The 72,089-nt window shown below is 34.6% G+C and overlaps 6 protein-coding genes across 7 annotated transcripts in view; 2 read left to right on the forward strand and 4 right to left on the reverse strand.

Moving 5' to 3' along the window:
* Window positions 1-3,729: 3,729 nt before the first annotated feature.
* Window positions 3,730-6,150, reverse strand: LOC122590141 (probable protein phosphatase 2C 75). Its single transcript, XM_043762478.1, has 4 exons — window positions 5,759-6,150; window positions 4,815-5,153; window positions 4,148-4,256; window positions 3,730-4,055 (listed from the first exon to the last, which is right to left on the reverse strand). Exons 1-4 carry the CDS (start codon window positions 6,083-6,085, stop codon window positions 3,733-3,735), a joined length of 1,098 nt encoding a protein of 365 aa, XP_043618413.1. The 5' UTR covers window positions 6,086-6,150; the 3' UTR covers window positions 3,730-3,732.
* Window positions 6,151-28,809: 22,659 nt separating this feature from the next.
* LOC122589828 (zinc finger protein GIS2-like) lies at window positions 28,810-32,736 on the forward strand. The gene is made up of 4 exons (XM_043762149.1): window positions 28,810-28,891; window positions 30,329-30,530; window positions 31,273-31,365; window positions 31,943-32,736. The coding sequence occupies exons 2-4, from the start codon at window positions 30,406-30,408 to the stop codon at window positions 32,484-32,486; spliced, it is 762 nt and encodes a 253-aa protein (XP_043618084.1). The 5' UTR covers window positions 28,810-28,891; window positions 30,329-30,405; the 3' UTR covers window positions 32,487-32,736.
* A 1,181-nt stretch (window positions 32,737-33,917) lies between these two features.
* Window positions 33,918-36,472, reverse strand: LOC122586318 (subtilisin-like protease SBT1.3). Its single transcript, XM_043758318.1, has 2 exons — window positions 35,845-36,472; window positions 33,918-35,623 (listed from the first exon to the last, which is right to left on the reverse strand). Exons 1-2 carry the CDS (start codon window positions 36,470-36,472, stop codon window positions 33,918-33,920), a joined length of 2,334 nt encoding a protein of 777 aa, XP_043614253.1.
* A 2,236-nt stretch (window positions 36,473-38,708) lies between these two features.
* Window positions 38,709-44,080, reverse strand: LOC122587185 (2-(3-amino-3-carboxypropyl)histidine synthase subunit 2). Its single transcript, XM_043759284.1, has 10 exons — window positions 43,964-44,080; window positions 43,425-43,621; window positions 42,937-43,045; window positions 42,343-42,676; window positions 41,540-41,609; window positions 41,368-41,435; window positions 41,151-41,266; window positions 40,837-40,943; window positions 39,586-39,722; window positions 38,709-39,101 (listed from the first exon to the last, which is right to left on the reverse strand). The coding sequence occupies exons 1-10, from the start codon at window positions 44,051-44,053 to the stop codon at window positions 38,857-38,859; spliced, it is 1,473 nt and encodes a 490-aa protein (XP_043615219.1). The 5' UTR covers window positions 44,054-44,080; the 3' UTR covers window positions 38,709-38,856.
* Window positions 44,081-62,938: 18,858 nt separating this feature from the next.
* Window positions 62,939-70,571, forward strand: LOC122588708 (LRR receptor-like serine/threonine-protein kinase ERL1). The gene is made up of 27 exons (XM_043760878.1): window positions 62,939-63,047; window positions 64,145-64,283; window positions 64,384-64,455; window positions 64,547-64,618; window positions 64,721-64,792; window positions 64,876-64,947; window positions 65,197-65,268; window positions 65,361-65,432; window positions 65,506-65,577; window positions 65,663-65,731; window positions 66,162-66,233; window positions 66,328-66,399; window positions 66,474-66,545; window positions 66,631-66,702; window positions 66,784-66,855; window positions 66,971-67,042; window positions 67,127-67,198; window positions 67,282-67,353; window positions 67,428-67,499; window positions 67,584-67,655; window positions 67,752-67,823; window positions 67,955-68,026; window positions 68,129-68,202; window positions 68,289-68,420; window positions 68,532-68,870; window positions 69,269-69,639; window positions 70,034-70,571. The coding sequence occupies exons 1-27, from the start codon at window positions 62,963-62,965 to the stop codon at window positions 70,379-70,381; spliced, it is 2,925 nt and encodes a 974-aa protein (XP_043616813.1). The 5' UTR covers window positions 62,939-62,962; the 3' UTR covers window positions 70,382-70,571.
* A 567-nt stretch (window positions 70,572-71,138) lies between these two features.
* LOC122589260 (protein TPX2-like) overlaps window positions 71,139-72,089 on the reverse strand; it is a 4,612-nt gene continuing 3,661 nt past the window's right edge. Inside the window, exons 14-15 of one of the 2 annotated variants that reach the window (XM_043761528.1) lie at window positions 72,002-72,074; window positions 71,139-71,401 (exon numbers count right to left, since the gene is read on the reverse strand). In XM_043761528.1, the coding sequence (XP_043617463.1) occupies window positions 72,012-72,074 (63 nt within the window). In that variant the 3' untranslated portion in view covers window positions 71,139-71,401; window positions 72,002-72,011. Of the gene's footprint in view, window positions 71,402-71,997; window positions 72,075-72,089 lie in introns of both variants that reach the window. The other variant, XM_043761527.1, reaches the window with a different exon arrangement.

Raw genomic sequence — 72,089 nt, forward strand, 5'->3', positions numbered from 1 at the left:
TTTATTACATAGTTTTTTTGCTTTTGTGTTTTCTTTCTATTGGTTCATCGTATACCCCACATCACTATTTAGATTTTGCCATTTTGGATCCCGTTTGAGGTTTTTTCTTGGTGTTCGTCATAGTTTTTTGGCTTTTGTGTTCTTAAATAATATATTGGAAACTTTTACTCCACATTTTATTTTTCCTTTGTTATTTCTATTTACCTGTACCCCGCGTTTTTTCCCAGATTTTGCCATATCGGATTCCGTTAAGGTTATTTTTTTTTCGGTTTTTCTTGGTTTCCTACATAGTTTTTTTTGCTTTTGTGTTTTCTTTCTATTGGTCCACTTATACCCCGCGTTTTTTCGGATTTTGCCATATCGGATCCCATTAAGGTTATTTTTCTTTCGGTTTTTGTTGGTTTATTACATAGTTTTTTGCTTTTGTGTTTTCTTTCTATTGGTTCATCGTATACCCCACATCACTATTTAGATTTTGCTATTTTGGATCCCGTTTGGGGTTTTTTCTTGGTGTTTATCATAGTTTTTTGGCTTTTGTGTTCTTAAATAATATATTGGAAACTTTTACTCAACATTTTATTTTTCTTTTGTTATTTCTATTTTCTTTAAGGTTATTTATCTTTTGGTTTTTTTGGTTTTTTGATACCTTTTTTTTTTGCGTATATGATCTCTTTTATTGGTTCATCATATACCCCGCATCACTATTTAGATTCTGACATTACGGATCTCATTTGGAGTTTTTTCTTTCATTTTTTTTTTTTGGCATGGTTATCAATAGTAACCATGCTTATTAAAACTTGACACGTGGCATCGGTTATAAAGTGACACATCGCACGTTCCTTATAATTTGAATTTTGCCACATTGTATCCTGTTCGGATTTTGTCACGTTTTTTTCTTTTTTAGTTTTGTTTTTCCTTTTCGGATTTTTTATTACGGGTTACTTCTTTTGTTTTTTTTCACACTTTTTATTTGTCATTCAACCTTATTGTGATACACCCCGTATCACTACTTGCATTTTGCTATATCGCATCCATTTGATATCTGAATTAATATATTGATATTTTTGTCATATCACATCCCGTTCAGGTTTTTACTACAGGTTACGTTTTGGTTTCTTGCATACTTTTAAACAAACATATTAATTACAAAATTATTTCTAATTAAGCTGTCGAAAATTCACGGCATATATACTAAAATAACGAACCGCTTCAACAAAGGAATTGAGACCCCGCGCCAAAATTTTCTAGTGAACATTATTGGAATATTGGGGAAATTAATTAAAATTACTCAACGAGAAGCAGCTAGTCTTCATTGTCACCCCATAATGGAAGGGATCAACGGAAGCAGCAACATCCAAGCCCAAGTCCAAAAATTCAATCACATCCGTAACAAAGATTAGTCACTCGAACGAGTATGTTCGGTTTCTTTTCAGGAATAACCACGTATATGAGTTTATTTAATCTTGCTTGGATTTGAAAAACCCATGCTTCTAAGAGTTTTTTCATTCCATGTTTAAAATCTATTTCTTCAAATCAAATTCGTTTTGTGGAAAATAAAACATATATCCAACAAAAAGGGGGAAAAAAAAGAAAACATGCTCTATAAATTCTTTGAAACTCTATGAAGCCCAGCTCCATATAGAGGTGAACAAAAACCGGTTTCTACCCAACCCGACCCGAAATTGAACCCGAACCGGTTTTTTGGTCAACGGAACCAAAACCGGGTTTGACCCAACCCGATCCGGTTTGAAACCGGTTTGGGGTCAAACTTTGACCGGTTATTGACCGGGTTTGACTCGGTTTTTTTGGCCAAAACCCGAACCCGACCCGATCTCAACCCGGTCTCTAACCGATATTCAAAACCGAAAACCCAAACCGGTTAGTAACCGTCGGGTTGGGTCAAACCCGAACCGGTTTGGGTCAAACCCGGTTGTTGACCAGTTTCGGGATCGGGTTCGTTTTCGGGCTCGGGTTCCAACCTGGTTTTTTTGTACACCTCTAGCTCCATATATGATATTCCACTCAGGCCCATACCATTATAGCCCACACAACATACACAGCAACTACAAGTCTACATGTAGGTCTAAAGTTTTTGTTAACCAATATATAATAATAAGGGTTAAATACATAATAAGCTAACCTATCTTTTAAAAGAATTTTAAAAAAATAACGTATTTATCTTTTAATTATTAAAAGGATATGTTTTCAAATTATAAACTATTCATTTATGTACGAAGAGTTGGCCACCAGCTGTCACTTTCTAGGAGCAACCTGGGTTCGAATCTTGTCAGAGGTAGAATTGAATTTAAGTGGTTGAATTACCTTGACACTATCTCTGCTGGAGGTTATATGGGTACCAATTCGGTACATGGATCAAACGGTTTCTATCAATCTACCGTTTTTTTTTAAGGTAACATTGTAAGTTTTTAACGTTAAACATCCATTAAGTGTCAACGTAACAAGTCACGTCAATAAAAAAAAGGCCATGTAATCAAATGGTCTCTCTAAATAGTTTACACAACAACATCTTCATGTCCAACAATCAAGTATCATTTATCGGTAAAATAAATATAAATCGGTTATGGTAATAAAATTGGTGGAAAAAAAATCGATGATCGATGATGGTAAAGAAATGGGTTTTGCATTGCTATATGTATAGAAATGAGATCTACATTACTAAAATAAATGTCACGTAGATTTTTTCAAAATGATGTGGCATGACACGCAGGCACTTAATGAATATATACCGTTAAAAACTAACGATATTACTTGTTGATTACAATTTAAAATCCCAATTCTTGACTCGAGCATATATTCATAGGGTTCATAAAATTTTGAAAATTATATACTTATATATAAACTTGAAAGAGCTAATCACCAAATTGCTATGAATATTGTTATGAAAACTTCACAAATCATAGATTAACTAACATCTAATATAGTATGTATTTAAAATATTATGATTTTGATAAGAGTTAATTTCACAAATCGTCCTTGTGGTTTTACCAAAAAATCACGTTTCATCCTTTAAACTTCAAAATGACACTAGTATTCCTTTATACGCGGATAATGGTCACGTTTCGTCCTTTAATCTAACGGATGATGGTCACATTCGTCCTTTAATCTAACGGATGATGGTCACGTTTCGTCCTTTATACGGTCGACTAAAGGACGAAACGTGACCATTATCCACGTATAAAGGACTATCAATATCATTTTAAAGTTTAAAGGATGAAACGTGATTTCTTGATAAAACCACAAGGACGATTTTTGAAATTAACTCTTTTGATAATACAGAGAATATATAGTTTTATTGTAATAACATTAGTTATTATTTATAGAAAAAATTGGTTTATACGTTTGAATTCGTTAGGAGTTAAGGAAATTTTTGTCCCTATTCGGCCAAGGCACTTAAATTGTAACGATCTAGTTATTTTAGCATTCAATTCTTTATGTTGCAAAAATGTCTGACACGACGACACGTCATCGCTGAGTGTCTCAGTGTGTCGCTAAATAGGTCCCAACAGTGTGATAATCAATAATCCAGTTTGTATCACATCTATGAACAGAGCTGGTATATTGACTATAGGAGTACATACTAAACATAAGACTAACAGTATTAACAAGCAATAGTGTAAAACCTCAAACATACAAATCAATTTATCAAACACTTACATACAAAAGTCGAAAGTATATCAGGCTACCTAATATCACCTGCACAATACACCAACTTCAGTTCCTCAAATCAACAACTATAACACTGATATTATCTGTACTGCGTCGTCCCATAGCAAGACGAACAAGTAAAGCAGCTGCCACTCCCGTTGCACTCCTGGATGGACACAATGACCCCCCTCCTCCCTCAACCGCCCTTTCTGTTACCATCCCCCTATTATCTTCTTGTTGGCACTTAAAAACAACCTCGCAAGTCAATTCACTCGACAAAACATCCCACAATCCATCACTAGCTAATATTACACTCATGTCCCCTAATTCGCGTTTTGTGAACAAGTATTCTGGTTCTGATGTTACCACTTGTTTCAAAAATCTATCACCTGTTTGAACAAATAATAACAATTTGATCAAAATTCATGCATCTTATTTAATCAAACTAATTCTATGAAAATATAGTAGAGTAGAATATAACCTATAGCTCGAGACATAGCCAATACACCTTCAACTCGTGTTCCACTCCCTACAAACAAAACGCGACCCCCCAGAGCTTCAATTCTTGCCCGTTCGTCTTCACGATCAGGCTGGTAACAAACGAATATTTACTTGTAGAAAAATTACCATACACCTAAAATCATTCTCGATTGTACCAGTAAAAATTAATTATGTAATTTCTTTTAATCTTTTTCTCTATGTTAATGTAACATCTCAAATGTCAAATAAATGTATAAACTAAATGTTGTGATTTCCTAACATATGTTAATTGTTATGTGCTAACAAACTATGGACCCCGCATAACACCTATATATGGTTACAATATTCCACATGTCCTACATTGAAAAAATGATTTCAAAACGACTTCATCAATATTCCACATGTCCTTGAAACAATGAAGTCAAAGTGACTCAAGTCATTAAATTTTGCGCATCAAGCGGGGATTCGATCCAAGGTAACCTTTAGATTGAGGGCCTTTTGGTGTGTGTTTTTTTCTTGGATGACTACTGAGCATCAGATGTAATGGAGTCCAGCTAGCTATGACTACCTACTATCCTGGTTTGAGTATAGGCCCTCACCTTTGGATGGTGAGGCCAGGACATGTTCCATTCGACAGTTGCTGTTAAATATAACGAGTTAATGTTTACCTTATGGTCCACCGAAAGTGGCATGGGCTTGCCATGACGACATAGGACGGCGCGTGAATCACCACAGTTTGCGACTATGATGTATTCATGAGTCAATAACAATACCACCGCGGTCGATCCTACAAAAGACAATTGTGGATGTTGTCTACAAACTTCTACGCTTTCAGGCCCATTGCATTGACATAAATTCATAGCCATCTCATCCATCCTCTTGAAACTTTTGTTAATTGCCTTCTTCCATAACTCTTCCATTTCGTTGCAATGTGCCGCCACGAGTCTCACTCGCATCAACTCTTCTTCTAAAATAATATGCATGTTCTCTTTACATAATGCAGACACCTGCCCAGCAAAGTCTTTCTTATTTACTACTCTGTCTTGCAACTTCACATTTCAGTCACTAATTAAAAATTGTCACATTTAAAAAAAAAAATTCTTATACAAATAGCCCCATACTCACCTATACTATGTTTTTTTTTAAAAATTATATAACTAAATAATTAAAACATTAATACCATAAACTCGAAAGTTTTTGTTGATACCTTAAGCTTAATAACCGCTAAACCAAGACCCTTTCTCACATATACTTAGAATTATCTCACATTATATTGTCAAAAAACTTTTTCTAAAACACCTGCAAAAAATAATGTTCCAAACTTTACCTTTGGTTTTTCCCGAATAAAAGACCAAATAAATATCAATAAAATTGTGTCACAAAATAACTGTTTACTTCCAAAAAAACATTCATCTATAGTGAATCATTTACCTATCTTACTTGAATTTAAATCATCTAAAACCTTTATTAACTAGATTTTTTATGTTAATATAAAGTATTAGTAAAAAATGGATATTTCAACAATCTATTATACTATTAATTGGGTGCATTTTATTATCTACTTCTACTGATGTGATTAAATTAATTAAAAGAGGGTAACGTTGTGCCTTACATGATTTCCTCCATGACCATCAAACACGGCAAAATAATGTACCGGTTTTCCACCGTTTAATTCGGGTCGACATAAATTCAACCGAACCGATATCTCGTCTTCCATTTCACGAGCTCGACCCACAATCGACATCGACCCGTATTCGGGCAAATCTATCGTTTCTTGATCATCGTATTCCTCCCGAATCTCGGTCTCGGCCTCACACGTCATCACCTTTTGAGACGAATTCATTTTTCGTCTCATCTCGATTCTTCGACGTCGCCTTTCACGACATTTAAGTGGCGAATCAATTTCCTCTTCCATCGGTATACCATACACACCCGTCATTCATAAATCATAATCTATATCTATATACAATATATCATAAGTGACAAAAAAATATATTCATTAACATAAGTTGTCATTTTGTTACATACAAGGGGAAAAAATGTAACAAATATATATAGGACTAAACATAATGTTTCTTTTTTTTTTCTTTCGTAGGTTTGAATCGAAGAATATGTGAAGAAGAATAAGAAGAAGGGGGGCGGCTGGGGGCTTCGGTGATTCTGATGATGGGATGTTGCCACGTGGAATGAAGGTCAATTTTAGATGGCGATAAACGACGATGGGAGCTGACACGTGACAGTGGAAGTATACTGAGTTTAAAGAGAGATTGTATTTGTGGGTCCATTTTGATTCTTTTAGTACCACGTAAGTTCGTTTTGAAGTGACATCTTTGGGTCCATTTTTAAGTTTTTTGGCCCACCGTTTTCTGGCTTTTAAATTGCCCAAATTCACTATTTATATTTCGTTAGTAGGTGACTCATATGACAATGATATCAGCGCATTGGGTAATGGGTACGTACCCGATTCGTATTTTGTCAAATACAAATTTAGTTTCATTTGTTCCGGTTGTTAAGAGGGTAGTCAATGATGAGGACTCATCCACCAAAGACTAGTCTATGTCAGTGTCACATCAGCAAAAAACACTCTAAAGACTAATCCCCCAAAATGCACCCAATGGACTCACTCCTCAAGGACTAGTCTTAGACCCACCAATTATTTAATTCTACTCATTTATCCAAACTTTATACTTTTAACCCTTTAAAATTATAACAAACTAAAACATACACAAATTAAAAACACTTCATTAAAATTAAAAACAACCAACGATTTATTTTTAAAAGATACAGACATTCAAAAAAACATTACAATACTTCAAATAAAGAAAACACGCATAACACATTACATAATATAATTAAAAAAAACAAGATGCAACATAAAACTTATTTCTTCATCTCATAAACTGCTTTGGCAGTTATGATGAAATGCTCCAACGTTGTAACCGCACAATCAAGTTGTTCCAGAGCAACTTGAATCTTGTCGAACTTTCTCTGCAGATACGTAAAGTATTGACACTCAAATTCAGTACAATGCCCTGTTTGTATGTATCTGATTTCTTCTGTACACCATTTTTTTTTTCGCACTTAGCTTTTGCATAACTGCAACAAGTTCCTCATGTAATTTGTTCTTTATGTAATGTCGTTTGATAATAAAATGTGTTTGATTGTTACAAAAAAGTAGGCGTTAAAGGGAGTAAGGGTGACACTTCTATGAGCCAAATTGATACAAAGGTGACACTAAAGGGACCTGTTTTGCCAATATTCAAAAGTTGCTAGTAGTCGTTACATTCAAAATAAAATAAAAAAGAATAAATAATCAAACAAACAAACCTCTCGTCCCTACAGGAACGAAACTAGCGGACGAGCGACTCGAACGAGCGTGGAACGAGTCTCACCCAACGGTGTGGACTCGTCCCTGTAAACGAGTCCAGGGACGAACCTATTGGCTACCCTATAAGAGTATATATAGTGGGGTTTTATCTTAATGTCTACTAATCATTGACGAAACTTGAATTAATGTATTATGGGGGCTAAAATGAAGATTTTTATTTGAAGGGGTTAAACTAATTTTAAAGTATAATTTGTAATTTGTTGTATAAGTTTAGACATGATAAAATGAATTTTTGAGGGTGACAACCCCTTGGTCCTAATGAAGCCCTTTAAAATAATCAACTATATATTTTTGTTAAGTAGATCCTTAGTTCTAAATAACAAAGACATATTTTATTCAAAAGTTGTAATTCCAGAATAATAAGTGACTCATATAAGTAATATTGTATTAGTTTTTAATGTAAAAGCCTCAATGTTGATGTAAGTTGATGGAATCCTTAATGATGTAGATTTAGATGATGGAATTCTTAATGATCAGATATTTCGTAAGTAATCCGATGTATGCCACCTAAAGTTGATAGGTATAGACTATATAGTTAAAAGAATCTTTTTAAAGAAACGTGTCACACATAAGTGTTTTTAAAAATATCTAACGATAAGATATAGATAATTGGTAATGAGTAATCCTATTTATAACACCTAAACTTTTTTAGTATAAGAAATCATTATTATCATCAGAACACAAAGAGATCCCCACCAAAATTTGTATTTCATTGAAAATAATTCAATACAACGAATACAATATATAGGTTCTTCATATGTAAAGATAATCTCTAACTACTTTTAGAGTTTGACTCTATCTCTACAACCTAAAAACCAGTTAACTCCTACTAACAACTTTTAAATAGGATTAGGGAATAAGGACTTATCCACACATATCTCGTATGAACAAAACCTTTCGCCGTTTTGTTCTAGTCATGAAATAACTCTTCAATTTTTAACAAATTTTATGTTTTTAGAAGATTATATAATTTACAAGGGGTTTGCTAAATACAGTTCTAAGGGCTGCGTTTAAGGTGCATAAATTATTTGTACATTTATCATGAAAATCAGGGACGGACTTTTAATATGGAAGGTTACAAGTTTTTTTTATGCACGTTACTATTTTGCATTTCCCAATTTATTGTTTTGCAAGGGTATACATGCCTACGGAATTTATTGTTTTGCAAGTATTCATTTCTCTTTTGGAAAATTATAATTTTATTTAATCTCGTTAGACATCATAACATTATGTGCAGGAAACTTTCGACTCTTATGTGTTTAGGGGTGTTTGGTATGATGGAACAAAAAATGGAAGAAAAAAAAATGAAAAACCATTTTTTTGTTTGATTGTATCGAAAAATGGAATCGAGAATAAAAAAGTGAGAATGATTTTCATTATCTTCATTATCTACAAATTGTAGAAAATGAATAAGAATGGAAAAAATAAAAATATGGATATTGTATCTATTAATTTTAATTATAAATTAAAATTTTGTAATTCTTTTATAACCATTCTCTATTTGTACTTAATTCTCTTTCCAAATACTCATTTTCTTTCCACTATTTTCATTTTCTATTAAATTTCCATTATTTATGATTTATTCCTACCAAACATCCTTTAAAGTGTTAGATGACTAATTTATATATGTGTCTCTTTTCTTCATAAACAATCTCAGTTGTTGATGTGACTAATTTATACCCATTACCCACATCGTTATTGGCCATTTTAATACATGTTTTTAGTCGTTTTTGTATGCATTTGGCGCGTTTATGGTGTTTGTTAGTGTTTACAGGTTCTAAACAGGTTACGCGTCCATTTGGTACATTTTCGGGTGATTATTGGCCAGGAAGTACGTTATATTGATGAGAGTTGACTTGAGTGGACGAGACGGCAGAGCTTAGCAAGTAATCGAGATCAAAAGTAGTTGGCTCTGTACAAGCTATGACTGCGCCGCAATAGGGATGCATGTAGCCCACTGCGCCGCAGCCAAAATCCTCGGAAACAAATGAAGATTGCCCCACTGCGCCGCAGTGGGGGTCGTAAGTGAATGACTGTGCCGCAGTCAGGAAAGGAGGAAAAGAAGCCGTGGAAACGTACTGCGCCGCAGTGGTGGTTTGCTTAGCCACTGCGTCGCAGTCACCCTTAAGTGAAAGTGAAGACCACCTCACTGCGCCGCAGTGGGTGCACGGGGGCTGAATGGTTGGATCATTTTCTGCATCGGATTTTGAAGGAGTATAAAAGCAAAAACCCTAGTTCGAAAATAGGTTATCAAAAATCTTTCTAGGAGCTGTTCTACAAGGGTTTTTCTTCCTCCAATCAAGATTATTTCTTAGGCGGATTCGTTGAAGATTCACGGGCACCCATCTAGATCTTATCTACTTATTGTCTTGCATTTTAATTTCTCCAAACAATTGGTACATCATGTTTCTCTTATATTTTATTCATTATTGTGAATTGATCATGAGTGGCTAACTGTTTAATCATCCACCTTGATGAAACTAGACGGATAATGTGATTGCAATATTTTTAATTCAAAAGGGTTTATTTAATTATCGTTGTTCTGTGATCTTGATGATATTAATTCTTTTCATTAATTAATTTCGATATTGGTTACATATGATTCTTCGTTGGTGGTACCAGTTGAATGTGTATGTGATTTTAAAATGGTTACTTGTCTATAAGTAATTATCACTAGTTCATGGTATGATAGTGAATATCATTTTAAGAAAAGATTAATTTTGTCAACGTGATTGATATCGGTTGGTGGTACCACGTTATTGTCACATAGGTTCTATTGATAATTTGATGGTCAATAAAACTGATTATTAGAAGAATTGTCTTGGTTTTGGTGGTACCGGCTTGGGTAATTGGACTAGTAGTTAGGTGATTCGATAATTTATTCACGGTTGGTGGTACCACGTGAGTAGCTTAACCTTGTCACGATTATTTTTTAATCCTAGAGAATTTGTTCTTAGTTAAATGCAATCACATTTGAAGTCAAGGGAAGTCAAGGTGGATGACTTTTAATTATACTGTCTGAACTGTTCTTTTAATTTATGCAATTATTTTGCAAACCAATTTATTTAATTGTCAAAAGGAATTTCGAAGCAACACCCGTTTTCCAAACCATTTTACAAGCAACTAATCATTTCACAGTCCCTGAGAACGAACTCAGACTTACCTCTTAACTATATTACAAACGATCGGGTCCACTGCCCGTGAGTGCGTAGTAGTGAGTTTTTGGGTAGTTTTAGTTTATAAATTTAAAGCTCGATTTTGCACATCAAGTTTTTGGCGCCGCTGCCGGGGATTGTGTGCCGATTTAGTTGTTTATTTAGTGGTTTGATCCTTCCTCACGCGTGAGGAAGTTAATTGCTTTATTAGTTTAGACTTGTTTTAGTGAATTATCACAGGTGCATTTGACGTGTGGTGTTAGTTGTGTTTTGTAGGATACTTTAATAGTTGATGATTTTGCGTTCTTCGGGGAGACCTCTTTTTAGTCCACTGAAAACTCCACCTAGACGTAGGATCAACTTCACAGCACCACCGGATTCAGACGAAGAAGGCTTCTATCTAGAGGAATTCTTTGAGCTTGCACTTGTGAAAGAAGAAATGGGTGACAATCCACCAAGAGACCCGAATGACATCAAATATGGGGACCGAGCCCGCAATATTCCTTTGGCTCGTGGTTCCGCTATTAGAACACCGGCGGTTGATCAAAGCTTTAATTTGAAACCGAATCATCTAAAGAGCATTGAAGAGCAAAAGTTTGATGGAAAGAAGAAATGGGATCCATATAAGCACTTGGAAAGGTTTGAGAAGCTGGCAAGGCTTTACCAACATGGCCAAAACCAAATGAATGCCGTGAAACTTGAAACCTTTCCTATCACTCTTACCGGGGAAGTCGAAGATTGGTTTAATGATCTTCCCGAGAATTCGATTACAACTTGGGATCAACTCAAGGAAGATTTTATTGGTGAGTTTTACTCGGTTAGAACTCAAAGGCATTTGGAAAACTTTATTAGGTCTTTCATGCAAGAAGATGGGGAAGATGTGGTAGATGCATGGATCCGGTTTAAAGAAATGTTGAGGAATTGTCCGGGTCATGAGTTGACCAAGGAGAAATATGTTGAATTGTTCTTTGATGGATTGACCAAGGCTTCTAAAAAAGAGATGGGATATGCTTTTGGTGGAAGTTTTAGCAAGATTACTCCAAATGAAGGTTTTGACATTTTGGAGCGAATGGTGAAGGGTAATGCGGCCATGGATGATAAGAGGTTTGTGAAGAATGAGAGCCGATTCAAGCAAAGTAAGGTTGCAAGGGCCGATAGAAGCAACAGTTCTAGTGTCATTGATGAGATTCAAGCTTTATCGGCAAGGATGGATAAAGGGTTTGCTAACCAAGAATCGAGGTTTGGATATCTAGAGCGAGATGTGAAGGTGCTAGCTGATGGATGTGATCATTGTGGAGACACACACTATTCTGAAGAGTGTCCCAACCGGGGACTTGAAGATGTTAATTTTGTTCTAAATCAGCAAAGAGGTTTTCAGAGAAACACCGGTTTTCAGAATCGATCATCAGGTAACAATTCTTATAACTCTTCTTTTCCTGCTAATACTTCTCTTTTTTCTGGCAAAAGAGCAATTATCAAAGTCAGCCACAGCAGCAGGAGACTAAGCAAAGCTAAGGATCGGGTTCTTCATCTTCTATTACCGATCCTAATGCCGAGCTGAGAGAGATGATGAAGCAGATGATGAGTAATCAGATTGAGACAAACACAAGTATCCAAAATATAAGGGAGGATACTAGGGAGTTGAGTGAGAGGCTAGACAGGATTAATGGCAAGGTGGAGATGAATGCCAAAAATCAGGATATTAACTTTAAGGATCTTGAAAGTAGGATGGCTGCTCTAACTAGGCCCCAGGGTGCTTTGCCTAGTAACACTCAGCAGAATCCAAAGCAGAATCAAGGGTCCAACAGTGGTCAGAAGTACACTCCACCGCCTGTTCGTCAGGAGCAGGCGAAGGCCATTACTACTCGTACAGGTAGATCCTATGCCCCTCCTCCTAATCCTTATGTTATTATTTCAGATGTGCAGGATACAGGAAATGAAGAAGCTGAAGATGTTGATGAGGAGATTGTGATGGAAGATCAACCGATTGTGAAGACTCTGGTTACCCCAACTGAACCGGCGGTGACACCCGAGGCTAAGCCATATAAGCCTAAGGTTCCATTTCCACAGCGGTTCAGGAAGGCTAAATTGAAGGAACAATATGACAAATTTGTTAACATGATTAAAAATGTTCATATTAATGTGCCTTTAGTTAACTTGATACAGGGAAAGCCAAATTATGCGAAATTTATCAAGGAACTTGTTACAGACAAAGGAAAGATGGATGAGGTGAAGGCGACATATCTCAATGCTGAGTGTTCTGCTATATTGCAGAATCAACAGATTCCGCCTAAGCTTGAGGATCCAGGGAGTTTTCTTGTAACTTGTTCCATTCGTACTTTGACTTGTAAGGCATTAGCAGATTTAGGTGCAAGTATCAATTTGATGCCTTACTGGGTTTAGAGTAAGTTGACTTCCGGTATTTTGAGACCTACTCGTATGAGTATAAGACTAGCTGACCACTCTTTTCAGTATCCCATTGGGATTGCTGAGAACATGACTGTCCAAGTAGGTCATATAGTTTTTCTTGTTGATTTTGTGATCCTAGAAATGGAAGAAGACACTAAGGTACCCTTGATTTTAGGTAGACCATTCCTTAACACCGCGGATGCTATCATCCGGGTGAAAGATAAGGAAATTTCGTTGGGTGTGGGTACGGATAGGATAGTGTTTAATGTTGAACGATCTATTAAGCATTCTTACTTGACTGATGAATCTTGTTTCAGGATTAACGTAATTGATGATGCTTTGGATCAAGAATTTCAGGAATTCATGGAAACGGAAGTTGATGATGAGCTCGTGTGCTTAGGAGCTGGAGATATTGGTGATGATGATTTGTTTGCAGAGGTAATGGCGCTTGATATGGATGAGACACCTCCAAAAAATGAGAGCTTTGAAAAGGTTGTTGCTGATGGAAGCTCAAGGGTGCCAAATTCGGTTGATGTACCCCCTACTGATCTGGAGCTCAAGCCATTGCCTGCCCACTTGGAGTATGCTTACTTGGCAGGTAAATCCTCTTTACCCGTTGTCATCTCGTCCGCACTTTCGAGTGACGAGGAAAATCTTCTTTTAGCCGTGCTTAAAGCTCATAAGCGGGCTTTTGCTTGGAAAACCACCGACATTCCAGGTATTAGTCTCGATTTTTGCATGCATAAGATAGATTTTGTTGATGATGTTAAGCCCGTTGTCCAGAGACAAAGGAGGCTTAATCCAAATATGAAGGAGGTGGTTAAGAAAGAAGTGATTAAACTGTTAGATGCTGGGATCATTTTCCCAATAGCCGATAGTTCTTGGGTAAGTCCCGTCCACTGTGTTCCCAAAAAGGGGGGCATGACGGTTATTGAAAATGAAAATAATGAACTTTTGGCCACTAGGACTGTCACGGGTTGGCGGGTTTGCATAGATTACCGTAAGTTGAATGATGCCACCCGTAAGGATCATTTTCCCCTCCCATTTATTGATCAAATGTCGGAAAGACTTGCCGGTAATGAATATTTTTGTTTCTTAGATGGGTTCTCCGGGTATTTTCAAATACCCATCGACCCGAAAGACCAAGAAAAGACCACTTTTACATGCCCATTTGGTACCTTTGCTTACAGGCGAATGCCTTTTGGCTTGTGTAATTCCCCGGGCACCTTCCAAAGGTGCATGATAGCTATCCTCCAGGACATGCTTGAAACCTCAATGGAGGTTTTCATGGATGATTTCTCGGTTTTCGGGGATCCTTTTAGGTCTTGTTTGCATAACCTAGATAAGATGTTGACTAGGTGTGAAAAGGCTCGTCTAGTTTTGAATTGGGAGAAGTGTCACTTCATGGTGACCGAGGGAATTGTTCTAGGTCATAAGGTGTCTAGGGCCGGAATAGAAGTTGATAGGGCCAAAATTGATGTGATAGCCAAGTTACCCCCGCCTTCCAATGTGAAAGGGGTGCGTAGTTTTCTAGGCCATGCAGGTTTCTACCGGAGATTCATTAAGGATTTCTCTAAGATTACTCGTCCGATGACCCACTTGTTGGAGAAGGACGTTCCTTTTGTTTTTGATGAATCTTGTTTAAGTGCTTTTCAGGTATTAAAGGAGAAGTTGACCAACTCTCCTATTATGGTTGGACCGGATTGGAATTTGCCGTTTGAGCTGATGTGTGATGCTAGTGACTATGCTGTAGGAGCCGTGCTTGGGCAAAGGGATGATAAGCACTTCAAGCCAATTTACTATGCTAGTAAAACCTTGAATCCCGCCCAGCAAAATTACACTACTACAGAGAAGGAGTTACTTACGGTAATCTTTGCATTTGATAAGTTTTGGTCATATCTAGTACTAAGTAAAACTGTTGTTTTCACTGACCACTCTGCTTTGAAGTATTTGTTTTCTAAGCAAGATGCAAAGCCTAGACTTATTCGATGGATTCTATTGTTGCAAGAATTTGATATTGAAACCAAGGATAAGAAAGGTGCCAAGAACTTAGCAGCTGATCACTTGAGCCGGTTGGAGGACCCAAACCGTGAGGAGCTTCAGGATGGGGAGATTAAGGATAACTTCCCCGATGAATATTTAAATGTCATTTCTAATTCTGATGAAGGTCCTTGGTTTGCTGACATTGCTAATTATTTGGTTGCAGGTGAAATACCAAATGATTTCTCGGGTCAGTAGAAAAAGAAGCTCATATCGGATGCTAAGCATTATTTCTGGGATAATCCATATCTATTTCAAATTTGTGCAGATGGTATGGTAAGAAGATGTGTTGTAGGAGCTGAAACTAGAGAGATTTTGGATGCTTGCCATTACGGGCCAACCGGAGGTCACTATGGTCCGTCAGTTACAGGTAGAAAGGTTTTTGATGTAGGTTTCTATTGGCCGACAATCTTCAAAGAGGCCCAAACGTTGGTTGAAACCTGTGACATTTGCCAACGCCAAGGAAGCATCACAAAACGGGATGAAATGCCACAGCAAGGAATTCAGGTATGTGAGGTTTTCGATATTTGGGGCATAGACTTCATGGGACCATTCCCACCGTCTAACAAGTTTCAGTACATCCTAGTTGTTGTTGACTACGTGTCTAAGTGGGCCGAAGCCAAGGCTTTGCCTACAAACGACGCGAGGGTAGTCATTGAATTCTTGAAACAGTTGTTTAGTAGGTTTGGTTGCCCTAGAGCCTTAATTAGTGATCGTGGAACACATTTTGCTAATCATCAACTAGATAAGGTTCTTAAGAAGTATGGTGTTTGTCATTACTTTTCAACTTCTTATCACCCACATACCAGTGGTCAAGTGGAAAACACCAACAGGGCATTGAAAAGAATTTTGGAAAAAACGGTCAGGGATAACCCCAAGGTTTGGGCGAAAAAGTTGGATGACGCCTTGTGGGCGTTTAGGACCGCCTTTAAGACGCCTAATGGCACTACGCCATACAAATTGCTCTATGGTAAGACTTGTCACTTACCGATTGAATTAGAGCACAAGGCGTATTGGGCGTTGAGGAATTTGAACCTAGACATGATGGAGGCCGGTGAACTTAGGTTGTTGCAACTTCATGAGCTCGATGAGCTTAGATTAGGTGCATATGAAAATTCAAGACTCTATAAAGAAAAAACCAAGGTTTACCATGACAAAAGGATCCGTAGAAAGGAGTTCAAGGTTGGTGCAAAAGTTTTGTTGTTTTTATCGAAATTTAAAATTAAACAACCAAAGTTAACTTCTAGGTGGATAGGTCCTTTTGTGATTAAACATGTGTATCCGTCCGGGTATGTTGAACTTCTTAAAAGGGATGGAAATGGGTCTTTCATTGTCAATGGCCATAGGCTCAAGTTGTATTTGGAAGAAGAGCAGGAGGAGGGGATGGTTGAAGAAATCCCCATTTTTGATTCACAAACTTGAAATGGTGATCGAGTCTAACTCACGACTCGTAAATAAATTAAGCGCTTCTCGGGAGGCAACCCGTGTTTAATTTTGTTTTGTCAATTTGATTTTTATTCGTTAGATAGGTTTAATCTGTTTTGTTAAGAATGTGCAACTTCAGAAGTGGTGTGAAGCGATTGAGGTAAGTTTGTGCTTAAAACCGAAAAAATAATTTTTCTAGAAAAGACTCCCACTGCGCCGCAGTCCGTTTCCACGGCCTAACTTGACCATCGCCCCACTGCGCCGTAGTGGGGGTGTGAGGAGAGGACTGCGCCGCAGTCCAAAAGCTCGGCACCAGTTTTATATTCGCAGTGGGTGATGGCCAAAGCTCACTGCGCCGCAGTGAGCCATTTGACTGGTTAAAGACAGGAGCGGGTGTTTAACTTGACCATCGCCCCACTGCGCCGCAGTGGGGCATTTTCCTGAACGAATTTTTCTTTGTTTTTAATACGGTTCCTGGTTTGTATTCCACGTTTAACATGTTTATTTGTCTTATGATTTTTGCTTGTAGGATGCTTCAGGAACCGACAAGAGGAAGCAAGTCGAGGAGGGCCAAGGAAGCGGGTCGGCCCAGAAACAAGCCAAAGCTTCTCGGGAGGCAGTAGAAGCGCCAACACTCAAGTTTTGGCCAGGGCAGTTGAATGAGAAGCATACGTGGTTCGAATTTAGCAGGGTAAAACAACCCCACAAGAACAACTTCCTCAATGAGTTGTTCTCCATCCACAAGGAGGTGGTCTGTCCACCTATATATCTCGCTCCCACTGCCGCTCAGCATTTCGGCATTCAAGCCGACATTAATGGGTGGTTTAGGATAGAAGCTCAGGTTAGGGATAGGCTGGTTGTGAGTGATATGTGGCAGAATGTGTTCAACAACCGGGAGCCTGTGTATAGGGAGTTGTGTTTGGAGTTCTATTCAACTCTGAAGGTGACGAAAGAGTTGAATAAGGTGAAGGACATTTTTGAGGAGCGCTGTGTGACTTTCTACTGTGGGGGTGTTGCGAGAAAGATATCTATTGCCCAGTTTGGCTATTATACTGAGATGTACACTCTGGACCAGTTGAAGAGCAGCGAGTTTCGGAGTTTGTTGAGATAGGGCCTATATATTAAGCAGGCCTTTGATGGTGAGTCCATTCCTCAGTACTGGACTCGGATTACTGGTGGTGAAGCTTGGCCGTCTGGGGGGTCAGGCAGTGTTTCTAAGATCAGGAGTGTGCGATTGAGGATGCTTCATCGCATGATTGTCACGTTTCTGGTACAGCGGTCCACTCACTGGGACAAGGCGTACCAGAATGATCTCTGGTTGATGAAGTTGTTTGCTGAGGGGGCGCCTAGGAGGTTTGCTTTGGCCCCCATTGTTGTGTTGGATAGGATGTGGAACCACTCCGACTCGGAGCTGGTTTTGGGGCACTTTGTTACTATGATCTATCGGCGCATGGGCATTTTTGACACGGATAAGTGCCAGACCGATCTTTCACCCCCTATCTTTCAGGAGACTTTGACGGAGGCCGAGTTGGTGAGGGCCAAGATTGTGAAGAAGATGATGCAGACAGAGAACTCTAGGCTGCTGGATGATACTGGGTTTGTTGCACTGCCTCCAGTTGTGGAGGGAGCTGAGGATGTTGAGATGAGGGATGCTCCACAGGAGTAGCCTAGGAGGAGGGCTCCCATTGGTATTGACTTGACCCCGTTGAGCACCCAGCTCCAGCAGATCTACGAGGGGCAGCAGGCCAGCCGCCAGGCTTTCGATGACTACCAGCAGCGTATGGATCACGAGGTGAGTTGGTTAGGGTCACAGCAGGCCCATACTAACTACACCCTTGATTACTATCAGCCGATGTGGCAGGCCCAGTACACTGGGACGGAGTTTGTGCGGCCTGACCCGATTCCACCTTTCAGCCCTCCACCTATCCGTGTCCCATCGTATCGACAGGATGGCGGTTCTTACTTTTTCACGCCAGCCCAGATGTCCCCTCGGGCCTATGACTTGGGAGGATCTCCCCGAGGCCCAGTTCAGTTCGGTCGATACACAGGGGGTGATGCTGGGATATCCTCCTCCATGCCTAGTTTCTTTACAGGTGCTAGTTCTGGATTTGCTGATTTTGCTGGAGGCTCAGGAGGATATGCTGCTAGAGGTTCTGGACAGGGAGGTGATCAGCCGAGTGGCGGATATGGTGGCTCAGGTTCAGGAGGTACACCAGAGCAGCCACCAGCTAGGTGGACGATTTGTTTGGCCCGCTAGGAGCTCCGTATGGTTATCATGGACAACAGCAGTGATGAGGACGACTTCCATCCGGTACCGTGGGATGGGGTCATATGTTGGTTGATATTTATTCAGGCTGATTACTGGATTACTGTACTGTGATACATTACTTTCTTTCTTTATTTGTGTTGGTATCCACCCTACGGGGTGATGAACATTGTATTTGTTTCTTTTTCTTTTTCTTTTAGTTGTTGCATGAACAAGTAGATATACATAGTGCTTTGATCTATTTTGGGTTACTTTGATGGAATTTTAGCAGGCTATTACATTTGATGGCTATAGCGCAACTCAAGTGTGGGGGGAACCCCTTGGATTCTCTTCCCATCTATTCTATGGCATCAATGTGTTGATTGTGTGATGGTGTGCGTATGCTGGCAGTAAGTTCAGCGCCATATTTGTATTGCTATGTTTGATGCACACACTACTCTCGCACCTTCCGTTTTGGCACAAGTTGTTTATCCCGCCAACCAAAGTGTCCTTCCTATTTCGGAAGTGCCATTTGTGATACGGGGTCGATAACTTGTTTCAAAACGAAATGTGTCCTCATTCCGGTATGTGCTTTTATTTTTCTATGTCGCTTACCCCTATTTACCTTTGTTTGACCGAATATGGACATTGAGGGCATTGTCCATCTTAAGTGTGGGGGGTGGCAAATAGGTTTAAGCTACCGGTATATCACGTTTGTTGTTTTGTCATTGAGATTTCTATCAGTTTTGTTGATATGTCCCTCTCGTAGGCCTTTGGATTCTATCTAGGGGTTTGAGTCTCTCTTTTGAGCTCTTAACTGTGATGTGCATGTTTGAAACTGGTGCTATCAATTTGGCGGGATAATAGAAGTTGATATTGATTTTTAAACTTGAGTGAACTTGTCCTCGTGGTAAATTGCTTTTGACACTTAATTGATTACTTATTAAGCAATTCTACTACAAAATGTTTCCTTGACAAAAAAATTTTTAATTGGCGAAGTGTGTCCTGAACGGTTATTTGGCTAGTCCTTCGGGATTGATAACATTACTTGCATACTCATATATATCCAAAACACCCAATTGTGAGATTTCATCATTTCATATATAGTGTGTCAGGTGACGGTTTTGGTTTGTTTGCTTCGTAAATACGTCCCTCTCTTAGGCTCTTGGATTTATTCAGGGGTAAGGGTTTTCATTTTGATGCCCTGCACTAAGATGTGCGTGTTTGAGGTATTTCTAAGCCATTTCTGGGTTCTTTTCTTGATAAGAGTATTCCGGTGATGTGTTCATTCTAGAACTTGGCCTGGTGATCGTGACGAGTACATTGGATGACGAATTGGCATTTAGGTTTGACCAAACTTTTTATTTCCTTCTTTTTATTTTTCTTTTGTATATCCATTTCCCTAGTATACAACCTTATACTTATACTTGTCTATATTCAAACAATTTTCTTTTCTTTTATACCTTAGCAATATATACACATATACATCACTATAACTTACCCTTCCACTGTATAAATCCACTTATTCATGTAAACTTTACCTCATTATACCGTTAGTCTAATCTTGGGGGCCATTGATTGTCATTGGTTTGTTTGGATGGTTTGGGAGAGTTTCAATGGGTTAAGTTATTGAAGATTGTCTTGGATTGTTCAAACAAAGAAAGTGAAGTGTTATAGGCATGTTTATCATTGTAAGAGGGTATCTACTAGTAGAGTAAAAATGGTTCAAAAAGAATAAATAGAATTGAAAAACAGAAGAAAAAAAATAAAAAAGAGGAGGAAAGGAAAGAACTTGGGCTACTAGTAGTTATTTCTCAACTTTAAATGTCTAGAAAGTTGTTGTATCATTCATTTTGGAAGATTTGGTTGATTATAAGTTGTTTGAAGTTGGTACACCACAATGGTGTCGGGCTTGCTCGATATTTTGGAGGTGTTCTCGGGAAAGCATCTTATGGGTTAGTGGTTTGTTGGCAATCAATGGTATGGGTTGATTAGACTAATTTGTTCATATTCATTATAACTTATACTTTAAACTCTTACCTTTCGTTTTAAATCAATAAACTTCCTATATCCTATTGTACATATTCCTTATACATAGTTTAGTTTACAACCACCCTTAATGCCTATTTTGACAATGTACTTGATCCTTGCGCCTTAATGGTGGAGTGACGATCCTGGTTCAAGCCTATGGTAAAAGAGTATACATCACAACTGAGCTATGAGTGATTCTTCATATATTCAACCCCGAAAGTAAGTTTGTTGGAGTAGAATGATATTGATAGGATCGTTTGTTTTCATTTATGCTTAGTTGATTATCGTGGCTTGCGGATTGTTCAGGTATTGTCAATCATTTCGAGTTTTCATTTAAGATTAAAACTGCTTCACCCATTTTCTGTCATTTGACATGCTTGGTGTTGCTTTTTTTTGATACTTGTCATTTGTTTGATAGTTTGGTTGTCAAGGATTACTTTTTCTTAAATTCTGAATTTGCTTGAGGACAAGCAATGCTCAAGTGTGGGGGGATTTGATGTGACTAATTTATACCCATTACCCACATCGTTATTGGTCATTTTAATACATGTTTTTAGTCGTTTTTGTATACATTTGGCGCGTTTATGGTGTTTGTTAGTGTTTACAGGTTCTAAACAGGTTACGCGTCCATTTAGTACATTTTTGGGTGATTATTGGCCAGGAAGTACGTTATATTGATGAGAGTTGATTTGAGTGGACGAGACGGCAGAGCTTAGCAAGTAATCGAGACCGAAAGTAGTTGGCTCTGTACAAGCTATGACTGCGCCGCAGTAGGGATGCATGTAGCCCACTGCGCCGCAGCCAAAATCCTCGGAAACAAATGAAAATTGCCCCACTGCGCCGCAGTGGGGGTCGTAAGTGAATCTGACTAGATTTTATTGGGTACGAAGATATCCGCCTGCAATGTCATATGATCCCGTAACTCTGAATTTGACTTTGACTTTGACTTTTGAAAGTTTTAAGTATACATAAACTAGTGGAATGAAAGAAAAAGAAAGTAAAAAGAAATGGAATGTAACTAGTTGAATTATCTCAAACCAATTAAGTTGATTTAAGTGTACAGAAGTCAGAAGGTATGTTATTGAAATTCAAATCCTACTCGAATACGAGAGCTGATTCCTCTATCTATATCTATACTATATTATAAAGCAGATTTCTCCTAAATTTTCAACATTGAACTTGAAATTTTTAATATTGATTCTAAGTACTTTCCAGAAATGTCCCTCCTATCTATTCTATATTTAACTAAAATAACTATAATACCCTTTCTCTCTCCTCAAATCTCAACCAATCATTTTTTTTCTCTCTCCTCCATAAATCATTTATTCCTCCAATTAATTCAAAATCTTTTATCTCAAAAACCGTACATCGATAAATTATAAAAATTGTATGGGTGTTCTTAAAATTTCATGCTCTTTCATTAGAGATGTCATTCGATATACTTTCGACAAATTTTTAAATCCGAGGGCGGAGCCCGTACGGCTAAGGCATTTTACTATTATACTCTATAACATATCAACTCTTATAACCTATCACACTTTATGACCTAAGTATCACCCCCACCATCTCACCACTGCAACGCGCAGGTACTTGCTCTCGTAACTCATCATTTATGTTAAGGTTGGTAAATACTTTATCAAACCCAAAATAAATTTAAAAAACTATTAGAATTGTTTTGTTTTTTTTTTATCCATGAGCAATCCACCAAAGAATCAGCTTTCCTTCACACAAAATTGAAACGGGGTAAGTGAGCATCAAATAGACAAATTAACATTTAGGCCTATACTTATAAGTTGTCTTCACGGCGTCGGACGCACAAAACGAAGAAGACGCTAGTAGCACCGGCGTCTTCTAGCCGCGTCTGGTGCTACTGCGTTTGATATTAGACGCGGAGAAGGAGTGCGTGTGTGGCCCGAAATAAAAAAAAACCATTTTTTAATCCAAGATTTTGAATTCAACGGCTACTTTCAAAATTATTATTATTATTATTATTATTATTTAAACCCTTATTTATTCTCAACTTCACACTTCCATAGGAAGTGAAATGTCCAGGAACACGACAAGTGGTGGGCCAATGAAACGGTTCACCGTGGAATCGGAAAAATGTCAATCAAAGATGACGAAGAGTAACCGTATCATTATTATGTATTTTTTTTTCCAGTACTGTATTTTTTATTATTGTAGTATTTTTTATTTTTAAGTAATGTAATGTGTTTTAGTTATAATAAAATGTGTTTGTTTAGTTTTGTGAAAAATAAAAATGAAATAATATAATAATGGATGAATAGTGTTAGAAGTGAGTTAGAAGTGGGGGTTATAAGGAGGGGGTGTTCTTTGTATGTCTGGAAGTGATGAATAGTGTTAGAAGTGAGTTAGAAGTGGTTCCTTATAAGTATAGGCCTTAAGACCAGATAACATTTAATCAAATATCATTTTTGCACATATATCGGGCTGTAAATAACTTTGGAGAAGTCTGAAATTATGCGCGTCAAATTCCAATTTGTTGTAATTTTCACTTTTGCAGGTATGAATGCAAATGTGATTACTTTTGGGAAGGCTTGTTAGAAATTTTACTTTTTGTTTGTAAATGTAGCCAACATCAAAATAGGTAGTTTTGGTTGGATTCTTTTGGTCGGATTGAGTTTTAAAAATCTGGCCAGACGGTTTAAGTTTTAAAAATCCGGCTTTCCTAATCAGGTTACAGTTTGAGCAAAGAACAAACTGTTAAAACCGAACTGAATCAAAAAATATATATGTATATTTAGGGTCCTGGAGGAAACAATATATATGCATATTTATATCACATATATATTATAGTTATTAGAGACATTTTTAATTAACATCTACGTATTTTCATAGCATGTGAAATAAGTATAATATGATGAAATCTTTTTTAATTGTGGACTGGATATGTTGTCTATTTGTGTCATATAAAATACTCTCTCCGTTCCAATTTAAATGTCCAAATTTGATTTATTCGGTTTTTTTTCTAACTTTGACTGTAAATATTTTTGTTTGTATAATAGATTACCTAATGAAAGTTATATTAATGAAAACTACATCTAAAGCTTAATCTATCCATATATTTTACATCAATTATTGTATAACATACACGAAACAATCTACGTTCAAAGTTACGAAATAAAGACTTCAAAAGTCAAAATAAGACATTTAAATTAGGAGGAAGGGAGTAATGAAAAAGTTATATAAAAATATTCATAAAATTATATAGAGAACGAATGACAAGAAACATAAAATAATAATAAAAAACGAAACCGTCAAACTAGGCCGTCTTACATGGTTTGGTTTGGTCCGATTAGACAACAGACTTGGTCTACTTTGGTTTGATATATGTTAAAACCCAAAATGCCCGTTTGGTTTGAAATTTAGTCAAAATTGGACCAAACCGGGCGACGAACACCCCTAATCTTATGGGAAGTTCTTGCCAATGAGGTGGGGCACGGTAATGGGACTTCCACCGCCAGTCATGCCCTCGGATTGACTGTGCTGGTGACGTGGTCGATCTCTACCGGACGATGAAGACGCAATGCAGCTGAGTCCAATCACCATTGATATTAAAAAAAAAAAAAAAAAAAACAAGATTCTCATTTTAATTGTCTTATTAAGTTATCTATACTATTATATAAAATTTATAAGCCCCTCATTTTTAAAAATAGTTAGAATAAAGAGACATGTGAAATGACTATTTCACCTTTTATGAACCCCTTTTGAAAAGAGTTATGAAAAATTAACCAATTGCTTGTCATAAATAAATTTACACCATAAATTATAAACTATGGGAGGGTTTAGTACGATGAAATGGAAAAAAGCAAAAAGGAACGAGAAAAACTCTTTTTATTTAGTTGCACCAAAAAATAGAATCGTGAATAAAGAAGTGGGAATGGTTTTCATTCTCCTCATTCTCTATAAATTGTAGAGTGGGAAAAATAAAATTAATTTTGTTTTGATAGTTTAAATGTGTTAGTTTTAATTATTAATTAAAATTTTGTATATCACTTATATTTGTTCTCTGTTTGTACCAAATGACATAATTAATTCTCTTTTCAAATATTCATTTTCTTTCTCACTATTTTCATTATCTGTTACATTTTCATTCCTCATAATTTATTCCTACCAAACACCCCCTTATCTTCTAAATATTATTATTTACAACCTTCACATTAATTATATTTACATTTACATACAACACTCAACGTCGCCACCACCAGACTGACGTCGTCGCCACCATCGCTGCGTTGCACCAGTACCTATCTAGTATAACAATAAGATCTCATAGAGTCATCTATCCTATTAAATAATTTTTAAGACACCATTTTAATAACGTATATTATAATAGGACCCCAAAGCTCACTCGTTCTGTTAAATTGTCATAAGAAATAATTTAATAGAACGAGTGAGCTTTGGGGGTCCTATTATAAAATAGAGTATATTATAATAGGACCCCCAAAGCTCACTCGTTCTGTTAAATTGTTTCTTATAACATTTTTTGATAGTGTCTCATACAAAATGTTCTAAAATAAATTTTAACTTTTTCTTTTAACATTTTATAAGAATGGTTTGTTGTTATTCATCAGCAATAAACTTGGTTCATCATCAAATTTTTGTAAAACTTTCCTGGCTCGGCTCCAATAACGCAATTCCGAGAGGAGTCGGTAGTTGGTTTTGCTGGTTAAGATTCGAGAATCTTCGATATATCTTTTAAACTTGAAGTTTATTTTCATTTAAGATTGATATTTTTTTTCACAGTTTTATTTTCGAATTGAATTTAGCTTATTTAAAATTATATTTTTAAGACTTATAGCTTTTATTAGAACTCTTTCTTGCTCTAAAGTAGTACCGTATATTAGAACTTTATACTAAAATTTTTGAATTAATTTCAATTTTCTTAAAAAACAATTTTATTGTTAGAAACTAATGATAAACATTTAAAAATTATCATATAATAAAAACTAGCTTTTAGACCCGTGTCAAATACACGAGGTTTACAACATTATCATTATAAGAAATAGTATATGCAAGACAAAAACACTTATAGGTTAAAATGTAAAATTATATACTCTAGAAAATTGAGATATTCAAATGTAAATACTAAATGTTAAATCAAATGGTTTAAAAAAAAATCATATACCCCCTTCATCTTTTGCAATATTCTTTGTAAATGACATTCGTTGTAATATATTTTTATCTTCTCATCTTTTCTGTATATAAGCATCTTGAGACTCTTTTACAAGTTAACCTGAGAGATCACAACATATGACTGTCAAAGAAAACTGTAATGTAAAGATATTAAGAAGTTTGTACCTACTTGTGCTTGTTATATTTTTTTATACAGTTTTGAGATTAATACGGATTTGAAGAATGGGAGAGACTGGGAGACTGGAGATGGGGAAATTCTGGCAAAAAAGGGGAGGATACTTGTGTTTATATAGGGATATGTTTGTTGAGTATTTTATTATTATTGTTATTATGTTAATAAACTAAATAGACGGGGTATAATAAATATATAAAAACCTTAATCTATTTACTTTCAAAACTTCCAAAAAAAACTTCGAAAAATTTTAATTACTTTTTAAAAAAGTTGTACAATTACTTTTAAAAATTTTAATATATTAATTTACACTAAATTTATTTATTTTTTATTAATTAATTTTATATCTATATGATAGAACGTAATATTAAGATACATATTAACTATTATTTTTTAAAATATATATTAACTATTATTATATTAAATATATATTAGCTATTTTTATTTATTTATTATATTAGAATTATTGGTTATGAAGTGTAAATTTGTAATGGATCACAATAAAATTGAAATTAAATCAAAATTGAAAACAAAAATCAACTTTAAAAAATCGATAGTTGTGATTGGTCGACGAAGTATAAATAGACAGAGTATAATAAATATATAAAAATACTTGTATTTATATAAAATGGACAAAAAGTATTTCTAACTAACAAAATTATAACTTGTTTATTAGTTGTATCTATCTACAATTATAACTTACATTGTAGTGGTATTTATCTAGAGGTTTGTTTTGTCGACCTTTAATTTTAGTATTAAATAACATAACTTAATTTTTAATAAATTGAATTAAGTCACATGTTTAATTTGATAAAGTATATAAATTAAGACTTGTGATTGGTCAATTCAAATTAGGTTAATTGCCTTTTAGTTTATACTAGATTTTAGACCCGTGTTCAATATTGGACACGAGACTTACGACATTATTAGTATTAGATATTAATATATGTAACTCAAAAACGCTTATAAGTTCAAAGTTAAAAATATAAATAGATAATAAGTGTTCAGTTCAAATGTCAAGAATGTTAAGCTAATAAAAAGAAAACTAATATAATAAAAGAACATTGGAAGTATATACCCTCCTTCATCATTTGAAAGACTTATTTATAGACGAAATTTGTTTAAGTTGTCACGTATTAACACCTTAAAGCTCTTTCTCGACTTAACTCGAGATACTACAATGTACAATTGTCCGTGTGTGAATACCGGGCTTTGAAGATAAAAACTAATTTTAATAACATTGTAAAAATAATTATTTTAGTTATTTGTTTTTTATTAATTAAATAAAATTATGTAAAAAACTAAATAATGACATTAGCGAGAGTTAATTTGATAAAATCAAACAATATGATTGATTAATAAGTCATTAGTTCAGTTGTGTTTTAGTATATATTAAAATAAAATTAAATAGTATAATTACTATTAAAATCTTAATATATTTACATTAAATTTTATTTATCTATAATTAATTAGTTATATGTATATGATAGAACAATTATTGGATATATTTTAATTATTATTTTATTGGATAAATATTAGCTATTATTCTATCAGATATATATTAGCTATTATTATTTATTTATTATATTAAAATTAGCGGGTAAAAAGTGTAAATTTGTTATGGAAAACAAAAAAGTGTAAATTAAAGTCAAGATTGAAAACAAAAGTCAACATTAAGAAATCGAGAGTTATGATTGATCAATAAGTTATTAGAGCAACTGTGCTTTAGTATAATAAAAGACTAGCCTTTAGACCCGTGTCAAATACACAGATTTTATGACATTATCAATATAAAAATTAGTATATGGAACAAAAAAGTACTTATACGTTAACATGTAAATAATTGAGACATTCAACAGTAAATATTAAATGCTAAATCATATCAAGGAAGGATGGTGTAGTAGGGTTTTTTTTTATACAAACTCTTACAGAGAAACAATATCTTAACCTTGATTACCTAATTGACCGAGTTTTAATTAATATCTTGCAAAAAAGTAATTTTGTTTTCATTAGTTATGATTCTTAAGAACAATAAAAGTAGCAGTTGGATCGTGAGTTTTCAATGATTTCGTGTATTGTGATTTTATTTGTAGGGTTCTATTTATATAAGAAGAATCTGTATATCCTAATTCCTAAATATAGTTTGTTTATAATTACTAATAATAACAACAATAATTATCCTAATTATAGTCCAATTACAATTACTAATAACAACAACATTACATTTAGACAAGATATTGAGAGTTTGTACCCTCTTGTGTTTATGTAGACAATCGTTACTGCATATACGAAAGGAGATTTGTTTTAATGATTATTTGGTTGGAGTGTTTTTGTGTAATTTTTTTTAGAGTGTTTATGTGTTTCTGCATATATTTTGGTTCACTATTTTGTTATATTTTATATTAATAATAAAATCAAAAAACGTAAATTAATTATTTTTAAATTGGATAAAAATGTAAATTGATAATGAAAACAAAAAAGTATAATTTAATTTTTATATGTAAATTGGTGATCGAAAAACTTTTAGCATATATTAAGATTAAGATTAAGATATATGTTTGAAGAAAATATAGAGGGTAAAACATGAAATTATATAGTTCAAGGGGGGAATAGACGAAATATATAGTGATAAACAGATATAACTGCATCTACATCGTCGGGGGGAGAAGCCAAGTAGAACAAACCCTAAAGTTGAAAGAAGAATAAGTATCTCGTCTAAAAAGGTATTCTTTTTTTTAATAATTCCCAGCCAGCCAGCCATATTTACAGTTATTAAATCTATTTATTTATTTATATCTGTGTGTGTATAAATAAATCATTGATTTATAGATGTATTTCCGTTTCTATATAATGCGTTCTTTCTTAATCTACTAACAGATTGATTAAGTGATTTGAAATTAACAAACTTATTAATTAACCTATATTTATATATATAATTAAGCCTTTGTCCTTAAAATGTTTACTTTTTATGTGCTTTCAAGTTTGTGTTTCCTGTATAGAGCTAGAATTGGGTATGGGGTTGATGTGGTGTTAAAATATGTATTTTTATAATATTTTTATTTGAGGATTGTAAATTGCATAGACGAAGAAGCGTGGTTTGGATCAGTCGTAAACATCCTGGCCTTTGGAGATAGAGGTTAGAGGTAGAACCTAGAAACGGCCTCTCTATACACCGTCGAATTATTGGGGCCTAAAACCCGTGGAAGACGGCAGTGGGTAGTTCTTTTTCTTTCGTTTCTAAATTGCATAGACGGCTCCGCTTGCTTCGTAGTATTAAGTATATACCTTTATAAAATGAATCTTCACGACTTCACCTGTTTAAATTTTTAACTTTTCTGGTGTACTGTTAAAATCCTTGAAGCTTTCACCATAAAATGCGTTGAATTTTATCTTGATTCGCCAAATGACAACGTGTCTGGTGCATCACTGTATCCTTCGCTTCTGTCTTCTCCAACGCCGATATGGAAAGGATATCTGAGATTATGTTGCATGGCGTTTTGTCCTGTCTAAAATCGTTGTGCTATGATTTATTTGTTGGATCCATCCTTGTGAGTTATAACAAATAGTATGTTGCAGTAAATACATTTAATGCTATCACTCCATCCCCATTATACACATACAAAAATATAATTTGACAGGCATCAATATGAATTTGTGAAGGGCACTTTGGGCATCTTTTGCAAAGAAGGTTCGGATCGTCAAGGGTTCGTGGGTTTATCCATGTCGGATCATGTTTAATAGGGTTATGCATGTCTAAAAGAAATCTTACAAAACGATGCCCTTTCTTGTATATAAAAAGTCTTTGAGATATAACACTCGATAAATCAACGAGGCATAATTATGCTTCTAGTTTTTGTTGCATTATTTTGTACCGAGGGGCTTGTCTTTGAAGTTGACTTTTGCTCTTCGTTAACCATGGTAAACTTTATATATCTCTTTAAGTTATTTTTTGACCATATGATGTTTGACAGTTTCTTATTGATGATGTGGTGGGTGTTGGGTACTTAAGTCAGCAATGTGTAGTGTAGTAGTGCTGGTATGTAACTGATTAGTGGTGGTTTTCGTGTTGAAAATTATGTGTGTTCTGTGGTCAAGGTTGGTGTTTGATACCCTTTAGGGGTTGGATTTTATCTCACGGAGGGTGTGGTTGCAATGGGCAGGGTGGAGGCAGCTTTTGTAGAGGAGGTGGTGGTTATATTGCAGTTTGGCGGTGGTTGGTAGTTATCGGGTTTTGAAAATGAGTTCAGAAAGGGACAGCAGGAGCAGAAGCAGGAGTAGGAGCCCCATGGATCGGAAGATCCGTACTCAGCGCAGCTCCTATCGTGATGCTCCATACAGGAGGGATTCTCACAGGGGTTACAGGTTATAATTATATACTGTTGTTAATTCTTCTCATTGACTAAACATGTAAGTTGGCTGTTGGGTGGAGATTGGGAGACAAAGATATAGATATACCAGAGCTGATGATGTTTATTCATGAATATCAGGGGAGTTTAAAACCTGAATTGAGTATATATTCTGTGCCTGTTCTTCATGCCTTTTTTTGGTTTAATCTTTTACATGCAATTCTTACTATCATGAAGTATCACATTTACACATTATTGTCTTCTATTTTGTGTTCCTTTGTTTTAGTATATGTTGCAGTGTTACCATGACATGTAATTTAAGATGGTTAAGAGCCGTTCAAATAAATAAATTAATTAATTGGTTAAGAATAAGAAATTGTGCGATGTGAATGATAATGTATGATGTTATGATGCTTTGTGTGTTGTTACTTTCTAAATTGAGGAACTGCTTGAATGGGGTGATTATGTACGTAAAAGGATATCAAGAACACTCCTACATCTATTCTTTATCAACTTCAAGTTATGATATGGCATTACATATGTTCTTTCTGAAAAAAGATCTTAGTGTCTTTGCTGAATCTCATTCGTTTAATTCTGAGGTTTTTGCTGGTCATTAGTTAACCTTAAATTTCTGGCCTTAATTCTTTAACCTGCACTTTTTATTTACTTTTAATTAACATACCTTAGTAGCATGCAGCTTCTTAAGACCCTATGTGTTCTATCTCTTGACACTTGTTGTATGCTTCTATCCTTAACAGCCAGAGCAATCTATGTAAGAATTGCAAACGCCCAGGTCACTATGCTAGAGAATGCCCTAATGTGGCCATTTGTCACAACTGTGGACTTCCGGGGTAAGATTCCTGTTCATGAACTCTTTCTAATGTCATGACAACCCGGTGCTATCGATATATAAGTTTCTGCATCTTCTGGCTGAATGTAAAACCTTATCTGTAATCATTTTGTTCTACTTATGATTTTTTTTCTAAAGTCATGGGTGGTAGGGTTATAGTTTTAAAATGGCGAATGTTTTTTCTGTAGTTTGCACTATGTTGTCTAAAGTGAAAATGTTTATATTCAAGTTGCACTGGTGTAACATTTGTACTTTTTGTTAACTAGAGTTGTGATAATGAGCAGGGCGGTATATGATTAACACTTCTTGTTCAAAAGTTTTTGCATAATTACATTGTTAGAATCATTATATTAGTTATTTATCTTAGTAATCTAATTTTTTTGAATAAATTGATTTAAAGCATCTAAGTATATAAAATACATTATAGGCGACTTTGACCTTATACTTTAAGCTACTTTTCTAAACAGAATTTAAACGTTGAAGATAAACAGAACTTAACCTACTGAAAGTACTTGGGTTGAAATTTCCACCTCCAATTTATATATTACATCTTAACCATATGTAAATAACTTGTACAGGCATATTGCATCAGAGTGTTCCACCAAGTCCCTATGTTGGAATTGCAGAGAGCCTGGTCACATGGCTGGGAGCTGCCCAAACGAGGGAATCTGTCACACATGTGGGAAGACAGGTCACCGTGCTAGGGAATGCGCAGCTCCCGCAATGCCACCTGGTGACATGAGGCTATGCAACAACTGCTACAAACAAGGCCACATAGCTGCTGATTGTACAAATGACAAGGCATGCAAGAACTGTAGGAAGACAGGCCACCTTGCTCGAGATTGCACTAATGATCCTGTTTGCAACTCGTGCAATGTAGCGGGCCATGTGGCTAGAGACTGCCCCAGGGGGGGTATGATTGATGATAGAGGTGGCCCACGTGGCATTGATCGGGGTATGGGGGGTTTTCGTGACATTGTGTGCAGGAACTGTCAACAAGTGGGCCATATGAGCCGTGATTGTGTTGCATTGTTAATCTGTCACAATTGTGGTGGAAGAGGACATATGGCGTTCGAATGCCCTTCTGGAAGGTTCATGGATCGCTTTCCACGGAGGTACTGATGGAATGAGATTACCCTTGAGGTAAGAAGATCGTCTGTTGATCCACATTTACTATTTTAGTATTTTGTCTTCCTTTTGTTTTCAAAAAAATTGAAGCTTAAGATATTGTGTTTGTTAAGTTTGATTATATGAGCTGGATTGTATTGAAGCATCAAGCCTGTAGCTTGATGTTAATATGGTAAGTTCATCTCAGACAGTGTAATTCAATTAATAATACATAAATTCAGTGTGTTGCTATAGTTTAGTTTAAGTAACGTACTAATTACTTTTATGCAACTTTAATGGATTAATTAACAAAATATTAATGATGTGGGACGAAGGGATCAGGAGCAAAACAGTCTAACAGAAGGATACTACTAATTTTAATCATGATTGATGATCTAGGATAGTTAATGTTGAATGAAAATGGTATAGGTGTCATTATAAGTATATTTGTAATTTTCTGGTTGATTACATCTTTTAGTTTGATTATTATGCAACTGAAAGCTATAATTAACGTACATATCATCGACTCAAAACCGTCAAAGCTGCATGATTTGTTTACTTTGTTGAATAAACATACAGATGGTTATAATTAAGTCTCCTTTTAGAGAGTGTGTTTTTGAAAGGATATCTAAATAAATGATCTGATGTGTGCTATCCGTATGCATAAGATGCCTGTTTAAAATCATCGTGTCTTGGATACTTGGTTCATTTTGTTATTAAAGCCATATACGCTGTAATTTTGATTGCATAGGTGAGTAGCAGTTGATCATGGTGTCTGTTCAGACTTCAGTAATTCCTCCAGGCAACTATCAAAGTTCATTGATATTGCCTGGTTATATTTTAGTTTCAATGTGCCAATCTTTTGCCTGGAAAGAAATAGGGATTATTAGTCTCTTAATGTGGCTAATTAGAGTTTGTCCCTTGTGTGGTTTTGTGACTGAATTAAAACGCATTCATTCACACATTTTATTTATATTCGTTAGAAATTTAATCAATACTATCAATATCAATATAATAATTACAAATTAGATGCTAAATAAGAAATAGTAAGAACACAATTAGACAACAGAATCTTAGCTGAATGCATTTGTAATGAAAAACGTTGCGAGAGAATTGTTGTTGAATGTGGCTGTCCTCCAAATCTGAACTTGGTACTCTGTATCTGAATTTTGGTGATTCAGCTCAAAGAGAATGGGGATAATACTCGTATAATTTTGTACATGATTCTTTTATTGTCTTTTTCGTTAACAAAGGAAATAGACAACATATATGCACACATGCAGGGTATATATCTTAACAAAACAAAATAATGTCAAGTCAGTCGTTAAACAAATAGCAAGTCACGTAACGTTTCCCGCAGCAACGCCTGTACCTAGTTTTCTACTATACTTTATTCTGTACTAGTTACCATAGGTTTCTAGACACATACAGTACATGGTTTACAACTTACAACCATGTGATCACAATTGGGCTTCTTACTCTATGCACACCATCATTCCATATCAATCCTCCATATTCAAGCGTTGTTTGCTTAGCTTTCAATATAAATGTAACCTTGTAAGACAACTTCTCATATTTCTCCACAAAATTTAAGGTTGCTGGCTTTACTTTCACATTAACCCCTTTGAACCGTGAAACCGCGACATGGTACTTAGAATTAGCAAGTCCAACGTTCGTGACTGTCCGCTTGAGGGTCACCTTACGAACTCGCTCATCTTTTGGGAATGCAACTGATAAAGCCGGATAATTTAAATCGCCTGGTTTAGAAATCGAGTGTTGACAAGTTCGGTTAGAGAATTTGGCAAAAACTTTGAGCTCGGTTTTGGTCAAACCTTGGGTGCACAAGAAGTCAAAGTAATCTTGTGGTCCAATATCATAAACTAGACCTGGGTCAAGTGCTTTAGGCGGGTTTATATGGCCCGAACCATGTTCAAATGGACCTGATGGTCCACCGGTTGAAGAATCACTTAGTGGATCAAAAGAGTGATCATGAACATAAGCCGTTGTCATCAATGCCGATTTTATAGCGGCCGGGCTCCAACCTGGTCGTCGTGCCATGAGCCAAGCAGCAACCCCGCTCACATGTGGGCATGACATGGAAGTTCCTGAAAGTAGATTAAATTTCACTCTTCTACGATCAGTGTAAAGACCCGTTGGACCCAAAACTCCGGTCCACGCTGCAAGTATGTTAACCCCAGGAGCCACCACATCCGGCTTTAAAATACTCGGTGATATACCATTAGGCCCCCTAGATGAAAATGACGCCACCACTGGAGACGGTCTTATACCTACTTTTGTCCTAAAAAACTTAAGATTCGCCATGGGCTTTCGTTCTTTAAGTGCATATTCCTTGATTGCTTTCCCTTCCTGATCACGTAGAGCCACCGTTGGAATAACGTGGCTATCGGCCACCAAGTCACCTCCATCATCAGCATTGTTCAACAAAATCATCCCTATTCCCCCTGCATCTTTCACCACTTGACCCTTTTGAGCCCGCGGGTTGACTCCACGGTCACATATCACAATCTTCCCAGAAACCAACTCGTTATCCAACGTTCCTACCATACACAATGAAGCAGGATTCGAGCTACTTGAATTAGTCCCCAGAAAAACTAAAGGATAATATTGCTTCTCCAAAGACATATTTGTTTCTCCTCTACTGAATATTGAAACTCCAGACAATATCTTCCCATTTCCTAACCTTACAACACCCGGAAAATCTCTATCCATAATACTTGCCCCGACTGTCGTCATCCAAGGAGACACATTTGTTATACTACCCGCTTCTGGTCCTTCATTTCCTGCGGCACAGGAAACAAAAACCCCCTTTTCCATTGCACCGAAAGTGGCTATAGACAAGATATCACGAGAATACGAAGATGCACCACCACCTAAAGAGATGGACAAGACATTAACACCATCTTTTACAGCCTGATCAACTGCAGAGAGAATATCCGAACTGAAACAACCAGCAAGCCAACAAACTTTGTATGCTGCTATTCTCGCACCAGGTGACATCCCTCTAGCTGTCCCGTATGCATATCCAAAAAGATTAGCACCATGCACCGGTGATCCTGCTACCGTTGATGCAGTGTGTGTTCCATGCCCGTCTTGATCTCTTGGTGATTTGTACTCTTCTTCTTCGTCAATACCTGTTAATTATGTACTAATCAATACTGAACTATATATATATATATCAAGTTCACTAACTATATATATATATATATATATATATATATATATTCATAGATTGAATTACGCTTCACATATACAAATCAGACTCATGTTGGTTCTGTGATGCGCATTACCTATGTATACTAAAAAAAGGAAGGAAAGTATTTAAAAGTGTACGTATAAATGTAACGATAAGTACCCCCGTTGGCGGCTTCATTTCCACGATAGAATGATCTTGCGCCCACGATTTTCTTATCACAATGTCGTTTCTCAAAACCAGGTCCAACTTCACAAGCTCCTTTCCAATGGCTTGGAACCGACGTAAGGTGAGTGTCGATAAAGCTCTCGCTCTCAGGCCAAATCCCAGTGTCCACCACGCCGACAACCACATCATTTCCGGTCAAGTCATCATCAAACCCTATTGTCGTTTTATCTTGCGGCTCAAGCCCTAGAAACATAGGACTTCTTGTAGTTTGCAATTCATATTTTGTGTCTGGTAACACGCTTATGACACCGTGTTGGCCTTCTAACCTTTCTGCTTCTTCATCTGTTAATCGAGCAGCAATGCCATGAAAAGCATACCGGTATGTATAAATGATTCTTTTGTCGTCTTCATTATCGTTATCGAGTGGTGAAACTGTTAGAGATTGTATAACCGATGCGTACCATTCGACATGATCCGTGAAGGTTGGAGGCATGGCTATGTTATTCATATGAACAATAAAAGTTTTTTTGAATCCAACATTGGTGTTGGAAGTACTCATAACACAGTTGATAAATAAAAATAAATATAAAAATAGACACCATTGTACTTGAATTCTCTCCATATTCTTACAAACTTGAGCTTTCTATAAATTAATAAGAGTTTAAGTTGTATTGAAAAATGAAATATGGATATGTGGCTTTTTGTTTTTATGATATGCAAAGGATGAAATATATATTTTGATCTAGGGATTTGCCCGTTGGCTTGCTTCACGGTTGCATAAAATTGCATTTTTGATGTAAATTTAAAATGATATCGATTTAGGAAACACTTGCCTCTTTTTCTTCGTTGGTTCAGACTCCCATGACCAGATGTAGCTATAAGTTATGCTTTAATTTTAGCGAAACTTTAGACTTACAAATTTCAGTCGGGAAAAGCTTGTATTCAAAGGTGGAGCGTCTGTACCATGTGTTTTTGACTTTTTGCTATCTAAACAACAAACAAATCAATGCCTCTTTAATCGGCTTTGAGCTTCTAATAATTTATCCATCTCCTAAAGGTAAACCACGCAAAACAATTATGTCATGAACCGAAAAGGCCAAATGGACGGGTCTTGGTACTGGTCTTGTTTAGTATGGGTCAGAAAAGGTCTACATTAGATAGGTTGACCTGCTAAACACTCTTTTAATCATTTGTATATTTTATCAATAGATACTGATTGCCATTTTTTTCTAGTGTCTTCCCTTTAAGAATTTAATTACATCAGACATCTATATGGTTGTCGTTTTTTCCCAGTTACATCCTTATGATAGGTGTATGGGAAAAACAACCACCATAGGGGATGTCTTAATACAATTCTTGGACGGACAAAACATGAATGAACAACAAAGCATAAGAAGGGTTCGAGTAATCTAGCCCTATATTAAAGATAGATATGGATATTGGGGTGGGAATTAAATCAAGAGAATGTTGTAAACTATCAGGTAGGATGTGATTTAGAAAAAAATGCCGCATCCTACCAAACTAATCATCCCATACGATTAGAAGGTATGGAAGCCTAAATTTAGTATCTCAAAGAGCCAGAGCATGCAATACAAAAGGGCATCCCACTGTTTTCTGTCTTCTCCAACAGCTAGTCTAGCATGCCCACAGAGACATAGAAGGTATTGTTCGTATCAAAGTAAAACTCCAACGATCTAGGAGGAAGTATAATCATAACAATATGAAAGTTAGGAAGCTCACCTATTCACTATTCAGATTAGCATAGAAAATCAAATCTTGGATGTTGGTTTAAGGCAACCATATAATTCATATCACAAAAACTCCTGTAATAACGTGAGGATTATACTCCCTCCCCTTTTAATTCGAACACTAAACAAAAACGGAGAGCTATATAATAAACGAGTTATCTCGGAACATCTTACAGCTTCATTTGTACCTACAAGAACCTAACTTCAAGATCAAAGTACTAATATGTTAATAAAGTATAAAACAAAGTAGCAGATAGATACCTGATACACAGAACATGTTCAACATTAAAAATATCAACATGTAATAGTAAACCAATAGCAAATGACTGCATCGACTGTATATCTGGCAAACCACGAACTTATTCTATTGTGAAATAAAAATAGCGATAACGTCATGTAGGACCAACAAAGCTATATCCATATCAACCTTAATACACAAAGCTATATGCATATCAACCGTGTTCAAGCCGGAGGCCTTAACCATTTAGGACCAACAATTCTGACCATATATTTCTCCTTCAATAAGCTAGCAAAGTTATACTAACTGGGATCAAGATACATCAAGGGAGCATGCTTGATCTAAGCCATTTAGGACAAAACAAATTCCTAACATGTAACGTACATACAAGACTAGTTGGGATCAACACAAATTAGTGGCCACAATCATTAGCATACTAATTTTGGTATGGATATAGAATCATGTAACGATCAAGAAACCAAAAATCAAAGATTTTCAGTCTAAACTATACAGAAAAGAAATGACAATTGTACTTGTGCTTCAAAAGCTCCATAAGGTTACAATAATTTGCATTCCCAACTACCAATTGCTTCCTTATTACAAATCAATCTTGTTATGTTTAACCCAGTTCTGGGAATAGAAAATTGCAGGTTTTTTGGCATCTACATAGTTGGAGACAAAAGATTCATAGGAAAAAACATAAATGCCCTAATCATATTTTATTTTATTCATAAATAAGAGATATAGAAAAAGTCAGAAAAAAATACGTTAAAAATATGACAAACCTTATCACTTTCATTATAAAACCAATAAACCAGAAAAAGATGGATAATTTTATGATGGACGTACAAAGATTGGCTCACAAGTGCAAATACTCGAACAGAAGATATAATTTACTACATGGAAAACTGAATTTAAGACATTTGGGGTTTCTTTTAGTTGATTTATATTCTAGCAATCCTACTAATCTATTATAACAAAACTTTGAATTAAGAATAATGTCAACTAGGATAACTGAATCTAGTGCTCACTTGTTTCACGGTCGTAACCAGATGCCTTGCCAGTTCTTCCAATTATAAATCTCTCAGGTGCATTACTATTGCTATTGATATCAAGACCTTGAAAAGACCGAGATGCGAAAAACTCTGCCCCTGACTTCGCAGTTCCCTTGACCATGTCTTTAAGGCCGTTACCATGCTTCTGCAGAGCAGTTTGTGTCATATTTGCTAAGGCAAGAGCTCCGTCTTCATCTTCTTTGTTGATATCTGATTCAAGAACAATGTCAAATTTGTTTCAACTTTATAACAAATAACGCAAGATTCCAATAAAGTGTGATGAAAAAGAAGTAAACTGGTCTTCGCATATCCCATAAATGGACATAATGGATCTAACCTGATCCAATTTGAGCAAAGAAACTTTGTTGCAGGATATGCTTTATTCCGAACAAGTCAGTTGGGTAGGTTTTTAGAACCTCTTTAATTGTATTGTCAAAATAACAAAAAAGATTATTATTCTGATTAAAGTTATTATTCTAATTTGAAGATAGATGGACAAATATAAGATAACAGGTTTGCCCAGCCCGTTAACAGCAAAGGTAATAAAAAATTACTTGTGTGACTCATTAATTTTGCCACCTGGCTCGATGGCAAAAGAACAGCCCAAAGACAAGCATTTATTGAGTTATTGAAATCATGTGATCTTCGTCGAGATAGTTACTACAAGTAAAAGGTAATAAAATAACATGATTACCTTGCAAATCATGATCTTCTATGTATCCACCTAAAAAGAATGAATATCTTGCTTCTTGTCCATTTTCTATGCCGATGGGAGTTGGAGCAACCAGGTCCTGAAATTCCATAACATATTTTCCAGTCCACTCACTTCCCCTGAGCAAAAGATGGTAATATGCTATTATCAGTACTCAACATGTAACTTTTTTTATTAACCAGCAACCTGCTGGTAAAAGACTACTAGTTACACCAAATTACACCAAAACTGAAACGCCAGAACTCGTAAATAATTAAATAAACATCAAGCGACAGACCACCAGGCTTCATCTACAGAGCCCACCAACATCGAACCTGCACCACTTCCCCCAATCCAGAGCAGAAAGAGGACAATGTCTTTGCTCTCAAGGAAGCCAATCTGGATCTAAGGATATCAACAACATGTTTTCAATTTGTTACCCGGTTCATGTTTGCACCAACTTGTAGCCCGAGATAACATATGAACAAAGGAAAGACACACATACATGTGTGTCTGAATTTATCTATGTATATGTGTTTGCATAAATACCAACGTATACACATGCATAGGAGCATCTTATCTATCAATCCTAATACCTGTGACTAATCTATATAGCAAACTAAAACTAACTTGAAATATTGCCATAACTGATTCGTGTGAAAGGTAAATGTGACTTACTGCACATTATATCTCTTCGTATTCACACAATGTCACGATGATCAGAACCGTGGTCAATTAATGCTGACTATGGAGGTGGCCTACTTACCTTAGATATAACTAGAGGAGTACCGGCACAATGTGGTGGCGACGGGTGGTGGTGGCGGCGAGTAGGTAGGTTATTTATGTAAAAGGGGTATTGTAGTTATTTTAGGAATTAAGGGTAGATGTTATAAATTAAAATCATTAAAAGTATTATAGGTATTTCAAGTAGGTATTATAGGTATTTCAAGAAGAAATGTTTAAAATAGTGAATAAAGGGGAGGGGCACTTTGGGGTTATCAACTTCTTAGTTGAAAAAAATGGGAGTGAACAAATACTTTATAATGTAATATAGATTAACTAGTATTGAGTGCCGCACAAATCAGATAAAAGCAATTGATGAGGACTACAAAAGTGTCTTCTATATGTTGAAGGAACACTGATTCAAAATAAGTCTGTTAACACTGAGTGACAAAGTAATACAACTAATAATGAAGTCGTAGAAATACATATTTGAATCATCTGCCAAGACTTTGATAAAAGTGTAAAACGTACCTGTTGAATGCAAGTATAGCTTCAAAGGGAGTAATAACCGGAGCCAAGAAATCCTTGCTATCCCAGAGGGCAGTTTGTGCACATGAGATATAAATGAAGACATCACACTGCAAAATCAGGGACAGCAAATGTCACCTCAAAACTCTTACCTTGATAGCAATTATTAACGGTTTACCAAATGTTGTTTGTAGACTCGGAAGTCAGGACCCATAACAGTGGTTAAGGTAGAGATACATACGCACAAGTTATTTAAGACCACAAGGTGATAGTTTGTCTACAGCAATGATAATTTCCGAGAAGATTATCAACTTTACCTCCGCGAAGTTGGCAAGCTTTGAAGGATTAGGTCTTCCCATGACAAGTGTGTAAGCCTTCTTCCCAGCTTTTGTAACCATCTCTTTTATTTGATGGATCATGCTTAGATACCCAGCTGCATTTACAATCCAAACAAAAAAACCATGAATCCTCAAGAACATACATAAAAGAATCCGCTTACCTACTTATGCAACTTTTACTTATTTAAAACAATACCAACTCCAAGCGTTCCAACCAATATTCCAACAATACCAGCATCCTTTGCTTTCTCAACTAGAAAATATCTGCATTAACATTATAAATAATAAGACACTGGTCAAATAACTAGTAAGATACCAGAGAAAATTGTTTATCAGGAAGGAGGATACAGTTAAACGATATAAAGTACCTACGCTTAAGAATTCTTCGTTGTTGAGAAGTGTCAGTAAGCAGTACATTTTCTGTTGCATCATATCTGACTGAGACAATGACCACAGTAAAAGGATGGAAAATGAGCAATTAAAGAATTATAACAAAATACAAAAAATTGTAAAGAAATGTAACAAAGGCATCCTATTAAGAAGTAGCAGCCAGAGGATGATAGTTTGGCTTTTCGCAGACACAACATTACAAACAATCTCATATCCATTAATATATCTTCAAACAGCATCGAATTGGAATACTTTTTTTTTGGCCTCATGCGAGCTTTTAGGTGATCCTACCTGCTTTTTGAGCAGACTAATCCAAAGGGAACTCACTTTGCATGCCCGGGGTCATACCAGGTGAAACTCTGTGACCAAAAGGGGATATATGCCAAGAATAGAGCTTGTGACCTCTACATTGAGCGGCGCAAGTCCTTGCCAATGGACCACCACATTGAGGGGCAATGTTATATTAGAGTTTTTAATAATACAAGTTTGTAATATATTTACGGGATTAATAATTTATTGAGTTTGTAAAAATGTATTTCTGGGTCGTACCAAACCCATTTTAATTGAAGCCAAAGTTACCCTTTTTGACCCGTGATTTAAGCCCACATATTGTATCGCTACTAGCAGACACTATGATTTACCTTTAATGCATACGAAGAAAAAGAAACACTACTTTTAAATTTATCACTTTAAAATAATTAATACATAAATGAAGTTTCTATTATAGATGCTATAAAAGTTACCGAACTACATTAACATGAAGTAAGGATGTCGTAAGTACCTATTTCACAACCATTGAACGTAAGGACGCAATTCGCAAAAGCTGAATTATCAGGACCAATCCAAAACAACGAGTAGTCTTCCATATTGCGGCCCTCTTCTAGACTCCAACACAAGCCACCAATCCTATATGCTCTTCTCGGTGTATCACCACAATCTCCATCGTCAGTACCGCTGCCATTGGTTTCAAAACTTGTACTTGGAATCATGAATTGGCTCATAACATTTGCAAAAAGTAGTTCAGATTCGAATTTAAGTCCAGATAAACTTTTTTCAATCATCGATGCTTCTATTACATCTTGTATTGCATGCCCGTATTCCAAACCAAAGAGAACCTACATTTAGTGGCAAAGAAACACGTATCAACAAATGTAAGTGTAAAGCAATGTGCATCGACACATCAAACAATTGGTCACCTTCCACCAAAAAGCATGCCATCCTTTTAATTTAATTAGACTCAAATAGTTACATCTCACTATGTTCAATATGCAGCAATGCATTTACAAACAAAAGGAATATATTAGCAGAAGCAAGGGATATAAGGAGCTCCCAACAACACAGTTCTGAAAATGAAATATTAAACCACATAACTTACCACCACCGGCTTCGTACTAGACAATGCATAATTACACAGGTGTTTGGCACAGTTAGATGCATTTATTGAAGCTTTCCCAAAAACAAAGAACGCGGGAAGTTTTGACGTCCTAAAATCAAGAGAAAACATTAAAAATGCAGCAATCCAAAAATATGCTATTACTAAAAAAACCACCGAAATATACAGGTTGGGTGGGGTTTGCCTGAAATACTCGTGTCCAATATATTTATAACTATTTAGTGTCTACCTTTAGGCTATGATATCAATTTGATTGGCAACCAAGATGTTTGTATCAGTTTAAGTGCTAATAAGTCCCTTTTGGGCGACTTTTAACCCATATGACTGTTTTCCCTTTTGCTAATGTTCTAAAACTTTTTCGGTAAAAGGCCGTCACCCATAGTAAACATTGTTCACCATTAACAGAAAGCAAAGCCGTTCAAAGAATTTAAACAGCTATAAAATGAAGACATATAGAAGAAATTACTCACGCGCTGAGACAAGTATGTCCATAATGAATAACACAGTCTGCATTGATGTGAGATGCACCGACCTCATCAACACAACAGCTACCGTATGTAGTATCCGCCATTACATACAAACCAATATCCTTAACATCATTAGACAAAAGCTCCTTACGTAGGAGACTTACTACTCCTGTTGAGTCCTTTAGTAGCTCATCGGGAAACTAACCAATAATAAACATAAACCATGACGATTCAGCATCTTAATAGAAAACGGTTTCAAATCATTAAAAAAAAAAGACTATGTGGCCAACTAAATGCTATTCGACAGTTAATTCTAGTCCAAATTACAGAAACAAGAGCAGTAACTGCAAACTGCCACTCGTGCATACATAGTATTTGAATTTTAAGGGCTACTTAGGTTGTTGGTGTGTTTTAAACTTTTAATAATTTTCAGGGCTTATAACATACTAAAAATAAATGAATAATTAAAGTCCACCAGTAATTATACTACATAAATCATTTCTAGTCTAGGGTTTACTGATAAATAAATAAAAATTATGTACCTGTAAAGCAACTCTTTTGAAGTTATGTTCGAGAATATATTCTGCAACACGCGAGATTTCGTATTTTGATGATAATTCCAAATCCTCCATTGATATTTGATAATTCAACAATTGTGTGCAAGAGGATGAGACTGTGTTTTTCCAACTTTCTATATAACAAAAAAGTCATAAAATAAATGGGCCTGATTATATTTTTGTTTATTTATTGGGCCACTACTCCGGCCCAATTACTACTTTTTGGTCCCAATTTAAAAGAGCAATACTATAATGTCGTTAAAATCGGGTAACGGGGTGTTTTGTTACATTTTCTCACTAATCTTCCAAATATAACGTCCCCAGTTAATCTCTATCTCATAAGCTTTACGTGGCTATCTTCGGTATATCGATTGATTAAATAAACCTTTGTGTTACTGTGTTAGTTACATCTGTATTAATCTTCAGATATTAGCGATCGCATTCATATAATAGGTTTCACTCTACGAGTCATAACAATACAACTCACAAAATCGACTCACGCTTACTAGAATTCAAGGTGATTTCCTAGAATAAAATTAAAAGTTGAGTATATGTGGACATAGTGTTGTGATGGTTAAGGGCGTATTCTTTAAAAAATAAACCAGACTTTTTATGTGATGATAAATAATCTGTTGTCAAATACAACAAATACAGTTTCAGATGATTGTATATTATATATAAACATGTTTGTGTTTATTGTAAAGGACCAAGAAGAAAATAATAATTGTAATGAATCTATCATCATCCACATATTATAAATTTCTATATTTTATATTAAGATAATACGAATATGATATAAATTAAAATTGCTTCTAGCATGACTGAATCAAAACTAACTTTTCAATACATATATATATATATAATTGTATAAAAATGACAATTTATCCATAAACAATTCTCTTTAATATAGCTCAATAGGCTTTGCCTGTTTCGGGCTAGGGGGCTCTTTGCTAATAGCCAGTACTTGTGCCTTTAATAATTGCACTTAGTGTTTAAAAGCTTGTACTATTTTTAAGATAAGCCTCTATCAAGCCATCGCTTTCGAGTGGTGTTCATAGCGACATAGCCACGGTTGGTTTCTCAATGGATTTTTTGCATGTAAAAAGGAGATGGATTTGTTTGGCCCATTTATGTTCACATGGTTCATTGTTGGAATTTTTCTATTTATAAAGTTACAACAAATTAACTCATTTTTATTTCTCACTTTTGGAGTATTTGGTTAAGCTGATTTGGCTGCAATTTTTATATTTGTGTTTTAAAAAATTATTTCTAAAATAATTTATAAAACAATTTTTCTTTCTATTTTGGTTAGGGCCTTAGGGGTGTTTTGTTACCTTATTGTAGGGGTGTTCATCGGTTCGGTTTTCGGTTTTTCGGTCTATTTGGTTTGGGTTTTTCGGTTTTTTTATTTTTATTTTTCAAAACCGAACCAAAACCTAATTCAAAATAGAAAAACCAAACCGAAAACCAAATTGGAATTCGGTTCGGTTTTGGTTTAAAACCGAAAAAACCAAATATGAAAAACACAAATTTACCATTTTTTTTTGTCTAAGTTGTGTTCAACCAAAATAGGTTCATAATTTCACCGAAATAGTAAATTTTGACTTCAAACACAATAAGCACAATAAGGATAAATAAGTAACAAAACTAAAACAGCTAAACACTTGTTTGACATCATTATTAAAAATTATTTATCATGCTTTTCATAGTTTGTCAATTGAATTTTTATAATTTCAGAAAAAAGTTAATATAATATACAAATAGACATAAAAAAATAAAAAAATACATTGATAATTATCCATACAAAAAAAAATATGTATTAAATATTTTTAATCACTGTTGAAAAACTCAATGAGTCGAGTCGGGTACTCTTTGAGTACTCGTTACAAGGTAGGGTGCCGAGTCGGCCGATTACTCCGAGTACTCCCCGACTTGGCCATTTTAACCTCCAAGTACTCACTGCATAGACCCGAGTTCTCCCAACTTACTAGTCGACCGACCTAGGAGCACTTAGCGACTTCTGCAACCTTGTTTTTAATTATACATAGTAGTAATATAAGCTATTCGGTTTTTTCCATTTAACCGAATTCATTATCATATACTCATAGCCAAACCAAAAACTAAATATATAATTCGGTTTCGGTTACAAATCAAATCCAAAACTAAATTCAAAAACGGTTTGATTTTTTTCGGTTTTTTAAATGGGTCTGTTTACAGTTTTGTCGAGTAAAAACCAAACCGCGAACACCCCTACCTTGTTGTATTTGAAAAAAACTTAAAAACTCGTCTCATTTTGCTTATTAGCTTTTAACCCTTTGAAAATGTAATAATCATTTCAAATAAGCGAATACAAACCTTGACAAAATGTTTTTTAGTTTTTCCAAAACACAATAAGCTAAAAACATTCTAATGAGTAATGAGCAAGGACAAACACCCTCTAAATAAGTCATTTGAATTAAGCATCTTTGAGTCATTGAGTGACTTGTTCAAAAACCAAAATATCTTTTGCCTAACCAGATTATAAGTTAATAAGCTATAAGGCATTTGCAATTAGCTATGGCAAATAGTTCATAATGTTGTCAATGATACTTGTATAGTTGTATATAGTACTCGTACTCAGTTTTTTTTTTGTTTTTTTTTTTTTTTCATTTAGTTGGTGATTATTTTATAGGTGGTTCAAGTAAGAAAAATAAGGAAAGTTAGGTTCGTAGCTTCTTGTTGTGAATTTTGGTGGATTGAAAATCTCGTGAACTTGTGTTCATGATATTTTGCCCAAAGTTATGTGGTTTTATTTATTCACTGTATATGTCTACTATGAAGTTATTGTCTTTTGATATCAAATGGTTGTTTTAAATTATTGGTATGATGTAAACCGAATGTTAATAGTTCGCATTTTGTAGATAAATAAAGCAAATGGTAAAGAAGTCTTCTAAGAGCCTACCTGCGACGCCCCTAGGGATATGTGTGGCTCACATTGTGTGTCGAGGCTCCAAGAATGAAATTCGGCTAGTTAGTGCACACTGGGTGTTTGGTAAGAGGAAATCATTGAGAATGAAAATAGTGAAAAAGAGAATGAGGATTTGAAAAGAAAATGGATTCCGTTATTTGGTACCCACCGAAAATGAATATATATATATAAAAAATTAAATAATAGTACATTTAATATATATAACATTTAAAAAAAAATTAAAAATTCCCCATTCTCACCCATTCGGAGAATGGAATTGATTTACCTTTCTCTTTTCTCATTCTCTTTCTTCATTGCAAACAAACAAAGGAAGTCTTTCCCATTCCCTTTCTCTCATTTTCATTCCATCATATCAAACACCCCATTGGCTTAGGTGCGCCACACATTTCATATAATTCCATATGCCTAGATTGAAATAAAGAGCATTAGTAATAGTAGTATTACCACACCAACCTGATAGTGTCACGTCATCACTCCACCATAACCACACCACAACCACACAACTTCCATAACAATAACCCCAAAAAATATACCCCATAATATTAGAACAACCAATCAAAAACAAAACAAAAAATAATAAAAAATTAACCATACCATCACCCAACTCTTCCCAAGGTGGACATACCCACTTTAAGGCTTCCACATTACTACCACACCACTTCTTGTAATGGAACACTCTGACAACACCAAGGTGGGAGTCTTCCACCTTGTCCACACCATGCACCATTACAAGGGCTCTAAGGTTTATTTAAAGATATATGCGACGTCGTGTCATGTTGTGGTTGCACCATGGTCTACATGATTTTGAGAAGTCCATTTTGCTCAACTAGTTGATCAAATTATAATGTGTATATGTATATGTATGTATTTAGAGATGTTTTTTTTTTTTGGAAAAAAAAAAGGGATGCTACAACTAATTAGCACGAATTTAGTGATTTGTTACATCTAATTGATGCATGAAATACTACTAGATGGTAATGCAAGTTTCAAAATAACTCGTATGAATATATCGATCCGACAATAATGGGGATATTAATATATCATACGTATGTACAACAAGCCATATATAACTCGGATGCAACCAAGTAGAAATTCAAAGAGTAATTATGGATAAGGAAAATGATCTATACTGCAGACTTTACCTAAGCTTAGGTACTGTCACTTTAAAAATATTACAAATTAAACCTTTGAATTTGATAAATATACATAGTCCTGAATTTTATATAAGCTCCTCCTTAATTTTACATAATTCTCCTTTGCTTTCCGTAAGGTGGGTACCGCATGTTTTACTTAACAATTCCCCCTATGGATGGATATATAAAAAGTTAAAAGTTTGAAATTTACCAACATTTTATATAAGTTTTCCCTTTGCAATACGGTTCTTGGGTAAAATTTGTAGGACAAATGAATTTCCCATCAATCAAAGTATATAGCAAATGATCGAAAGCAAAATGTGTATCTAGTAAACTGTAGGAGGAGAAGGGGAATAGCGATCACGAGGGTCCTATGATAGACGTCATATCTCAGCACCCACCCTAAATACCTCTCTGCTCCAACGAATCCGGTTCATACAACAGGGCCCCTTCTTTGACTTGCTAGTACACACTATTTTAATAACATTCAAATTAAATAAAGACACACTTATTTTCATCATATATGTAAACTTAAAAGACCTCCTTTAGACCATCTTTAAGGGTGAGAGGAGTGGTCATCGGCATGGTGGCGGCATGCTTAGCTCGTTGAACAAACACCACCGCCATCAAGACGGCATCCAGCGGCATGCTTAGCTCGTTGAACAAACACCACCGCCATCAAGACGGCATCCCGGCGGCATGGAGGTCAACGGGCTTTAAGCCCTGCAAGGATTAAGAAGAAAAGAAATGTTGAGGAGATGGGGGAGAGTGCAGGTGGGGTCCAACCCACTTTTTTAACCATTTGATGCTTAAAAAAAAATAAGGAGATTGATATATAGTTTCAGTATCTATGTAGCATCGGATGTCAGGCGATCTTCCATAGCCGGAGATCAGGCAGGAGTGGTGATTTATTGTGGGTTATCTTACCCGGCGAGTATGTGTGTTTTGAAGATGAAATAAGAACGACCTTTTTTTCCAGCGGGTAATATTGGAGGTCGAGATTTGTTGGAGAAGATGAAGTGGTTTTATATGTGAAATGTTAGTGTGGGGACAATGCTATCTTATCTTTACTGCTGATATTTTACTAGTTTTACAAATGGCACTCTTTACAAATGGCACTCTACACAAAATACAATATACTTAAGAGTTAAGATTACTAGTACTCGTAATATATTAGTTGTAACATATATTTCTTTCAATAAGTATATATTTCTTTTATAATTTAGTTAAATGATATATTTTTATTAATTGTTTGATTAAATTAAAAGAAAAAGAAAAAAATAAAATTTGGAAGGGTTGAAAAGGTCATGAATGCCATTAAAAATGGTTGGGAGGGTTGAAAAGGAAAATTGAGTTGGAGGTATTTGATTGGTAGAATTTGGGAGGCATGAAATTTTGGGAGGCATGACTCCTCTCTCCCTTAACCCCCAGTGTATTCCCGGTGTATTGAGATGAAAACGCCGACTTTCCTGCGTATTGGGTTAATGGGAGCGGCGTATTCGCCGGCGTATTGGCTCAAAGTGGTGGTGAATACACTGATGTGTTAGGCGTATTGAGTATTTTATATTTATATATACATATAGATGACACTAATCATAAAAAAATAAATTTGTTTAAGTTTGAAATATGTCAAGTTTGAGAGTTTGCAGATAAAGGGTTCACGAAGAAGACGACTTTAACTACAAATTTCGATGTATGTATTTAATATTTTTTTTTCAATGTAGCCCCTGGACTTTCATCTATATACAAAATAAATATAAAAGTTTTGAAAGATTTTTTATAAATGCTACTTCCTTATATTTTAATATACTCGTAGGTAATACTTATTAGAAATTAGAAATTTATGCATATATAAATTGTATTACTATTAATAAAAATATGTTTGTGTATTTTTAAATTTAATATATTTAATATTGATAAAAAAAATTATGATGTGGTTCCAATAAACTGAGATTTCAGTGTGGGGTTAATAATGAAAATTGTTCAGTGTGGTGAGTCAGTGTATTGCTGACGTGTCACCAATAAATTAAAAATCAGCGTGGTGGGTTAAAGATGGTCTTAGGCAAGTATATATTAAAATATAAGTGACTTCTAGCAAAGTACTAGAAGCCTAAGTACAAGAAAGAAATACAATTACAAAACAAGTCCATGACCTAAACATATCCCATGACTTGAACTGCGAGGATTGCAAAAATACCTCATTTGTTATGAACTTATGATAGATATAAATATATATGGAGTACAACAATATTGTTAGTGGGCAAATTCGGCAATGATATAATCGAAATCTAACGACTTTAAGATAAATCACTGCTGGGTACTTTCTTGCATTTAGATTTATTTTATTGTAATTGTTGATTAGGATTAGGATAGCTAGGCGACCTAAGGTTTTTTTTTTTTTTTTCTCTCATAGGTTGTTTAGAAGTAGTTACTGCCTTGGCTCAATCGGGATCTTTTCAGGTTTTGTCATTTCTTATTTATATGTATGTTTGTCTTGGTTGTTTCCCACTACTTGTTCGAGTTAGGTAGTAGTTTGCTACTTTTATGTTGTTTATTATGCCCAATATGGTTGCTTTCGTATTGGTATTTGTATTATCAAACATGTTTCTAAGATATCGGTAGGACGCATGATTGATAAACGTCCGACCCGCATAGTAGCCGGACCTAGCGGACAGGTATTTCTGCTTTTCAGATTCTCGGCAGACAGATATGATTTTCTAAACATTTCTCATTTTCTGTCTTGCACTCCTTTGTGGCCGGAGGTCCCCATGGAAACAGTTTCTCTACCTTTATGTAGAGGTAAGACTGTCTACAGCTTACCTCCCCATACCCCGCGCAGGAAATGAGTCCTGTTGTTGTTGTTGTTGTATTGATTAATTCATAAAAATATAGAAGAGGCCTAAGCCAATAAGGCTTCTTGGTAGCCAAATCGTGGCCGGTCTCATGTCTTTTGTTTTAGCACAAAATCGTCGACGTCATGTCTTTGCCGTTCTCCACGCTCCTACTTTCACGATGTTGTTTTCGTTGTCGTTCTAGTCTTTATAGAGATGGTGAGGATGGGAGATCATGGTGGGACCCGTGCGTTTGAATTTGAATCCAACGGCTAGTAACGGGTAACCTTTTTTTTTTCAAATACCATAACTCTATATATATTTTTTTTGAACGACCAACTGAAATTTTTATTACTCCAAAGTGAAAGCCAGAGGCTATACATGAACACCAATATACAACACTCCACGACAAAAGCAATACATAACTCTATATATACATACCCCATTTATTCAATACAGATCAAACTTTCAAACACAAACGTATCACTCGTATATCACCATGATTGAACTTTTTGCTGAGATAATCATGTTTGAGATATTAACGAGGGTGCCGACATAGGATGTGGGTCGTTTTAAGAGTGTTTGTAAGGAATGGTACGTCTTGCTTTCAGGACAAGACTTTAAGGAAACATTGTTCTCGCTCGTTTACTTCATCTAATCAGAAAGCTTTTAATGAATAGCAAACCTGCTTTATTCATCCAATGAACTTTAAAACCCATGGTTATGATCGAGCAGGGCACCAGCGTGACCATTCCTTTCGATCATCGATCGCATGATAATCTGTTCAATGACGTCTCTATTCTTTCACATTTGAATCGATTATTATTATGTGTTTGTCTAAATCGATTTGTTTCTTTGGACAACAGCCACTACCGCCTACAAACGTTTGCCACCCCATATGGCCATATTAATTCCAATGGATTTTATCAAGATATTTTTGATGTTGTTGGTCTATACATGGACACTCATAATGATTTCAAAATCTTGTATATTAGGCGGAGGGATGATACACGTACTTGGTGTCAATGCGTTTTTTAAGAGTAAAGAAACCTGGATAAACATACCTCTCATACTACCATGCATCAGAGTATTTAATCACTCGATTCTATTGGTCAACTGCTACTTTGTGTTGTGGTACCCTGTATTTTACTGTTAGCGAGACCCGTGTTGGAGAGACCCGTTTCATGATTTCTTTTGATGTACATTCAATCAATATCATATGATAAGCCTTTGGTCAATTCCTAACCACGCACTCGCTTATGTTCGTTTAGTAAATGCATAAGATGAGCTGGTAATGTTTGCTGTCATTGGATAAATTGTACCGGGTCAATTTATTTCCTGAAATATCACTCGATTTGTGGTGCTATATATATAACACATTATATGACAAACAAATTAACAAAAATAAGTGGTTTGTGATGGCAAATTTTAGAAGATTTTTAGTAATGTTGACTCGTTATAAAAATATAACGAACGTATAATGAGTAAGTATTATGAGTATGATTGACCATATTATTATATTTAGTCACTATCTTTATATTTATGGATCAAAATGTTTCTTTCCTGGTCTTTTGACTAAGATCAAGCGTAGATATACAAATCTATGATAAAAATGATCTCGCCTTAAATACTGTTGTACCTTAACGAAAAATATTGATGTAGTTTGATAATGATACGAGTATAATTTTATATTTCATGGACATGAATTTTAATGTTTTATTATAAATTTTAAATCCGTACGGGCTAAAATGAGAATAGTGACATATGGTTAGGTTGGAACTGAAATAACGTGATAGTCATCGGACCAACAGTTAATACCCATGTCTGCAATCTGAAAGAAAAAAGTACGAATCAGTACCTGCAATTTCAAATTAGTGAAAAGTATGTCCCTGATCTTTCACACTTCTTACTTATATATCCCTACCAAATATAAACATTTGGGGACCATACCAGTATACCACATTATCACCAACTGTTTTTCACAACAAATTTCATTACTACTTATTATTGTCATTGTTAATGTTATATCTGATTGTAATTGTAATTATAACTAGTCATTATTTAACTAATATTGTCTGGCTTTCAATGTTTAGTAATCGTTCGAATTGTTAAAAAAAAAAAAAAGAAAAATCGACAACTGAACATTTATATCATCACCAATTGCCTGTTATTTATACTATCTTATAATAATTATTTTTTTCTCTCTCATAAAGTGTTAGATGGAAAATTATCATTTTACCCTTTATAAATTAATTTACATCATTAATCCTTTATATTCTAAATTATATCTACTATTACTTTACATCGATTACATTTACACAAATTATTTACACAGTTGCACCCACCATGAATAACACCACTACGGCCACCGTCACCACCGCCAATCATCGTCACCACCAAACCGTCACCGCATCGTGCGGGTACAATGCTAGTATACATTAATACATATCAATCAAGTACACTTTTATCGTTCAAATTAACTTCAACTCTTATTGCCAATTATTGTCCATAGTAAAATGATAATTAGTAATGACTTCTTTTCTAACTATCTTATATATTCGATACATTGTAATGCCTTAAAAAAAAATCATCCCATCTAAAGTATCTATTTATCTAACAACCATCTTAGATTCTAAAAAGGTACTGGTATATATTATCACTATCTTTTCTTGTTAGTTTGTCTCCACTGGAATACAGGATGCACTAATAACTTAGTTTTTCTCTACTAACAACAAAGATAAAACTGATTTAACTTCACAAAAATGGATGGGTGGTAACAAGGCATTATTTCTGTGCAACTACCACAAATTTATTGGCTTTTAAGTTTCTTAACTCTAATTTTTTTTTCCTATTTACAGCTGCTTATGTACATGTGATGTGTGAAAGAAAAGTAAATATTAATAATTGTCGATTCAATGCCATTTAGTTGATACAATTTTAGTAAACTCTTCTTATTTAATGTAGTATCTCATGGAAAATTCATTTTCTATTCTCCACCTACATTGTGTAACAATATATATGTTATACACTGTATATACACATAGACGAGTAGGATATGCTTTGATTGTTGATTTGTGATATTTTGAGGCCGGTCCACCTAAGGAAATTGTGATTTGCAAATTATAAATATATACTTGTTGTATTAAGAGTTTTTAGGTACATAATAGTGGCCCTAAACCTTTCATGCATTTTGGCATTCCAATCAAACAATATATTGAAAACCAAAATTGAAACCTTGTATGGTGGATAGTTATGGAAGCATTCTGAACCTTGTCACTGGTCAATTTTGTGATTTTGCCATTATGGTTACATATACATCACCAACCCTTTTTTATGTAACAAAATTTCAAGTGTGACATGTGTTGCCCTTTTCATTTCGTGACAGACTACCTGCTACAAGTCCTATAACCATCTGCTTTTCCTCCCTTGGTTTCACCCGTGGTTGAAATATTAGTTTTAAAACACTAATTTCATAGGAATTATGCTTTAAGTATTGGTTTAATCCAAATATTGTGACCATTAATGACTTCTTATTAGCTATCGTATTTGTCACTTTTAAATCAATGATCCCTATCCAGATCCAATATATTTATAGGCATGATACTTCATACGAGTAACTGTTTACATATAATAACTAAAGTAAAATAGTGCATCATATTTCTGTAAAGTATACTTTGCTCCAAAATAACTAAAAGATTTTATAAAACATTAAAATCTATCTATGATCTTATATATAAAAATATTACGGTGCTAAACTTGTTACAACCTGATTACAATAATCAAAATATAATTACAATTAACTAAAAAATAATACCAGATAATTCTAATTAAAGGGTAATTGGATGAGAACTCCCTTAATCAATGTACCATTTGGTACTCATTAATCACAATCAGGCTAGTGTCCAGGTTAATGTCAACCACTTAATAATCCCCTGATTATTTCAAGTTTGCTTTTGACAACACTCGAACTCAGGATCCCCTGAAAAGTGGCAGATGGTGATCACTAAGCTATTATCCAATGTTCAGATAATTCTAATTAAAATATATATATATTTCAAGTTCACATATAACAAAAAATAATATTAAGATATACACGTACCAAAAAAATAAGTAAAAGTTTACTTAAACAATTAAACCAGAAATAAACACGCTCAAAAAGCAAAAAAACCTTCCCATTGAAAACATATAAAAAACCATGTAATAAAAAACCAAGCACCTATAAAAGCCAAGTCGAATTGATCAGTTTAAACTTGTTTCAAAACATTAAATAAATTGATTTATTTTATATTTGAGTCCATGGCATAATAGCCTAGTGGCATCTTGGTGGTGGCATAAGACCTAAAGCTAGAAGGTCATGAATTTGAATCTTACATAGGGGGTTTCTCATATTTAATGAGTTTCTTCCTGAATTAATGTATCGACATTATTGCCTACATTATTGCTTGGTGAGGATATGATTGGGTGGTAATTTGACGTTCAAAAAAAAAAAAAGAAATGTGACATATTTACTCGTTTGACTATAGAAGATATTTTCTATTTTTGTAAGTATAAAAATTTTCCATCGCTAAAAAACAAATGAAAATTTTAAAAAGACGTTCAATAATAAAAATGTTATTTTCATTTTCATATTTGAAAACATGTTCTATTATATTTGGCCAAATGAAATCCACTAAGTCTTTTTCATAATTTTATCCTTTAATTTTTTCAAATATCATCATTGTATGATTAGGTTGATGTTTAAGCACATAAGTTAAATTAACTTATCATTATCTTTTCTAATATTTAATTAAAAAAATGGAAAATAATGAAAAAAAAAGTGTTTTTTAATTCCCATTGAAAAGTAAAAAACAATATTTTATAGTTTTTAAAAAAAGGTTTTTGAAAAACTATAATTTAATTGTGTTTTATGTTTTTTATTTTAAAAATAAAAATATTTTTTCCAACTAAATGTATAAAAAATCCTAATCCTATCCTAAGGACATCTCCAATGGAGATTTTTGTAAATCTTTTTATTATTTGAAAAAGCTTTTGTAAAAGCTTTTTATCATTAGATTAAAAAAAATTTTATTAACAGGTAGAGAAATTTCAAGTCTTTGCAAAAACATGACATTCTCTTTTTCACTATTTCATAATTAAAAAATAATTTAAAGACTTTTTTTGAGTTTTAACCATTGCAGATTTGCAGCCTCATTTGATAAAAGCTTTTAAAAAAAACTTATACCATTGTAGTTGCTCTAAAACTATCTAAAACAAACGCAAGTTGACTCCAAAAGGTTGATATCAAACCATTAAATCCAATCACAGTTACTAGCTGATATTGAAATTCAAAATATATAATAATCTATTGTAAAGACCTTATTATGTGGTCAGAAATAATGAAAAAAGACAAACCCAAATCGTGTTGCATACTGAAAAAGTAGAAATTAAAGACTGGAAATGGGATTAAATCCTTGGAACCATTAAACATGCCAAGGCTTAGCCAGAGATAGTCCAATCCTACCTGTATGTTCCCAGACTCCCAGTACGAGAGTATTAGGTATGCCCCCTCCACCCATCTCTATGCTAACATGTTTCCCACGCGCATCTTAAGAGCGTACCACTTATCTCTTCCTATTCAATAACGACAAATATGATTTTCTAATATAACAATTATAACAAGTTTTTTTTTTTCTAATGACACTTTTGGTTCTTCCATTGTAAGATAAAAGAAATAAAATATTTTAAAGTAACACTTTCAGACATGTTTTGCTAACTTTATTAAAATATAACAAAGCAACTTACATATATTATATTTTAAGTTTTAACGATTCATTAAAACGACATTACACCTACATTATTCACCGTCGTTACATAACAAACAATCACTGTCATCACCGTCGCCGTCACCACTAATCACCGTCGCCACCACCATCAATCGTTGTTTGCCATCACCGCACGCCACCACCGCGACACGGTGTCGATCACCACACATCACCGCCATCGCCATTAAATCGACGCATCACGCAGACACTCTTTTAGGTCCTCAAAATATAAATAAAATAAGTAATTTAAACATTTTAACTTGTTGAAACAAGCCACATATATGCTTGAAAAATCGTAGTTGAAAACAAACCAACTATCACTCAAAATAAACCATAAAATACTCTACATGATAGTTCATTATACTTACATAATACAAGTACTAAATAACAAAAAGTACCATAATAAGGTCCGTCTCTAAACAAGGATATAGCCACGCCGACATCACCATGCATCTACCTTTCAACGGGAACAGGGCCAACCCAACTAGGTTAATGAGTTAGACATCGTTTAGGGTCTACACATCTTAAGGGTTTCAAGTTATATCAGATTGTGGGTGTGGATATGTTTTCACTTTTGTGTTATATTTACGTTTGAGGTGAGTGGACGATTAAATATGTTAACTTTTTTATCAAGTAAAAAAAGATTTATGCATACAAATGGTAGATATTTTTTTTAACACTATTATTATTATTATTATTATTATTATTATTATTATTATTATTATTATTATTATTCTAGTTTATTTTGCCGTTTATCAAACCATAAATGAAAGTTTTGTTAGATATTTATAAAGAGACCTTCAAAATTGGTCACATTTGAACAACAAAAAAAAGTTAAGTTTACTATCGGTGGGTCTATTGATCCACGAACCATCGTGGTAGAAGGCTAACAAAAACTCAATAAGATGGGTTAACATTTTAGTAGTCCGTCAATGTCGTTTAGGATGAGCGTCGCCTAATCTCGAGTAAACAAACAACCTCACTATGTGGTCATTCTCTATCAACCTGGCTGAACCGCATGTAATGGCATTCAGATTCTTTAGATTTTCGTTCACATAGGCAATTACATTCTTCATGAATATGTCTTACCAAACACCTTCTAATATGATTATATTATAACTTTATAAGTCTAGTTGCACCCTTTTGAAGTATAACATTCAACCGGGAGAGAGAAAAAATTTGTCTGACACCTAAGTATAGGTGTGAAATACTCACATACTAATTTTTTATTATATAAACAAAATGTGGTCCAATTATTTATTAAACGGAAATTTAAAAAAAAAAAAACGATATGTGAAGGGTTTCACACCTAAGTTTAGTATTGCACATTTTTATATACACTTTTCCTTATTTAACTACATTGCGCAAATCACATCTTAACACACGTTTTTAAAAACATGTGGTCATTTTAAATTTTTCAAGATTAGTCAATGCATTAAATGATTTCATTTTTTTAAAGGTTTTACCAAATTTCTTAAAAAAGTATCATATTTATATTTTGATTATTAAGGAATTACATGTTCAAATTTTAACCAAAAAGGATAAGATAGTTAGTTTTGGGCGTTAGTCCCTGTTTTCTGCCAACGTGACGCTCTAGGTTATTAAAAAAACGACCCTACGTTTTAGCTTATCTAGATTTTCTTTATATAGTACAAATAAACACAATTTCTTCATATCTTCGAAACCCCCCATTTCCACCTGTAAACTCTAAATCCCAAAATCACAAACACTATCATGTGGTGAAATCGTAATTGAAGATGATTAAACCCACAAATTTTGAAGGAATCGCAAAGGTTAGTGTTTAATCTTGTTTCAATTGAAGATGGTCATTTTACCCTTGCTATAGGAATCACTAACCTGGATTGCCACGTTGGCAGATAACAGAGAGTAATATTCAAAACTAACGATCTTACCATTATTGGTTAAAACTTGAAAACGTAGTCCCTTTAATAATCAAAATATAAACATGATACCCTTTTTAGAAATTTTGGTAAAATAACTTACCTTTTTATATAATTAACCACTTTTTTAACAATAAATGTATATTAATTAAAATTTATATTGAACTAGAAAGGATAAGAGCACCATATTGCCCAATTTAGAATATTTGACTTAGTTCTTGGTGATATTCACAAGAACGACGATTCTTTATTTCATCGATGATTAATCCCGGGTTTCGTCTCATACTTGAGAGGAGGACACATTTACTTAAAAATTAGCCTTGTAGATTGTCCAACACACGGTACAAACGATGGGGTTGATTTTTTATTTTTTTTTGGATCAAAGGAGAATTCTTTTGTTTTGACTTAGATTGAGAAAAGACGTATAAGGGTGAGATATAACATCACGAACCAACGTAATTTAATACATGGGCAACGATAGTGCAAGCCGTGAATATCTGATCTGCTAATTCGTTATATTCATTGCATAGTGCACATGTTATCGAAGCAACGATAATATTTCTTTTGATGAGTTCTCTACGAGTTGGAAGACGACACATTTCAGATTTTCAACCCTTTAACCGAAAATGTTGACTCTGAGCGAGATCAATTTGTTCCATGAGAAGACCTATTGATTACGCCCGAATGACAAATGTTGATTATAGTTCGTATAGCTTTTTACTGAGAATTGTGTTGTCCATTCCATTTCCATGTATCCATATTTGTCTTATATGTTTCTATTTAACATCCAGTGGTTAAGTTATTCCAACTTATATTGTATAATAGTTGGAATTTGATGTGTAATGCCATATTTCTAATTCATACATCGACCCGAAAACGTAAAGTATCACCGTTGTAAAATGTTATTCATGAGCCATGGCCCCTCATATATTCTACTCGTTGTAAATTAAGCACATCTATAACAATTCATGTGGGGGTAATTATAACTTTTCGTATTAGTCACAACTTCATCGTTTCTCATAGTTTGATACGTTGAATTATCCTTGTTATCTATACTATCTTATAATAATTATCATTTTTTCTCTCATAAAAGTGTTAAATGCAAAATTAACACTTTATCCTTGATTAATTAATTTGCATCATCAATCCCTTATCTTTTAAAATATATCCACTATACCTTTACATCAATTACATTAAATCAATTACTTACACCCACCATCAACAATAGTTCGTCACCACCACCAGTCGTCGTCACGATCAAACCGTCGCCGCATCGCGCGGGTACAATGCTAGTTTAATATAACTAAGGCCCATGCCAACGCTCCTTTTCTCACTTTTTTTTCTCGCCCATTTTCTTAGTAAACCATTGGCAAGGCTATTTTCTAAAAAAAAAAAAGTACACAATTTTTTGGTGAGAACATCCGAGAAAAAGGGGTTGGAAATAAGATAGGATCATGTGTACCTTTCAAACAAGTAAAAAAAAAGAGATTTTTTGTTTTATGTTTCATTTAATAATAAAATATATGAGAAAGAGGTGAGAAATATGTATAGTTGGTAGTAAGTATGGATCATGTGTAACTTTCAAGATTCAACCAGGTAAAAAAAAAAGTTTGTTGTTTTATGTTTCATTTACTAAAAAAATATATGAGAAAGAGGTAAGAAAAATGTATAGTTGGTAGTAATATTTTGTAGAATATGAAATGAGAATATGACAATGTGGTGACTGTAAAAAGGAAGCAAAAAAAATGATTAAGGTTAGATAAGGCATAAAAAGCCAATAAAATGATATTAATGGACCAACATGGATGAAATAAAAAAGATATTTAACATGTCAAAATACTCAACTACGGAGTACTTTTTATAACATTATTAATATGTTTATGCTTGACATGTAAACGTCAACACCGTTCATAAAAACGTAATATTATGTAGACATAACATGTTGATCACCTATTAAAGTAGACCACCTATTCCGACCAAATGTAACTCATATTTAGTTGTTATAAAACCCTAATATAAAATCTCTCGAATGAATTTACATAAACGTAAACAGATATGTCTAGGAAACAAGAATTCAATACATGGTTGTAGGGGTCGGAAAATGAGAGATGAAGACATTGACATGAAATAATAAAATATACTCGAATGAGATTTGCAATGTGCACTAGATTAAAATCAAACCAAAAGAAAGTGTAATAAGCTAGACTTTGAACTAGTACATACATTTTTCATACAATCATATATGATATATCTTAGTATGAATATTCTTGATGAAATACATTATATTAGGGATGAACATGGAATTGATACTTTCCCGTACAGATCTAAAAAATGACCAAAAATGAGTATCGATTCCGGTCCCAAAAAAATCGGTACAAGGCTGGTACCAAGTCGGGATGGAACCGGGATTTTGGTACCACATCCCGACTAGTACCGAATTTTTGCAACTTGATTTTGGATGTGTATTTCGGTTAACCGAATATTTCCATTTTTGTTTATCCTTTGAATTTAAAAGAATTGAGCCACTCATATGTTAGATTATATATGCAAATCCATATGAATGTGATCTGTACTACAAAATCAATTTTATATACGAGTATGTGCCAACTCTTTGATTTCTACAAGTTGGATTAGTTGGTTCTTTCATGTTTCTACTGCATTCGGTTTTTTATTAGTTTGCACAATGCTTAAAAAGCTATAAGTTCCTACATGGAAATGATATTTCTACAATACATTTTAATCATCTATAACAATACCTGCATTATGTAGTTGCATTATGTGCATAAAAAATTTTTATTTGTTGTAGATGGTTAAATTCTGTTGTAAAAATATCACTTTCATTCTTACATGCACCTATTTGATATTTATACATGACTATGGTATATTGTCCCGTACTCTTACTATATATACACATATACTAATCTATATTAGCTTATAAAGCATTTTGTCATTTTTTAAAATCTCAAAAGATGATTTGATTTACCTAAATTACCCTCCTTCTTTATTCACTAAAGTAAACATCTCTACATAATATACCTATAATACCCTTAAATCCCAACAACTCATTTTTTTCTCTCTCTCCTCAAATCTCAACTACTCATTTTTTTTCCCTCTCCTTCATAAATCATTTTATTCCTCTAATTTATTCAAAATCTTTTATCTCAAAAACCGTATATCGATATATTATAAAAATTGTATGAGTGTTCTTAAATTTCATGCTCTTTCATTAGAGATGTCATTCGATATATTTTCAACGAATTTTTAAATCCGAGTACGGAAGTCGTACGGCTAAAGCATTTGACTATCACACTCTATAACTTATCACCTCTCATGACCTATCACCCCACCATCTCATCGCCGCATTACGCGAATACTATTACTCGTATACATAAACATATAGATATACAATGAACATTCCTTACATGTCAGGACCAAATGGGACCAAGTGAGATTTCTTGGTATTTCTTGATCTCGATTGGTACCGACCCCACAAGTTAAAAAAATGAGTAACGGTACCGATCACAAGGGGGACTCGGTACCATTTTCTGGGACGGGGTCCGAGATTAATTTGAGATTTCTTGCTCATCCTTATATTATACAATAGATTTATATCAAAATATTGTACAACTAGTAATAACTAACATGTTACAAATTATTATAAAACATAAATATACAACAGTATAGTAATAATACAGTAGTAGTGTAGTACTCTCTTGAATTCTTGATAATTGAATTGAATTTCATTAAATTAATTTAAATTAAGTGAGTAGAGTAGCGCGTGGTAAAAACGTACTAACAGTAAAAGGACGAAACACAGTGGTGGAAAATTTTAACCAGAGGCAATGGCAGTGACGGCCGCTGTCACTACTACTACTTTTCTTTTTCCCAACACCTATACATTTACTAACGTCCATTCACCGCCGTTTACCCCCCTCTCTGTAACCACTTTCTCTCTCTATACATACATACATTTGTGTATATATATTGGTATATATATAAGTTCTGCAACAAATTTCTCTCTCTTCATAACAACAATAATACCACACCATTTAACACACACACTATCTTCTCTACCTTACAGTTCACGCCAAACGCCTGTTTTCATTTCCTTCCCTTCCCTTTCATTCTCTCTCTCTCTCTATCTATACTTTTACTATACTTTCTCTCTCTAAAAACATTCACACACACGAACATTACACATAGTCACGCACTTGTGTGTGTTTCCAGTACACTCTTATTATTATTATTATTATTATTATTATTATTATAATATATTACTACTTCATTCATGAAAGCCTAAAATTTAAGCTAAATTGTACTACTATTTTTTTCAACTTTTATTCGTCAAAAATGGCGAAAAACGAGCTCGCCTTTTGCGTATCAATGGCGGTGTTCTTCTTTTTGTTTCCGTACACTCTGTCTCTCAGTGACGAAGGTAGATTTTTTGATTTTTTTTTTTTTTAAACTTTTGTTTACTTCTTTTATGCTTTAACGGTTACCTAATGCTAATTTATGCCAATGTTTATAAAGTTATTTTGTATATCTACATATTGAACAAAAAATGTTTGTATATATATATATTTTTATAAAAAATGTGTATTGGTGCTACAGTGATTGAAATATATATGGAGTCGAGGTACTGTTGTTGATGTTCCAATATCTTTTTTTATTTTTTTTTATTGGAAAGGTGAAAGGTTGATATGCTCAGAAAACGATTGGATGAAATATTCGGTTTTACTGTAGTAACCATTATTATTATTTTATTTTCTTGGAAAATATTTCAAACAGTGTTTCAGCTAAAACGACGTCGTATTGGCTTGAATTCTGCTTTGCAATTTCTTATTTTCAAACTGTTGACCAAAATTTCCTACTAATTTAAGCTAGGACATTTTGCTCTGTTTATTTTTTTTATTATCTTTATTTATTTTGTTATGACATTTTCCTATTGTTTAGATTATGTTAAATTTTAATTTTTAATTTTTTTGGGTTTTTCCGTTTTTCTTTGTTGCTAATTTTAGATACAACATTTTGCTCTGTTTTTTTTTTTTTTTCATTAAAATTTTGTTTGTGTATATTCTTATTATTATTCTTATTATTTTCAAGTGTTATTTTCTTGTGCTTAATATTACTATACAATTGTGTATTAAAAATTTAATGAAATTACCAGTTTTTACCATATGTTTTAGTAAATTAACTAGATTTTAGACCCGTGTCGACCCGTGTCCAACATTAGACACGAGAGTATGACATTGTTAATATTAGATATTAATACATGTAACTCATAAGTGAAAGCTGAAGATATAAGTAGATACTAAGTGTTCGATTCAAATGCCAAGAATGTTAAGCTAATAGAAAGAAAACTAATATAATAAAAGAATATTGGAAGTATATGTACCCCCTTCATCATTCGAAAGACTTCTTTATAGACGAAATTTTTGTTTGTGTTTGGTTGTTCAATATAGACAGGTTGTGATGTTAGTTTGCTAGTGTTTGAAAATTTTAATAGAATTGTGCTATATACTAATTAAGCAGGTAAAGCATTAATGTCTATTAAGGCTTCGTTTAGCGACGTTGTAAATGTGCTTCTCGATTGGGACGAAGACCAGAACGAGGATCTATGTTCATGGAGAGGGGTTATATGTGATAATATCAGCACTACTGTAGTTGCTCTGTATGTTTATTTTCTAGTAAACTTGAGTATATTTCCCTAAATGCATGCATCATCAAAACTTGGTGTAACTTACGTCGGTTTAATTGGTGTCTGATTCAAGAAATCTTTCTAACTTGAACCTTGGAGGAGAAATTTCACCTGCTATTGGAGACTTGAGGAATCTGCAGTCTATGTATGTAACACCTGTTGTTTATGTCATACATATACATATATGCATCATTTATTATGAAATAGTTCTAATAGCTTGGTTTGAACGGTAACAGCGATTTGCAGGGAAATAAGCTTACCGGACAGATACCGGATGAAATTGGCAGTTGTGTTTCTCTAATTTTGCTGTAAGCTTCATAGTTCTATCCTTTCACACCCCTGAATACTCTAGCTAGATTTTATGTTTTAAGTTTTAACCATTTGGTATTATCAATATTTGGTGGTTGCAGGGATTTGTCTGACAATATGCTGTATGGGGATATCCCGTTTTCGATCTCTAAGCTGAAGCAGCTAGAACTATTGTAAGTGTATCCTGCTTAATGCATGGAAAATTACTTGATGGTTAATTAATTCTACTTAATTAACAGTGTAACCCTCTAAACAGGAATCTGAAGAACAACCAGATTACCGGTCCCATACCTTCGACACTAACTCAAATTCCTAACCTTAAGACACTGTAAGTTGTGTGTTGGTCCCTTTCCCTTTTCCATAAAGGTTATCTTTTAGTTGGGATTTTACTTTTAGCTCCATGGGCCAACTATTGTGGGGGGCCAGTACTAAAAGAAAGGAGAAATCCCCAAATCATAACTTCACAAAAGATGCCAGTTCATATTCTTTCTATGCTTTCTGTTATGTGGTTAGTATGTTCAAAAATATGCATACATGATAGTGACATGTAATTTTTTTTTTGATTTTGTTTTCTTAGTGATTTGGCTCAAAATAAACTGACTGGTGAGATACCGAGATTGATATACTGGAATGAAGTATTGCAGTATCTGTGAGTTCTAAATAAATTACTAGATCAACGTGCAATCATTTATTTTGTTTTCCTTAGAAGCTTATTCGTATTTTGGTACTTGGATTTTATAGTGGTTTGCGAGGCAATTCATTAACTGGGACCCTGTCTGCTGATATGTGCCAGTTGACTGGTCTTTGGTATTTGTAAGTCTCATGTCTCGATTAATTTTTTGAGTTTTTATCTACAATTTGTTAATAAATCTGTATCATTATTTAGCGATGTTCGGGGAAATAACTTGAGCGGCACTATTCCTGATAGCATTGGTAACTGTACAAGCTTTGAGATATTGTAAGCCTCATTTTTTGTAGATTTTAGTTGTTTTTTAGTGGCACAACTTGTTTTCACTTACTAGTTTGTTTGTTTTTTTCTGCAGAGATATCTCTTACAATCAGATCACTGGTGAAATTCCATATAACATTGGGTTTCTTCAAGTGGCTACCTTGTGAGTTTCTTCTTGTTACTCTTGCAAATATGTGAAATGTAAATATATGAAAGAAAATAAACGTGCAGAGGGAAGCTTGCTTTTCTATTGAAATAAACTTGGTCTTTTATAGCCTACAAGACCCAATGAAAATAAACCATAACTACCTAAAAACTAGCCATTACCCCTAGAAACTAGGACACATTCTTTTGTTCCCATTAATTCGGTCAGACACTCCATCCACTAATTGTTTACTATGCTACTTAAAACAAACTCAAACTACTAAATAATAAAATCCAAATATTAAAACCAAATAAAACTAACAAGTCAAGATTAATTCTCAACAGCCACGAGGCCAAGTTTTATGTAATGTTTTACATATATATTCTTTGCAAGTAAAATTTTGACGAGGGATCAATATATTGGTTGTGCACACTTTTTGATGTTTCAGGTCTCTTCAAGGTAACAAGTTAACCGGAAAAATTCCAGAAGTTATTGGTCTTATGCAAGCACTTGCTGTTCTGTAAGTATTTCTATCATTCTATTAAGTATTAATGCAACACAGTTTGGTATTTTGTGACTAATGATGCAAATCTTTTATCTATTTTGCCTCCAAGGGACTTGAGTGAAAATCAATTAGTCGGACCAATTCCTCCAATCTTTGGCAACTTATCATTTACAGGAAAACTGTAAGTATTGCCTTAATGTATGATGTAAAGGCTTCTGCTCTATGTTATGCTTACACATTATTCTACTGTCACAGATATCTTCATGGGAATAGACTTACAGGACCAATTCCACCAGAGCTTGGAAATATGACAAAGCTTAGCTATCTGTAAGTGCAGCTCTTAGACTTAATTTGTTTAACATTCATGGTCTTGTTCCTATATTAATAAGTTGCCATGTTTGTGATTTTTCAGGCAGTTGAATAATAACCAGTTCAGTGGTGGAATTCCTGCTGAACTAGGGAATCTTGATCAGCTTTTTGAATTGTGAGTCCTTCATTCTGCTCTGGTATAGTATAAGCACTTCTAGACTTGTGTTAATAATATTGATTACTCATGTTCTTTTAGGAACCTTGCACTCAACAACCTTGAGGGGCCTATTCCTGAGGAAATCAGTTCTTGCACTGCTTTAAATCAACTGTATGACTAATAAATGTGCTTTTCATTGATATATGCTATATATAGTTGATAATTCCATGTTTACATGCAAATTATGTTTGACCGACTTCTTACTTATTTAGTCATATCCTTTCAGCAACGTGCATGGAAACTTACTCAATGGTTCCATTCCATCCGGATTTCGTAATCTAGAGAGCCTAACTTATCTGTATGGGTTATTTCTTTCTAATTTGGGTTTATATCAGCTTACGTCAAATTATTATACGTTAACAAATTGCCTTGTTAAACGCAGAAATCTATCTTCAAATAACTTTAAGGGGTTTATACCAATTCAGCTTGGGAGAATAATCAATCTAGATACATTGTAAGTTCATGTTGCAAGTATCTTATGCTCTTTTATCAATATACTGTAGTCTAACATACAATTTTTTTAAAAAATTTATCCAGGGATCTTTCCAGCAATCATTTCTCTGGACCCGTTCCTGCATCTATTGGCGATCTTGAGCATCTTTTGACATTGTACGCAATGTGTTTTAGATCTTAAATGTAACTCAAAAATTGCTTATTGACTTTCTTTTCTGTTATGTTTATAGAAATTTGAGCCATAATCTCCTTGTGGGTCCAATACCTCAGGAATTTGGGAACCTTAGAAGTGTCCAAATTATGTAAGCTTCTTGAATTCACTTTTACCTCATAGTGTGTTTTCTGCTTTTCCAAACCATCCTCAGTATATTTGTTTTTTCTGGTAGTGACATGTCTTTCAACAAACTCCATGAGGCCATACCAGTAGAGATGGGCCAGCTGCAAAACATCATGTCTCTGTACGCCATTTTTTTTTTGGCCATTATACTCGTATATTCTTACACTGATGGAAGGAATTCTAACACCTTAACCTATCTATTATGATCTAATTGCAGCATCTTAAACAACAACAGTTTGAACGGAGAGATACCTAACCAATTATCCAACTGTTTCAGCCTTGTTAATCTGTAAGTTTATTCGGTTATATTCATCCTTGTTATTATATACATGTAGGTGATTTTTCCCTCACTGACGAATATGATATTTGTTATTTTAATTGGTGATCTCCCATGCTAACTAATCGTCTTCTTCGCATCAGAAATGTTTCTTACAACAACATATCCGGGGTGGTGCCTCCTAGTAGAACTTTTTCACGGTTTCCACCGGATAGGTAAATTATTGTGTTTTTTTGCTGACCTCCCTCCCCCCTCTGATTTGAAGTGTGTTTGTTCAGTTTTCCTGATAATATATGTTATGTATTGTCTGCTTGCAGCTTTCTTGGAAATCCTTTGTTATGTGGGAACTGGTTAGGTTCCATATGTGACCCATATTCACAAAAACAAAGAGGTATCTATTCAGGTCTTGTATTCAATTATTCATCCATGTGTTGAGTGAAAGTCAGCGGTATATTAATATTTAAGTTTCTACTGCAGCTTTCTTTTCCAGAACGGCTGTTGTTTGCATGACGTTAGGGTTTGTGGTACTTGTAGCCATGGTGATACTGATGATTTTAAGATCAAACAAACCCAAACAGTATATGAAAGAAACGACCAAGGGCTTGCAAGGTTTGTGCTGTTCTTTACCAGAGGTGGCAATCCAGTTCATCTTGCTACCTCTAATCTTACCAATGAGCTTTTAGATAGTTTAGCGATTTTTAATATCAGGCTTTTTGCCAGGTCCTCCAAAACTTGTAATTCTTCACATGGATTTGGCAATTCACACGTATGATGATATTTTGAGAATCACAGAAAATTTCAATGAAAAGTACATTATAGGATATGGTTCTTCAAGCACCGTTTACAAGTGTTCTCTAAAGAATTCCCGGCCTATTGCAATCAAGCGGCTTTACACCCAGTACCAGCACAACTTTCAGGAGTTTGAAACTGAGCTGGAGACTATTGGCAGCATTCGACATAGAAATCTTGTGAGTCTGCATGGTTATTCCCTTTCGCCCACTGGAAACCTCCTCTTCTATGACTACATGCCAAATGGTTCTCTTTGGGATCTTCTTCATGGTAAGTGCATGATGCTACTTCTATGTTTGTTTTACTTGGTAGGTTGGGTTACGGGTCAAAACAAGTTTTATATGCCGATTGATAAATGTTTATTGTCTGTCTTAAAGTTCTTCATAAATATTTAATGTATTAATTTTGATTTCAATAGATTTTTTCCTTAATCAATGATGCGAATAAAACAATTTAGCCCATGGTATGCGTAAAAAGTAGCCTGTCAACCTTTTTGACTAATTAGACTCGTTCAACTAACCTACCTAATTAAGAGAACACAAAACAATATCAACCCATTAAGTTAGCATGTCTAACTTCATTGATAAAAGACTGCTTTTTCTTTAATGAAATTACAACTTGCATGTTAATATAGTTAAAAGCGCTTAATGTGTTATTTACTATGACAGGACCATCGAAGAAGGTGAAACTTGATTGGGAAACCCGTCACAGGATAGCAGTGGGAGCTGCACAAGGACTAGCTTATCTTCACCACGATTGCAGCCCAAGAATCATTCATAGAGATGTGAAATCATCAAATATTTTGTTGGATGAGAATTTTGAGGCTCATATATCTGATTTTGGCATTGCAAAGTCTCTTCCGACGACTAAAACCTATGCGTCAACTTATGTTCTCGGGACGATTGGCTACATAGACCCTGAGTACGCTAGGACTTCTCGGCTTACTGAAAAATCAGATGTGTATAGTTTTGGTATCGTTCTCCTGGAGTTATTGACTGGAAAGAAAGCTGTTGACAACGAGTCTAACTTGCATCAACTGGTACCAACTAATTTCTAATCCTTTTTTTTAATATAGCTTACTTCTTATACTAAGGATTTCTTACGAATGGTGAATCTTTTCCGTTTACTAATAATTATGCTGATTTTGGCAATATGGACTATAGACCCAGTCCAAAATATGCCTTTGTATTTTAGTGTCTTGAATTTTGTTAAATGATTTACATTTTTATGGAATCAATATTTGTTATTTCAACGATAATTAAAGCATAACTTATTTTTATATTCTCAAAATGGATCACAAGGTGTCTTGTTCGATTTGCCCATACTTGCCCAAACCTGTTGATGTTCCAATCTTGCCATCTCTGCTGTTAGGCATCTACAATATTTTTAGCTGCGTATCTTTCATATGCTTAAATTGTGCTGACATTTTTCAGATATTGGCAAAGGCTGATGATAATACAGTGATGGAATCAGTTGATCCAGAAGTGTCGGTTACCTGTATTGATTTATCACAAGTTAAAAAGACTTTTCAACTTGCGTTGTTATGCACAAGGCGTCATCCTTCTGAGAGACCGACAATGCATGAGGTTGCAGGGATCCTGCAATCCTTGTTGCCCTCTGCTCTAGGTACAAAAACAAATTTGGGTCCTGAAAAAAAGACATCGGAGTATGCACAATATGTGATAGGAGATGGGCATCCTCCTCGGCAGCAGGATGACAATTCTTCAGATGCTCAATGGTTTTTCAGGTTTCGCGAACTTGTATCAAATAATACATTTTAGGATATAGTTTTGGAACTACTTTTGGGGGCGGTGTTATCTTTTGGCTGGCTTTAGTTACAAGTTATTGATAATATCAGATTTAGGAACTAAAGGCTTTTATGTTGTAATGTTAACTTATGTTATTGTACTTGTAATTTTGTAAAACTGGTTCACAGGCTGTAGTTCAATCTATTTTGTTACGTTAGCCTTATTTCTGTTTTGTGGTGCTATGTTGTGGCTCATTCTTTGCTTGATTGCCAGTTCTTTACATCAAACCCTGGCTCAAACCATCACCTTACAAATATCTGAACATAAAGAATGTTCAAGCATGCTTTTACCATTTTTATGTCTGTAGCTGTATGATTTACTTGTAATTTATGTAGATTTATCTGCTGAATCAACTGAAAAAGCACGGTTACTTCAGAAGAAGCCTTAATTTTCTTTCCTTCAATGGGACCTGCCACTGATAAAACATGTACAGTTACATTTTGGCCTTTCTGCCAAAGAACGACCTATGCGAGATATGGCTCCGTGTGTTCTTTAGTCCTTTTGCTGATCAACCTGCTGATAAACCAAGCACATGTTTTCCCCAAACTCTAAAAAACAAAACAACAAAAAAAACCCGGTAGATTAATGGGAACCGCTTGATCCTATGTACCGAATTGGTACCCACATAACCCCCAGCAGGGATAGTTTTCGCCAAACATTGTTGACGTTAGACTATGATATGATTCCCCTCTTTTGTGTATTAAGGTGGTTGGCTATAGACGTTGGTAAGTAAGTAAATAATATTTTTATTACATATATTGATGATTTACAGTTACACCATGGTTGGCCAGATGAGATGACTTGCCCTGTATAGGTTTTCGTAATCAGTTTCTCTTTAATGACAATGAGCTATTGTTAAAGCTTCCGCTGTGTCTTGTTAGTGATTATATCTCTATATATGGAAGTGGAAGCTCAAGATGATATTTGCACATTGCATGACTATCTTCAACCCCCAATACATTTCTAGACAACCTTCCATGCACACATATCCTGCAATGTAAGAGTAATGTGAAAACTATAGTTTGACATTTTTTTATTCCAAGCAAAACATTGTATCAAAAATATACTGGTCTTGCATTATTAGATATCAACTAACCGCTCAACATAGTAGCGTCTTAAACTGAATTCATTGCCCATTTGTTACAAGTGGAGATGATTATGTTGAGCAAATTTATCAGGAAGATACTTATTTTGAGTGCAACCCAACATGCACTTAAAGATTCCTTTTTACCCATAGCCTTTTCAGCTCGTTACCCAACCCCCCACGATCCAACCCAACCATTTTGCCTCCATGTATGACAACACCTTCTGGTTTGAGAATCAGTTGCAAGTGAAGGGAGCATCAAAACAAAGCTAATCCAGTGACAGGTAAAATTAAATTAATTCATCAAACATAACTTATGGATGTGAATTGTCTATTTCATTATTATTAGTGTATGGAAGCAAAAGTTTTCGGCCCAGGTCTATTAAGTTATAGTTTTCCTACTCTATGCAAGCTAGCCACATGTATGACAAATTTCAAATTTGTGCACTAAAATATCAATAATTGCCAATAACATTCTAGAAAATAAGTTTTGGTTATTTGTTACCTGTTTATGTTAGGCTATATTTTAACTTCAGTGGTCCTCCTATCAGTTCCACAATGATTCGGCTTCCCTACACATCTCTGTTCACACATGAT

The sequence above is a fragment of the Erigeron canadensis genome, chromosome 2 (assembly GCF_010389155.1).
Source record: "Erigeron canadensis isolate Cc75 chromosome 2, C_canadensis_v1, whole genome shotgun sequence".
Classification (NCBI taxonomy): Eukaryota; Viridiplantae; Streptophyta; class Magnoliopsida; order Asterales; family Asteraceae; genus Erigeron; species Erigeron canadensis.

Bases quoted from the DNA above. Each gene is read 5' to 3' on its own strand.
- LOC122586318 (XM_043758318.1), bottom strand. From the start codon at position 36,472: ATGGAGAGAATTCAAGTACAATGGTGTCTATTTTTATATTTATTTTTA. The intron at 35,624-35,844 runs GTACTTATCGTT...CATAATTAACAG, and splicing joins AAATGAAGCCGCCAACGGGG to GTATTGACGAAGAAGAAGAG.
- LOC122590141 (XM_043762478.1), bottom strand. From the start codon at position 6,085: ATGACGGGTGTGTATGGTATACCGATGGAAGAGGAAATTGATTCGCCA. The intron at 5,154-5,758 runs GTAAGGCACAAC...TTTGCTGGGCAG, and splicing joins ATGGTCATGGAGGAAATCAT to GTGTCTGCATTATGTAAAGA. The intron at 4,056-4,147 runs GTTATATTCTAC...TTGTTCAAACAG, and splicing joins GGCTATGTCTCGAGCTATAG to GTGATAGATTTTTGAAACAA.
- LOC122587185 (XM_043759284.1), bottom strand. From the start codon at position 44,053: ATGGAGGATTTGGAATTATCATCAAAATACGAAATCTCGCGTGTTGCA. The intron at 43,622-43,963 runs GTACATAATTTT...ATTATTGGTTAG, and splicing joins TCAAAAGAGTTGCTTTACAG to TTTCCCGATGAGCTACTAAA. The intron at 41,267-41,367 runs GTATTGTTTTAA...TTGTAAATGCAG, and splicing joins GGTTGGAACGCTTGGAGTTG to CTGGGTATCTAAGCATGATC.
- LOC122589828 (XM_043762149.1), top strand. From the start codon at position 30,406: ATGAGTTCAGAAAGGGACAGCAGGAGCAGAAGCAGGAGTAGGAGCCCC. The intron at 30,531-31,272 runs GTTATAATTATA...TATCCTTAACAG, and splicing joins GATTCTCACAGGGGTTACAG to CCAGAGCAATCTATGTAAGA. The intron at 31,366-31,942 runs GTAAGATTCCTG...TAACTTGTACAG, and splicing joins CACAACTGTGGACTTCCGGG to GCATATTGCATCAGAGTGTT.
- LOC122588708 (XM_043760878.1), top strand. From the start codon at position 62,963: ATGGCGAAAAACGAGCTCGCCTTTTGCGTATCAATGGCGGTGTTCTTC. The intron at 64,456-64,546 runs GTATGTAACACC...GAACGGTAACAG, and splicing joins TTGAGGAATCTGCAGTCTAT to CGATTTGCAGGGAAATAAGC. The intron at 66,546-66,630 runs GTAAGTGCAGCT...GTGATTTTTCAG, and splicing joins ATGACAAAGCTTAGCTATCT to GCAGTTGAATAATAACCAGT.